General features: G+C 34.6%; 4 protein-coding genes and 1 pseudogene across 6 annotated transcripts; 1 reads left to right on the top strand and 4 right to left on the bottom strand.

Annotated features, from left to right (window-relative positions):
• Positions 1–12724: 12724 nt before the first annotated feature.
• LOC141679549 (uncharacterized) lies at positions 12725–13618 on the bottom strand. Its single transcript, XM_074486021.1, has one exon. The coding sequence runs from the start codon at positions 13616–13618 to the stop codon at positions 12725–12727; it is 894 nt and encodes a 297-aa protein (XP_074342122.1).
• Positions 13619–15832: 2214 nt separating this feature from the next.
• LOC141676983 (G-type lectin S-receptor-like serine/threonine-protein kinase At4g27290) lies at positions 15833–20398 on the top strand. Of its 2 annotated transcripts, XR_012557274.1 has the most exons (9): positions 15833–17163; positions 17253–17381; positions 17487–17644; positions 18035–18245; positions 18359–18596; positions 18691–18841; positions 18922–19229; positions 19871–19949; positions 20122–20398. XR_012557274.1 is itself a non-coding variant. In XM_074482714.1 (8 exons), the coding sequence occupies exons 1-8, from the start codon at positions 15876–15878 to the stop codon at positions 19878–19880; spliced, it is 2493 nt and encodes an 830-aa protein (XP_074338815.1). In that variant the 5' UTR covers positions 15833–15875; the 3' UTR covers positions 19881–19956. The 2 variants fall into 2 exon arrangements, 1 of the variants encoding a protein (XP_074338815.1); XM_074482714.1 differs by lacking the exon at positions 20122–20398 and having other exon boundaries at positions 19871–19956.
• Positions 20399–20758: 360 nt separating this feature from the next.
• On the bottom strand, positions 20759–26270 carry LOC141678670 (G-type lectin S-receptor-like serine/threonine-protein kinase At4g27290; annotated as a pseudogene).
• Positions 26271–27815: 1545 nt separating this feature from the next.
• On the bottom strand, positions 27816–40196 carry LOC141678669 (cation-chloride cotransporter 1-like). 2 transcript variants are annotated; one of them, XM_074485024.1, is made up of 13 exons: positions 39711–40196; positions 37777–37926; positions 37361–37442; positions 36673–36764; positions 34926–35040; positions 34035–34135; positions 33766–33827; positions 33195–33422; positions 32154–32268; positions 31424–31618; positions 29909–30309; positions 29282–29443; positions 27816–29127 (listed from the first exon to the last, which is right to left on the bottom strand). In XM_074485024.1, exons 1-13 carry the CDS (start codon positions 39857–39859, stop codon positions 28037–28039), a joined length of 2943 nt encoding a protein of 980 aa, XP_074341125.1. In that variant the 5' UTR covers positions 39860–40196; the 3' UTR covers positions 27816–28036. The 2 variants fall into 2 exon arrangements, with proteins under 2 accessions (XP_074341125.1, XP_074341126.1); XM_074485025.1 differs by lacking the exons at positions 34926–35040; positions 36673–36764; positions 37361–37442; positions 37777–37926; positions 39711–40196 and adding an exon at positions 34222–34285.
• A 16099-nt stretch (positions 40197–56295) lies between these two features.
• LOC141677418 (BTB/POZ domain-containing protein At1g30440-like) lies at positions 56296–60496 on the bottom strand. Its single transcript, XM_074483347.1, has 4 exons — positions 59580–60496; positions 58564–58633; positions 57256–58479; positions 56296–57051 (listed from the first exon to the last, which is right to left on the bottom strand). Exons 1-4 carry the CDS (start codon positions 59636–59638, stop codon positions 56503–56505), a joined length of 1902 nt encoding a protein of 633 aa, XP_074339448.1. The 5' UTR covers positions 59639–60496; the 3' UTR covers positions 56296–56502.
• Between the last annotated feature and the right edge of the window lie 11593 nt (positions 60497–72089).

Below are 72089 nucleotides of genomic sequence, written 5' to 3' on the forward strand. Positions count from 1 at the left end.
CCATTGTTAGGCGCTCTCCCTAAAAGTCGCAGCAAAGAGCCAACATCGAGCCAAGTATGGGACTTCATACACGTCGATTTCTATATTGAATCGGCCCAAGAATTCCACAGGATCTGAGCTTCCATGGAAATGGAGATCGCTAGTAGTGTTACGATATCTGGCCGGCAACTGAGCTTCTCTTACTACCACAGAGAATGGAGAAGGGATTTTGGTCGTGGCTGTCACTCTGCCTTCCAAGTGGTTAAGCAACCTCTTCAGATCATCCACATTGAAAGTTCCCATACCTGGGATAGTTTGCATGTGAGGTTGTGGACCTTGGGGCTGAGGTGGAGGTACTACTACCTGATCTCCACCTGGAGGAGCTTGTTGTTGGTTGGTGTTTTGGACGTCCTCAGGTATCACAGTCACTTTCGAGTTTCGTCCTTGATTTCCCTCCAGATTCTCTCTTTAACCTCGGTCGCGGCCCCGAGCCATCTCGCGATCATAGTTTTCCACATCTCTATGACCATCATACTCATTATAGTTATCGCTTTCTCTCGATTATACCGGCGGGTATCCCTGTGACCATGATAGTTATCACGGCGATATCCATCTAAGTATCTATCTCGATCTCTGCCTCATCCCTTCCATTGGGATCTTCTCCAATGATCATTCCCATATCCATGGCCATACCGGTCCACCGATCTGCGGGGAGGAGCTCTCTCATGATCGTGGTGCCGCTCCTGATTCTCATGGGAATTCAGGGACACACACTTTGTACAATGGGGCGTCATATCTCCGCGATCGGCTTCTTTTTTCCATTCCAACAACAACATCCTTAGATCATCATCACCCAAGTGATCCTTTAAGGCTGCAAGGCCTCGTTGCTCATTCTCCGGTATGGACTTTGCTTGCCGACGTTTCTCAAGACTACGCCCAGACCGGTGTGGGTGAGTAACTCCCCGGTTATCTACCCACAATATTTCTCGACGATCAGCATTTTCGTCCACAAGTTTAACGATCGGGGTTACATTGTTGGAATAGTTCAGACATCGCGGGGTTATTGGTATACGTCCACCTTCAGTTCGACCGCGACCGGCCAAGGCATCCCTATCAGTCATGGGAGCTTTCCTAGGTGTGTGGGCAGCACGATTATGGTGAAGGCCCCTTTTGGTCTTGCGTCGCTCCACGGTGCTCAGCCTTGAGTCAAAACCGTTCAGAGCATCTCCCATATAATATAGTTGTTCCAGCAAGTCAGCATTACTGATCAGCATAGGCGGTTGACCCCCAACATCTGGGGTGGGGCAATCAGTCATAGGTGGAACATAGGGTTCATGGCGATCATAGCCATGATCGGTTTCTTCTTCAGAGCTTCCATCGTAAAAACTTCCATCATGGTATTGAGACATCTTTCCTCCTAGATGTAGATCTTGATTAGCCCCTCCTTCTAGAGCCAATTTGTTGATGGAGGAATTTAGGAGCAACAAAGTTTGAGGTTCGTAGCCGGAAACAAGATCTGTGATGGTGGTTCTTCATCTGGAAAATGTGAACAGTAATTGCCGGATTTTATGAATAATGTTTGGTGGTGGTGATTATTGGTTGCTGAGATTTCTTAGGGTTAGTAGTGGCTCCTTTGCGCTCTCGCTTCTGACCCCTTGCAATTTGCCTACGTATCCCTATTTATAGGGAATCAAGCCAACGTAGTTCTTGGGGAACAAGAAACCTAACGGGCTTAGATCTCTTATCCCTAGGCCCAGTAGGAAACCTACTGGAAACAGTCTTCTACTAGCTTTAGGAATATCCGCCGATGAGGTCCAACCACAAAGGCCCAAGGCTCATCCGCGACTTCGAGACTTCACGGATAACGCATCTCCCTGGCCAAGGATAACCCTCCGTTACCAGCTGTTTCTCTAATCTATGGACGCAGGTATAGCCGTGGTTCACCCCAAATGTTGGACGCATCCTTGTCCCCCGGATAAGGAGCCCCTACCAGATTGCAGGACAAGTGATCCCAAGCTTTTGGGTGCAAAGTGCAGGATACTCCGAAGTCTCCCAACGAGGACACCCGTTGACTACAGAGACAGAGCTCCCAAAGCACACACCATAATTTACCCCACATCCCCAGTGAGGATACTCATTGACTACATGAGGAGGCCTTCCGTCCAGGCATACCCCTGGAGGTCTCTGACCACGGACATTGCCTTCCTGTAGATGCACTACATGAAGGAGTTCTTCAATAGAGTACCTGCATCAAATAAGTTAGTGATAATAATCTCCATCTTCCTTGAATCCTCCAAAGAACCCGTCCAAGCATTCATGTTGAAACTTCACCCCAGCCATCCTTGAATTTAGGGTGCGGCCTGAGTTCTTCCAAAGGTAAAAAAGGGTCAATCCTTTAATGAATTCCCCAACATTTAGGGCGCATCTTCAATGTCTACAGGTACACTTTTCCCATCTATCGTTCGTAATATAGGGCGCGTCCTTCTCTACACATAGGGCGCGCCTACTTTCCTTCTATAAAGGAAGCTCGTCTTATCTGTTCCTTAATTTTAGGCATTTATACCTCAATTTTAACTATTTAATCCAATCTCAATCTATTTAATCCAATCTCAATATGAATAATATTTATACCAATTTTTGGGCATAGGATCCAGTAAATCATGTTTCTGGTCCTGAGTACAATGTTTATTCTGGGGGCTTAGCTTTCGGATATGTGCAAGAAATTAAAGATCATCTTGTGGTAAAGATTATTAATTATCATGATGCAAACAGAATTCGATCATTCATGATATTTGTTTATAGCCTAAGCTCAGATTCTTGGAGATACATAACTATTCAAGATAATATTGTTAGAATATATATATATGTACATATAAATTTTATTATTATAGTATTATATTATTATATTATATATATTAGGGTATTTTTGGTATTTAGCTTATATTGTTTTTCTATATAAGTTCGGACATGTATTATAAATTCTGTGTTGATTGTAAAAATGTTTTACGTCCGTATTATATCTCTAAAGTTAACATGGTATCAAGAGCTTAGTTTCGAGTGATCGTGGAAGTTTAGTTGAATCATTAAATAGATCAAGTTACGTTACAACAACAAAAGTTTCTTGAAAATTCACAGAAAATTTTCTGCACAGATCAGCCAACTTGTTTTTACGATTCCCGTATTTTTAACCGTTAGATCATCCTAAAATTTGAACCACGTCTTCTTTGCACCGGTATCTAAATTTTGAACGGTGTAGATCGTATTTGGAGCTCCAGAAATTGATTTTTTGATGGTTACAATAGTTTCAGCAATATCTCGACATGTATGTCTCATCATCAACAGGTATTTTGTCAACTGGTACTTCAAGTTTATATTCTTCTCTATGGATTCTGGATTCAGGTGCATCCCATCACATGTCTCCTCATTGGTCGTCTTTCGTTTCGTTTTCTGATGATTCATCTTAATCCATCATGAATGTTGATAGCAATCCTATGTCGTTACGAGGTGTTGGTTCTGTAGTTACCCCAACGGTATCTCTTTTTTATGTTTATTATATTCCGGATCTCAAATTAAATCTTGTTTCGGTTAGTCAATTATGTAAAACTGGTTACTTGGTTTCTTTTTCTTCTACTACTTATTGTGTTATGCATCCGAGATCTCAAAAAGTAATTGGAAAAAGTCGTAAACAGGGAGGACTTTATGTTTTGGATGAACTCAATGTATTTGCTGTGGGAACTCCTAGTGTTGATTTATCATCCTTTCGTTTGAGTGATTTGTCTTCAGACTTTTACATATGGCATGCTCGTTTAGGTCATGTTTCTCAATCTCGTTTACAATTTTTAGTTTCAACTGGAGCCTTGGGACAACTAAAAGCTCATGATATTTCTGACTGTAGCGGTTGTAAATTAGCGAAATTCGCTGCTTTACCTTTTCATAAGAGTGTTATGTATTCTCTTGCTCTGTTTGATATTGTGCATTCTGATGTGTGGGGACCTGCTCCTATGCCCACAAAAGGAGGATCTAGATATTATGTTTCATTTATTGATGATTTCACTGGTTATACGTGGATTTATCTTATGAAGCGCAGGTCTGATTTTTTGGATATTTTTAAAGATTTTAAAGCTCATATAAAAACTCAAAATAAAGCTGTCATTAAATGTTTTTGTTGTGATTTGGGAGGTGGATACATCTCTAATGCTTTTTATCGCTTTCTTGCTTCTGATGGGACTATACGTCAAACCTCATGTACTGACACTCCTCAACAGAACGGTGTTGCTGAAAGAAAACATCGTCATCTTGTTGAAACAACTCGCTCATTTTTGTTGTCGGCTAATGTTCCAAGTATATTTTGGGGTGAAGCACTTCTTACTATTGTTTATGTGATTAACCGAATTCCAACTGCTCAAAATTCTGGTTTGTCACCTTTTGAGAAATTATATGATGAAGTGCCTGATTATGCTTCCTTGCGTGTCTTTGGTTGTACCTACTTTGTTCTTAAACCCCAGGTTGAGCGTAGTAAATTGTCTGCTAAATCTGCTTTATGTGTATTTTTGGGCTATGGTGTTACCTAGAAAGGATATCATTGTTCTGACCCGGTCAGTGGAAAGTTGTATGTTTCTCGGTATGTTTACTTTTTGGAGCATGTTCCGTTTTTCTCTGTTCCTGCTAGTTCGCATCATATGACATAAAAAGAGCATATTCGAATTGATCCTTTTGACACAAATATTGAGGATTCTTTAACCACAAATTCTAATACTTCAGTTCCGGAGGCATCTACATCTCAAACTCCCACATCTCCACCAACTTCTACATCTACATCTCAGACTCCAACATCTCCGATATCTTCACCTGCTTCTATAACCAATCAATCGTCACCAGATATTTTAGATTCTCCTCCCACTCAATCGTCTACCGAAAGTTCGACTCCTCCGCCAGTTCATCAGTCTACTCGCATACGTAAGTCCACCCAAGTACCTGATTTTTCTTATTCATCTTATTCCCCATATTTTGCTTCATTCGTTACTTCTGTTCACCATTTTTCTGAGCCTGCATCATATAGAGAGGCTGTTCATGATCCTCTATGGCAGAATGTTATGGCCGAGGAACTTACTGCTTTACATCAAACTCATACATGGGATTTAGTCCCATTTCCTCCAGGAAAACATAAAATTGGTTGTCGTTGGGTATATAAAATTAAGACAAAAGCTGATGGATCCGTTGAGCGTTATAAGGCTCGACTTGTTGCTAAAGGTTACTCTCAAGAGTATGGCTTGGACTATGAAAAAACATTTGCGCCTGTTTTAAAGATGACAACTATTCGTACTTTGATTGCGGTGTCTTCTGTTCGAAAGTGGAAAATATTTCAGATGGATGTTAAGAATGCATTCTTGTATGGTGATCTCCACGAGAAAGTTTACATACACCTCCTCCAGGACTTTCGCATCAACCAGGTTATGTCTACAAACTTCGTAAATCTATTTATGGTCTTCGTCAATCATCTCGTTGTTGGTTTGAGAAGTTTTCTACGGTGCTTTATTCACTTGGTTTTCGTCCTAGTAATCAAGATTATGCTCTTTTTGTACGATCTACGAGTGCTGGTCGTATCTTATTGTGTTTATATGTCGATGATATGATTATTACTGGTGATGATTGTGACGGTATTGAGTCATTGAAACGTGAGTTGGCTCATTGTTTTTCTATGAAAGATTTAGGTTTGCTCCTTTACTTTTTGGGAATTGAAGTTGCTAGCTCACCAAAGGGGTATCTTTTGTGTCAATCTAAGTACGTTGCTGATTTGCTTGACCGTGCACGTCTTACTGATAAAAGACCATGGAAACTCCTTTAGAGATGAATGCTAGATATTCTCCATCTGATGGTCTTCCCTTAGCAGATCCTACTTTATATCGTACGATTGTTGGTAGTCTTGTTTATCTCACTGTTACTCGTCCGGATATTGCACATGTTGTTCATATAGTTAGTCAATTAGTCACTTTTCCAACTACCGTACATTGGGCTGCAGTTCTTCACATTCTCAAAATCTTCGTAGGACTCAGTTTCAGATTCTTTTGTTTCCTTCTAACTCATCTTTAGAGTTGCGTGCTTATAGTGATGCTGATTGGGATGGTGATCCCCAGGATCGTAAATCCACAACTGGGTTTTGTATTTTTCTTGGTGATTCTCTTATTTCATGGAAGAGTAAGAAACAAGACGTTGTTTTGAGATCATCTTCAGAAGCTGAGTATCGTGCCATGGCTTCCACTACTTGTGAGATTGTTTGGTTACGTCACTTACTTGCAGATTTGGGTGTTACCCTTCCTAGTTCCACCCCACTATATTGTGATAATAAGAGTGTAATTCATATTGCACGTAATTCGGTATTTCATGAGCGCACTAAACATATTAAGATTGATTGTCATCTTACTCATCATCATCTGCTGCAAGGCACTATCTCATTGCCTTTTGTTCCTTCTTCGCTGCAGATTGCTGATATTTTTACAAAATCTCACTCTATTTCGCGATTTCATTTCTTGTCTGACAAACTCTCAATGCTCATTGTTGCAATATCGTGAGTTTGAGGGGGGATGTTAGAATATATATATATATTTATTTATTTATTTATATTTATTATTATTATTATTATATATATTAGGGTATTTTCGGTATTTAGCTTATATTGTTTTTCTATATAAGTTCGGACATGTATTATAAATTCTGTGTTGATTGTAATAATGTTTTACCTTCGTACGTGGTTGACATAAGCTGGACCTCCGCTACTGTTAATGGTGCTTCATTTTGGAGAGCGCATACCTTAAAGAAAGTAAACACTAAACATACTTCTATGTTTTGATACCAGGAAAGATATAATGTAAACCTTTTTATTGCCTAAAGAGGTTCGGTATTATAATTCTCTGCATCGATTTGGTCAATCAGTTGCTTTGGTTGCTCAAGATACTTCGTGGCATGGTTTTAAGATCTGGATATTGAAAGAAGGCCCGGTGATTCAGTTCTTTTGGGAGAAGATGTTTAGTGTTAGTCTAGAGAAAACTATTTTTGGAAGTGTTTAATGTTTCAGGAATAATGGTGAAGTACTACTTTCAAAATTAAATGAATGCAATTTTGTTTCTTGTAATATTGAGACGAACGAGGTATCTGATTTTGCTGAATCATGGAATGAATGGTTTGATTCATGGGATTGCTACTGGCCCTCGATTGGAAGTGCACTGGACGACTTAGAATTCTTCGATGCTCCAGTACCTTTTACTGTATACCCATTAGTGGGGAGCCTGGTTTTACTGGATGCTTTTTAGAATTAAAAAAACCCTAGATACAGAGGTCTGTATCTACAACAATGAACAAGAAGAAAGAAAACATTTTATTGAATGAAAAAATAACTTTGATACATTCTGTAAAAAGGTATATATATACAAATTGGTCAACTTTAGTTGACTGACAGCTCATCTAACTAACTCCTAGCACCACAAACTATTTGTCAATGTATTATTGACTTGAGACTTAACAGCTAAGTCTATTGTATTTTTGTACTGTGCTTTAATAGTAAAATCAGTAGAAGAAACTTGCACACATGCTGAGGCTGCAACATTGCTATCAAGACTTGTATTACTCCCCCCACAAGTTGTGATTACACAAGGATTGTGTAAGCCCAACTTGGAACAAATAAATCAGTGACTAGTGCCTCCAAGAGCCTTAGTTAAAATGTCTGCAAACTGCTGTTTAGTATGGATTTTTTAAGGACATATAACACCAGATTGCACCTTTTCACGCACAAAATGACAATCCAACTCAATGTGTTTCGTACGAGCATGTTGAACAGGATTTGATGCAATATCAATTGCTGCTTGATTATCAACAAAACCGGAGATGGATCATTATGAGGTATCTGCAGATCTGAGAACAAGTATTTTAACCACATAATTTCAGTGGCAAGAGCCCTATATTCCGCTTCAGCAGAGCTCATAGACGTCACAGTTTGTTTCTTAGCCTGCCAAGAGATTAAAGCAGACCCCAAAAAAATGCAGTCCCCTGTGACAGATCTACCAGTTAAAGTACAACCCCCCCAGTCACTATCACAATATCCAATGAGATGAAAATTATTATTGGAAGGAAAAAATAAACCAAGTCCAGCTGTGCATTTCAGGTATCGGAAAACACGCATAACAGTAGCCAAATGTTTATCTCTTAGTGACTACATAAATTGGCTAAGCAGATGAACAGTATAGCTAATACATGGCCTGGTAAAAGTGAGATATAGCATTTTACCCACCTGACTTCTATAAAGAGAAGGATTACAAATAGAAGACCCAGACCTATTATCAGCATATAATTTCAAATTTTGATCCAATGGAATGGATAAAGGCTTGGCATCTAAAAGATTGACAGACTGCAACATGTCAAGGATAAACTTCTTTTGACTTAAAGCAATACCCTGTTCAGTGAAGGGTTTTTAGCACATAAACGCAGCGAAAACGTAAATTTAATCTTAAAAAACCGAAACCCTCCCCAGGATCCATGCGAAAAATAATATTTAATTTATAGTTCAATATGTTTACCTTAAGAAGCTTTACATTAATGGAAAGATGGAGGACTTTTAAAAGCGATCCAAGAACGATGAACGGAGATCCTTAGTAGCTGCTCCTCAAGTGTGAAGCACTCCACCGGTATCCACCAAGAAAATGATGTAATGAAGGAGGAGGAGATGGAGAGAATTAGGGCTTTGTAAATCTTTTTGGTTGAGGCAAAAATAGGGTCTATAATAGTATATTTATAGGCAAAATTTTTAGCTGAAAATTTTCCCATAAAATATTATTATTATTAACCCTTTATTATTCTCACTAATAATTAAAACACCTTTTAATTATTAATCCTTTTTCTAAACTCTTTAGAAATAATTCTCTCACTTGATTTAATTTCTAAAAATTAAATTCTTAATTAATAATATTAAGAACATTTTCTTAATTAATTTATAATCAATTAAATCTCATTTAATCAATTATTAAATTTACCAATTAAATATTTATTTCATAAGTAAATAATTATCAGCCATTATTAATTAATTCCTCCACCATTAAATCATTCTCTTTCATGGTGTGACCCTATAGGTTCAATATTAAGCCGGTAGTATAAATAAATAATAATAAAACTATTTCATCATTATTTATATAAATTCTCTAATTCATTAAATATGATTAATTAATTAATCATATTTATTCTACATCGTGAGGGATACTTCTCAGCATATCGCGACTATCCGGATAATACGAATTCACTGCTTAGAATGTCAAGAACCTATTCAGTGAGTAGTTACCGTACAATCAATTCCTTCTATCCTGCAATGTCACGATTAAATACAAGGCATGGAACTTGTGTCAAGCCTATCTTATTTAATCACTTGTTTTCCCATTCACTATGCTTAGTTCTATTTAATGTAAATTAGAAACTCCTTTCTAATTTCATTCACTCTGGCCAGAGATTCCTGAACTAACATAAGTGGATCAGCATTGAACATTCTCTTCCTACACTGGAAGGGGTAGATCCTTTATTGATCATACACTATCTTCATGTACAAATTTCTATACCCAGTAGAGCCCTTATAATTATCTCTTGAGACTAAGAACTAAACCAAAGCATAGTTCAGTGTACACAAGATGACTATGATGACCTCAAGTCTAAGGATACTTGTACAACTATCACTATGTGAACAACTGCTGACACATGAGTGAACTCCATCAGTTGTTCAGCTGTGTGAGTCATGTTCAGTGAACTTATTCTATAATAAGCACCTACATACTAGCTATAGTGTCACCACACAAATGTCTATGAGAACAGACATCCTTCATAATGAAGCAAGCATAGTATGTACCGATCTTTGCGGATTATTAATTACCAGTTAGTAATCCTACGACCAGGAACTATTTAAGTTTAGAGTTATCATCTTTTAGGTCTCATTATTATGATCTCATCACAATCCATAAAAAGCTTTACTCTAAACTGTGGTATATCTTATTTAAACATTTAAATAGATAGAGCCCGCAATAAAAACAAAACAAGTCTTTTATTAATATCAATGAAATCAAAATAGATTACATAAAAGTTATTCCTAAATCCTCATACATGATTGGACTTAGGACATATCTCTTTCATTCAGTTCGAGATACCTCCAAGCCTAAATAGTATTTGGCCTCACCAAGATCTTTAATGCTGAATTTAGTGTGTAAAACAGCTTTAAGATCAGTAATAACAGCTAAATTGTCACCAGTTAATAAGACATCATCAACGTAAACTACAGCCACGGTAAACAGATTTCCTTGCTTATGGATGAACATAGAATAATCCGCCAAAGATCTAGTAAACCCATATTCTAGTAAAAAATCAGCAAGCTTGGAATGTCATTGACGAGAAGCCTGCCTCAAGCCATAAAGAGATTTCTGAAGCTTACAGACTAAAGGCACAACAGAAGAAGGAATTATATAACCTGGGGGAATATCCATGTAAACATCTTCATCTAAATCTCCATGCAAGAAGGCATTATTAACATCCAATTGAAAAAATTTCCATTGTTTAGCAGCTGCAAGAGCAAAAACAATTTTAACAGTGACGCCTTTTCCCACGGGTGCAAAAGTGTCATGAAAATAGACTCCTTGCTGATGAGTATAACCATTTGCCACTAATCGAGCCTTGTATCTGTCAACATCCCCATTAGGTAGATATTTGATCTTAAACACCCATTTACAACCTACAGTAGACTTTCCAGAAGGTAAAGGAACTAAACTCCATGTATTATTAGCCTCTAGAGCAGTCAGCTCTGTGTTCATTGCATCAACCCACTTTGGATCTAAAACAGCCTTAGCAAAAGAAGTAGGTTCTTTAACAGGGATAATTTTAGCCATAAAGGTTGTATAACTGGGTGAAAATGATTGACAAGACACAAAATTATCAATGGGATACTTAGGAGTGAAAATAGCAGAAATGGAAGTGTTAGCACTTGGTCTGATTTGAGGTCTTAAAGAAATATCATAGTCTTGCCACCAATGAGGTCTAACTCTAGTTCTATGAGACTGTCTAATAGATGGGCTAGAGGATGTGGAATCAGAAATATCAGGAACCAGATTAGTAAGAGTATCACCATCAGGTGGTAAAGTAGACCAGTCAAGATCAGTAGCAGTATGTGGAAGAGAAGGTTGAGGACTAAAGTCTGGAACATGACTATTCTGATTAGGTAAAAATTTTGAAGCAACATTGCTATCGGTAGAGATATCAGAATTATCAGTTGAACATTCAGGAGAGATAACAGAAGTAGGAACATAAGTGGTATCAGAATTATACCAATTCTGAAGCAAATAAGGATCATGGGATGGAGGTGAATGAGTATTATTGAGAAAGGGAAAAACAGTCTCATGAAAAATAACATGTCTGGATATAAAAGTCTGATGAGTATCTAGATTAAGGAGCTTATATCCCTTAATGCCATGTGGATAACCTAAAAACACAGCTCTAATTGCTCTTGGAGAAAATTTATTGTTGTCATGTATAGAAGCATAACAAAGACATCCAAAAACCTTTAAAATAGTATAATCTGGAATTTGATTATAAAGACATTCAAACGGTGTTTTATTTTTCAACACAAGAGTTGGAACTCGATTTATAAGATAGGGTTGCAACTAAAATGCAATCTCCCCGGAATTTAATGGGAAGACCAGACTGAAACCTCAGGGCTCTAGCTATAGACAAGAGTTGTCTATGCTTTCTTTCAACCCTGCCATTTTGAGCAGAAGTGGCAACACAAGAAGATTGTTGTGTAATGCCTTTTGATAACAACAAAGAAATAACAGAATGATTAAAAAAATTATGTTCCATGATCACACCGAAAAGTTTTAATAGATGTGTTAAAATGATTTTGGACATAAGCAAGAAAACAAGAAATGTGCTTAAACACATGTTGCTTAGTGGGAATCAGAAAAGTCCATATAGCCCTAGAAAAATCATCAACAATTGTAAGAAAGTATCGACTACCAGATGTAGTTTCATGAGAATAAGGCCCCCAAAGATCAACGTGTATAAGATCAAACATATGTAAAGTATGAGAATCACTGAGAGTAAAAGGTAATTTGCACTGTTTTGATAGAGGACAAACAGTAGATATAGATGGAATTTGAAGTAAAACATGAGTTGATACATGACCTAATCTCATATGCCACAAGGCACTAGTCTGATGTTTACTTAAAGCAACATTACTAGAAGAATACAAACGAGGGTATGGCAAGTCCAGATGATATAATCCAGTCTACAATTTACCAAGTGCCAGAGTTACCAGCTGGTTCTGGTCCTTAAATATTCAAGTACGAGGAGAAAATAGGACATGACCATTAGAGTCCATAGTCCACTTAGGAACAGATAACAAATTGTATTGAAAGGAAGGAACAAACAATACATTATGAAGAACAAAAGTAGAATTAAACCATACTGAACCAGACTGATAGACAACAACGCTTGTACCATTAGGCAAGGCAACATTGATAGGTGTTGATAATGTCATGACATTTGACAATAAGGACAAAGAACAACTCATGTGGTCAGTGGCGCCAGTATCAATAAGCCAAGTTGTATGATTAATACTGGTGACTAACATGTTTGAGTAAGCTAAAACCATACCTGCCATATGATCCTCAGGGCTTTTCATTATTTGGCCAGTACCAACAAAAGAACTAACAATTGAGCTGAGCTGATTGAGTTACTTCTGCAATTGATCAATCTGAGTATTTGAAGACATAGGTGTAGAAGAAGACACATTCTGATCAACAGACGCCAAATTAGCCTTTGGAAAATTTCGAAACTGAGTGACAGAGGAAGTCTTGTCCTTCTTCTTCCAGTTAGGAGGATAACCAACTAACTTGTAACACTGTTCCCTGATATGACCATTGAAATTGCAATAAGAACATTTAACAGATGCTTTTCCAGAAATGTGGACAGACTGAGAAGACTGAGATTTGATAAAAACAGGTTTCTTAAAACCACCAGTAGATGAAGAAAAATCTTGAGTGACATTAGCAGAATTAGCAAAAGGACTTATTTCAGCAACAGAGTAACCCTGCCTCGCTCTCTCATCTTGTTTGACATATGCAAACGCATGTGAAACTGTGGGTAAAGGATTCATCAATAGAATCTGACTCCTAACATTGGCATGACTATCATGTAATCCCATCAAAAATTGCAACAATTTCCTCTTCTGGTCTCTTTCAAGCAAAAACTTATGAGCACCACACACAGAGGTAACAGCAGGTTCAAGAACTGAATATTCATCCCACAAACTTTTAAGTTTGTGAAAATAAACCTCTACAGATTTATTTCCTTGATCTAAACTGTGAGTATCCTTTAAAATCTGAAAAATCCTGTGTCCATTGACACTAGAAAATCTCTCTGAAAGTTCATTCCAAACCTCACTAGCAGTTGTAACGTAATTGAGACCATCACTAATATCATCGGCTACACAATTCAAGATCCACGTAATGATCATATCATTAACCCTTTCCCATTGAGCATACAACGGAGATTCAGAACTAGCAGGTTTCGTATACGATCCATTAACAATCACAAACTTATTCCTAGCATTTAGTGCAATTTGCATAGAACGGCTCCAAGGACCATAGTTATCAGGACAGGTCCTGTTAATTTCTTAGCAATCAAGATTAAGCCAGGATGATCATGATTATCAAGAAATAGAGGATGTATGTTGTTGATAACAGAATCAGGAATAAATTGTTCATTATTATCTTGATCTAAGTTCTCTGTATGCTTTGAAGCATTATCATTTCCAGAAGTTGTAGATTGATTAGCAAGAGTGCCTTGCAAAACATTGACAAAACTAGGTCTACTCATGATTATCAGTAAGAGTTGTAAAATCAAGTAAAAGCGACGAATCGATCTCAATCGATATGAAACAATTCAATTCTAAATGAGACTGACTTCAATTCAGTTTCTAACAATCTTAATTGATACAGAACAACAGATCTGCAGAACAAACACGATTATACAACTTACTGTACGGAAATGATGAAGAAGGAAGATGATGAACAAATACTGGAAGATGATGAAGTTGATGAAGACGATGAAGTTGATGAAGACGATGCAGACACAAATCTAGTTTCGTTCTGCTCTGATACCATTTTAGAATTAAAAAAAACCCTAGATACAGAGGTCTGTATCTACAACAATGAACAAGAAGAAAGAAAACATTTTATTGAATGAAAAACTAACTTTGATACATTCTGTAAAAAGGTATATATATACAAATTGGTCAACTTTAGTTGACTGACAGCTCATCTAACTAACTCCTAGCACCACAAACTATTTGTCAATATATTATTGACGAGTCTTAAGAGCTAAGTCTATTGTATTTTTGTACTGTGCTTTAATAGTAAAATCAGTAGAAGAAACTTGCACACATGCTGAGGCTGCAACATTGCTATCAAGACTTGTATTAATGCTGATTAAAATCATCAGCAGAAGAACCCTTATACCTTATTATGTATTATTAGTTTTCAAATCCATGAGTGCGGACAATTGATAATATCTGATCATTCTTGATATGAAGCAGTGCGGTAACCGCATTTGACTACATCAACAGAGGTTGATTCTCACGTAGTCAGATGTATGCCCGTCAATGGAGGTTCTGGTTTTTTGGCCTGACTAATATCATCAACAATATTTCTAAATTTATGAGCTATCTTGGAGGTAAAGTCTAAGATTCTTGGAAGGTGTAAAAATTATTTGTTACTTATGGTTTTGATCAGAAGCACACCGGAAATTGTATATTTTTGTAGACAAAAACATATTTCTTACAACCTCGAATTATGGGAATTTTCATTAACTTTTCTAAAGTTATTATCATGAAATACATTCAGTTTGGTATTCTCAATATCATCTTATAAAATAATATATAATTTTCTTATAAATTTACATGTTTACAAAAGAAAAGAACTTCAAATATAGACATAATTATACTTTTTTTCAGCAGAATTGGTTTTCATCAAACGGAGAAGTTGCTTATAAGGTCTGAGAAAACAATGTCAAACGGGCTTTGTAATGTTACTGGTTTTTAAAGAATAGTGTTGAGATATTTGGGATTATATGAGCATTACACAGGATTCTGTGCTGGAGCAATATCAGGTTTTAAACAGACTTGCCGATTTTGTTTAGGACATGGGAAAAATCAAGTCATTGTAATATTATTAATTTTACTCGGATTATTATAGGAGCAAGAAAATTGAAAAGGAGGATAGAAGGCATGCAGAAGCAGAAAGCAATACGCGCACAATATTCAAATAGGTGTTGGAATACTACAATGTTCATGGGTCTGGGATTTGCGCGTTTGTGATGCTAATCACAGTAATAAGCATTTGAATAACAAACTCTGTTGAATGCGATCTCAGAAGTTATGAGTATCTCAAGGTTAGAGACGCTGTCAATTTTCTTATAATTTAATCAGTTTAATTATCAAACTTCCGGATACGAAAGGAGTAAGAGAAACTAAACAAGTGTCTAAAACTTTATGCCAAATCTCTAGAATCCTTTGTACCTCTTAAATGTAGTATAAATTATTGTACATTAATTATTCTAGGAAACTTCTTGAGATAGGAGTAGAGTTTTGCAAGAGAGTGTATGGGCTACAAAACAAGATAAATCATAAATACTGAATAACTGTATGCAATAAATGTGGCTGCTGCAGGAGACCTGAACCAGTCAACTACAAAGTTTCCAATGTCACTAAACTTACATAGTCAACTTGTTTGAAGGCTGCTATAGCCTGCATGTGAGATTTTCTGCTAATACTTTTGTATAAGATTAGGATACATCTACATCAAAAGATTATCACTGAAAGATCAATGAAAAGCATTTCTATCATTTCACTTTTCCTTACTTTGATCTTCTCGATCCTTGTGGTCACTGTCATCGCAGTTGACACAATAACTGTGAATCAGACCATCAGAGGACATAGAACTATTGAATCAGCTGGTGGTGTATTTACTCTGGGACTTTTTGGTTCTGGTAGTTCCCACAAGCGATACTTGGGTATTTGGTACACCAAAATAGTAAAAAGGACAGTAGTATGGGTTGCTAACAGAGAAACTGCACTACTTGATACTTCAGGGGTTCTAAGGCTAGATGCCAACGGAAGTTTGGTACTATCAGATGGTACAAATAAAGTAGCATGGGGAACAGGTCCATTTATCTGTACTATAAATCCGGTTGCACAATTATTGGATAATGGTAATCTTGTAGTCAGGTATGAGAATGATAGTAACCCTGAAAATTTCTTATGGCAAAGTTTTGATTACCCGACAGATAATATTTTACCAGGATCGAAGATTGGGCGAGACATGGAGAAAGGCCTGAACAGGTATTTGACATCCTGGAGAAGTTCCGATGATCCATCTCCGGGTAAATACAAGTTCAGAGTCAATACTGATGGATACCCCCAATTACTTGTATGGAAAAGTTCATCAGTTAAGGTGAGGTTCGGACCATGGGATGGTATACAGTTTAGCGGTGTAGTTTTAAATATACCAGAACTAAGTTTTGCAGCAAATTTTGTTTTCAATCCAAAGGAAATTTATGCTAGCTTCAAAGTTGACAATAATTCTACTCTTATGAGGATGATGTTAACACCAAATGGAGCTATACAAGTTCTAAGATGGATGGATCACACCCATAGTTGGAAACTTTATATGACTGAGCCACTGGATGCCTGTGGAAATTATGCATTATGTGGTGCATATGGTAGTTGTAACATTACTCAATCCCGGTTAGGATTAGGCGCATGTGGGTGCTTAAAGGGATTCAAGCCAAAGTTTACTGAAAGATGGAAACTAGGTGATTGGGCTGATGGATGTGTTCGTAAAACTCAGTTGAACTGTGGAAATGGAGATGGATTTGTAAAGTACACTGGTGTGAAGTTTCCTGATGCACGCCATTCATGGTTCAATCGAAGCATGACCCTCAAGGAATGTGAGAATGTATGCCTAAAAAATTGCAGTTGTACAGCTTATTCAAATATAGATATAAGACAAGGTGGAATCGGCTGTCTGTTATGGGTTGATGAGCTTGTCGACATCAGAGATTACGGTGCAAAAGGACTTGATCTTTACGTGAGAGTAGCTGCAGCAGATTTAGGTCAAATATCATCCATTTTAAATGAATTTAGAGTTATACTGTTGATGCAACTGCACATAACAACATAACTTTCTATCACGCTTGTGCAGAGGAAAGTAAAAGCCCCTGGCAGAAAGTAATAGCAATTCCCATAGTTGTTATTTTACCAGTTTTTGTAGGGGTGGTAATATGCCTATTTATAAGGCGTTCGCTAAAGAAGAGAAAGCTAAGACGAAAAGGTGATATTTTATCCTAATTGCTTTCGGCTCTCCCTTAACTATTAACAAATCAACGAAGCACAACACTTTTTCTTATGCACTGTGCCGTCCCTCTATTCATTGCAGCAATTTTGAGAATAATTCCTGAAAGTGATGCTAAATATGGAAAGGAAGAGGACGATATGGAATTACCAACACTTGATCTTATTAAGATTGTTGATGCAACCAATAGCTTCTCCCAGAATAATAAGATTGGAGAGGGAAGCTTTGGACTTGTTTACAAGGTAACATACATTTGTATGCATTTATCTTACTTGCATGAAATCATTTCATGCCACTGAAATAATACCACCATGTGTTGTGGAATAGTAAGCTACCAGAAGTTTTCAAATGATTGATAGAGGTATCATGTAGTAAGGGGAATGATCACTAATGCGGGATTAGCATGCCACATGAATTTTCTTTGATTTAAAAAGAAAAACACAATCATGCTAGAGGATTAAGGAGTACATTACAGCAATGTGTCTACGTTTTAGTACTTAAGTGGGAAACATCTTTTCTTTTTTTCTATCTTTGGTATAGTTTTGAGAAATGATTACTTTAATGTCAATATATTGAAAGTATTATTGTAAAGGATGATTATTTCCACAGTTTTTAATGGTTAATATTTTCAGGGCATCTTGGATGATGGGCAAGAGATAGCTGTAAAGAGGCTTTCAAAGGATTCAAGACAAGGACTAGGCGAGTTCAAGAATGAGGTTTCATATATAGCTAAACTTCAGCACCGAAACCTTGTGAGGCTTCTTGGATGCTGCATTGAGGAAGGGGAAATGCTGTTGATTTATGAATACATGCCTAACAACAGTTTAGGTTCTTTACTTTTTGGTACAAATTTCTACAAACATGAACACAGAATTCTATTACTTTGCTAACAATATCGTATATGATTGTTTTCCTTGGATCAGCAGCATATATTAACTTCCTTCTGCGTTTGACAGACAGAATGCTAAGTAAATCGTTGCAGTGGCCCCAACGCTACAATATTATAAATGGTATTGCTAGGGGGCTTCTCTATCTTCACCAGGATTCCAGAATAAGAGTCATACACAGAGATCTTAAAGCTGGAAACATATTACTTGATAATGAGATGAATCCAAAAATATCAGACTTTGGAATGGCTAGAAGCTTTGTAGGAAGTGAAAGGATCGCAAATACTACAAAAGTGGTCGGAACATTGTAAGAATTGTTTTAAAAATTCAGCCTTATACTGAAAATGTCTCTCGAAGCTGATCTCTTTCTTCTTTCTCAATTTTGGTTTTAAATTTTTTAGTGGCTACATGTCCCCTGAGTACGCTCTTGATGGAATGATCTCTGTCAAATCTGATGTCTATAGCTTTGGTGTACTACTGCTAGAAACAGTGAGTGGGAGAAAAATGAAAGGGTTTTATGATGCAGATCCCAACAATAACCTTCTTGGTCATGTAAGATCCTAATTTGTCCAAAATGTTATTACTTCATGGCTTGCTAGACACTAACATGTATAAAAACAATTATTGTACAGGCATGGAGACTCTACAAAGAAAATAAGTTTCTGGAATTAGTTCCCGAAGTGATCATAGAATCATGTAATCCGTCTGAAGTATTACGGGCAATACAAATTGGATTATTGTGTGTTCAACCACATCCAGATGACAGACCAAGCATATCACTTGTGGTTCTAATGCTGAGTAGTGAAATTTTACTTCCGGAGCCTAAACAACCTGGTTTTTTCACTGAAAGAACACCAATATCTGAATCAGATTTTTCATCTAACAATCTTTACGAATTAGCTTTGTCAAACAGATATAGTACTGCAGAGCTAGGCCCGCGGTAGGTGAACATAAGTGTCTGTAATTCTGGTACCCCTGAACTGACATTCAGTGCACACAATCACTGAATTCCACTCCAACAGGATTCAATGAAAATAATCCTATTGCTTTTAACATTACAATTTTTAGTCTGGCTATCCATTTGGCCTCTTTTTTCAAATCATATGGATAAAATTTTGGTTAGAACTGTCAAATTCTGCTTCCTGTTTCAGTATTTTTTTTTTGTTGCTGCTAAGTATTGTAAGATGGTTTTGTAAATGAATGGAGTGATTTGTGATTTAAATTACTGAAAATATTGAGAGGCTAATAAGTTATAAAATTTTAGTATAATTGTTTAGTGGTTGCTATTAAAGTGAATTTAAAAAAAAAAATAAGAGAAAAATTCAGATATGTGTTAAGTTTTTGTTTCTTTAATACTAATCAATCCTTCTACATGGGTATACTGTATTAACTTAAACGGGACTGGCCCTGAAACCACACAAAAATCACACACATGACTCATGAGACCATGCTACTGCTGTTGCAGCTGCTTCCATGAGCTATACACTTTCCCTGCAACTTATACAATTCAAAGTCTTCTTTATCACCGGAACATGTAAACTGTCGACATGACAATTGAGTCAATGTCATCTTCTTTTACAGATTTTGTTGATGGGGACATACCTGACGCAAGGATTGTCTGTTAAACTGTCTTGCGTTGCATGTGCGGTCAAAAATCATGGTATATATCCTCTTGTACAAACTCCACTGTTCATTATCATTCACTTCAATTTTTAGAAAAACACGATCCATAATCCTAGATATCTCTCTTTCCAGTTTCTTTTCAATAATCATGAGACTTTGTAACTGATAGATTGAAACCTTATTTTTATTATTTGCATAATTTTGTGTAGGGTGGTAAACCAGCCAAGCTAAGTGTTCGGGTGGTAGTTCGAGCAAGTCATAAAGTTTAAGTTCGAAGCTTAACTTGTGAAATGTTTGATAGGTTAGAGCTCTGCTGGGATGTGATAAGTTTGGGTGGTGCTGGAAATGTCCGCAACCTCTCATTATCCACATTAAAATACCAACAATCATAAGGATTAGCTTCCCACACCAATGCACTTAAGTAATAGACAGATCAGTTGTAATAGACAGCATTCATAAATTTTAAACAACGGAGTTCAGCAAAAGGTAGGCCAGAGACTCTCCAAGACTTGGTTTCAGATGAATAAATCTCAAATTGTCTACGTAACTCTTGATGAACACGTTGTTCAATAGGTATTCGAGTGCAAGCAATAATTTTATAGTGAGGAGCTTATTAAGTATGAAAAGCTAAGACCATACATGTTGAGGTAATTAAAGAAACTTTAATCACCAGGTCTAGGCAAAGTAACTAGACCACAGTCTCTCTCAAGATTTTAATTAGATCAAAATAAACAATATATTTATAGCTATCAGGTAAGGTTTAAATCAGAACAGAATTACTAAAAGTACAAAAAAAAATGGAATCAAACTTCGAGTAGAATAAGTAATCACAAAGCAAACCTCAGATGTGCCAACAATATGACCCACAAATTGATTTGGAATAAGCAAGAATTACGATCCAAATAGGATTTCGTAATTTTTTTGAAACTACAATTAGAACCAACAATCTGTATAGTAAGATAAGAGTATTTCTAACCGCGCTGACTTGCAGTTTACCAGTTACACAGCAAACAGAAAAGGTTACAAATTATATTTATGGAAAGAAATTGTTCCTTGATTTGCTACAGCTGGTGATTCTTAATGTGCTACCCAGATAGCTTGTTCCAAATAAAGATCCAACATTTTTCACAACAGCAAGCCTTCTTCAGCTATCACGTTACATGGAGATACCCTGTTCTAGTGTTTTGAGGGTAGCACTAACCATGCATTACAGAGTTGCAGTTGTCAAAATCCACAAGAATGTTCAGATATTAAAGAGGATGAAGAATCTGAATCAAGAAGTTTCCTATCTGCGGAAAAACCAGGCTGGATAGGCTCAGGTATCTCACATTTACTGCTTAACATTAGTGACACGACAGCCATGCTTGGTCTGTCTTCTGGATATGGTTGTACACATAATAATGCAATTTGAATAGCGCGGGATACGTCAGAGTGATTGCACGATGCTAGGATTACATCATCAATTATGTCCAAGACCTTTTCCTCTTTGTAGAGTCTCCATGCCTGAAAGAAAATTTGTACCATAAACATAACCTATATATGTTAAAGTTTTTTTTAGCTGTATTCACTTTGTTTAGAACTAATTATTTAAACTTTACAGCAGTATTTGATAGATGTTTAATTAGTAGTTTGACTATGACACGGTTATTAGCTTATTTATTATTTTCCGATAAATAACTTATAAAATTGTTATTATTTAACTTACCTGGCCAAGAAGATTAAGGTTGGTATCTTGTTGGTAAAAACCTTTCATTCTCTTCCCACTTATAATTTCTAGCATTAATACCCAAAGCTATAAACATCAGACTTGAAAGAGAAAATTCCATCTAGTGCATACTCCGGAGACATGTAGCCACTGCAGAAAATGCGTAAAACGAAGGAAACATCAGATTCAATTAATGGAAATAAAATTTTGAATTTTTATAAGAGTCTTACAATGTTCCAACAACTCTTGTTGTATTTGCTTCACTTTCACTTCCCCGGAAACTCTTGGCTGTGCCAAAGTCTGAGATTTTTGGATTCATTTCATGATCCAGTAATATATTCCCAGCTTTTAGATCTCTATGAATGATCCGAACCCTAGAGTCTTGGTGAAGATAGACAAGGCCCTTAGCTATCCCATATATAATGTTGTAGCGCATTGGCCAATCCAGAGACCTGCTTATCTCCTTGTCTGTCAATTTAGTAATCCAAGTTAGTTGTCTAGGATCTTATATTAGTCTAACATTAGTCATCTGCAACTATGCAAAATACTAGGATTTTTCTGATATATTTATAGCCAAGAATATAGTTTAGTTTATTATACTGGTATAAATAAAAAAAATTATGACAGCTGATTATCAATGTTCTGAAGATTGCCATACTGAATATATGGTAGTCAAGGCTTTTGTTAGGCATGTATTCGTAAATCAAAAGCATCTCTCTGTCCTCAATGCTGCATCCCAAAAGCCTCACAAGATTTCGGTGTTGAAGTTTGGCTATACATAAAACCTCATTCTTGAACTCATCCAGTCCTTGTTTAGAAGTCTTTGAGAGCCTTTTTACCGCTATCTCTTTTCCGTCCTCCAAGATTCCCTAAAAACAAGTTAAGTAAAATTTATAAGGACTTAAGGTGGATTTGATTTTTATATAAATCAACAAATGTTGTAGACTTGCTAATTTATTTACATATTTAAATTAGCAGACTTATTACACCGAAACATTTTAGTCCATGACTCCTAGTTGTAGAACTTGTAAAAACAAAAATCAATGGACTCACATTTTTTCTCTGCAACTTCAAATTCAGTGATATTGAACTTTCTAATATCCTATAATGTGTTTTTGACGATACTTTGTTTTTTATACACATGGTATAGTTCAAACTAGTGAATAAACAAAACTACATTGGTGTATTTTCCAACAACAAAACTTATAATTTTGTGTTCGTAATGTACTCTGATAAAACTTTATACAGAACAGAAGCGAATCCATGTAATTACCATATAAACAGGTCCAAAGCCACCCTCTCCGAGCTTATTGTTTTCCGAGAATTCATTGGTTGCTTCAGAAATTGTTATGAAGTCATACAATGGTAGTTCCAAATCTTCTTTCTCACTTCTATTCGTTAATTCACCTTTGACACTAAATGTAAGGTTTCCTGAAAAGTGGAGCACAACAGCGCATTGTATTGTAAACGTATTTGTAACAATATAAATAGAAGTATTGAAGTAACATACTACAAGGACTTCTGGACTCGGTTTATATATTCCTCCATGATGGAGTTATTTAATTGATTTAGCTTGAATATCAGCAGTGTTCTGAGAACCTGAGGAGTAAATATCAGTAAATTACGGGCATTACCTTTTCTCCTCTGCTTTCGTTTTCTATATACAGTTGATATAACCAGGCATAGGAATATTGTTATTGCTACTAATACAGCTATCATGATTATGCTTAGTGGCTTCTTTGCTCTTGATCTTCCAATTGTACCTGTCCCTGTGCATTTAAAATTTTTAAAATACGTTAATAATGTAAAAGGGTTAAATATCAAAGTGGTCACTCAAGTCACGGTCATATATCACTTTCTTGATTATAGTTATCGGCGTCTCTAATGCATCACTCTAGTAGCGAGTAATGACGTACCCGTTAATTTTTAACTGTTGACCAGACGGGAATTTTTTGACCGTGACGTGTATACTTTATTTGTTTAAATAGACAATAACAAAGGATTAGGTGGCAAGTGACTAGATAAATATTGATTTTCTATTTATATAAACACAAGTAGTAAACCCATATGTAACAACACATCTGACCACCATATATAACAGATACATACACAAACGTATATCAGCAACAAGGTTGTGTTCAATGTTGCATCAGTAGTGGAGAAGAGTATATCAAGGAAGGAATGGGTAGTGGTGCAGATGGGGGACATTTCCTGGTTGCCAGGGTTCTGGACTTAAGATTTCTACACTAAGCTTAAGAAATTTATAATTCTTTCCTCTTAAGAGTTTTGAACTAAGCTTAAAATTTTTTTTACTCTTCACCCGTTCACTCTTACCTCTATTTTCACTCATCTATATCTCCCTGGCCGAACGTGAAACAACAAAGACAGGCAGTTCACTGTAACTCACAATGCCCATCGTTTTCAACCTGAGTAGAGGTCACCAACTCAGAGGGCCCACCGTTGAGCAGCAACAGAAACGTGCAAGTACCAATATTATACCCACCAATATTACCTATATCATGTGGTAAGACTGAAATCGAGCCCTCAACCTTATGAGATATGGGCACAGAAAATGTTGTAGGAACAACGACAACTGCATCACTATATTTCTAAATAACATATATTTCTGCAATTTAAAGTTTTAACACCTTAAAATAGTAGGCTTTATCTCTAGGTTACACTTTTCTATCAGTCTCTGTAACTAATTTTTGGAGGGAAAGTCTGTTTGAGTGAGTTGACAGTGGGCTCGGATGACAACTAGCTCTCTTGTGTACACATGGATTTTCTGCTGGCACACCTGTGCACATGTCCACCTTTGTTGACACACTCAGAAGTCAGACCTCTCAGTATTCTCAACAATTATTATGATAAAATCTTAAGATTATATCCCTAGAAGTGCTGTGAATTCTCCTTGCTGCTTTGGTTATCTGTAAGTTAGCATGGTTGAATACTTAAACTGCTGACATGAAGACCCGAACATTCAGTGATGTGGCTTATATGAACATACAGACATACTGTATATATGATAGATACATACCATAGCTTAGCTGGATGTACATGTTGAATTAATATTATCTTTTTAATTCTATTCAGAAGAGTCAACTATGCCACCTAACTTTCCGTTAGGTCAACAGTTAACATTTAACAGCTTTGTCATTATTGGCTACTAAAGTGGTGCATTAGAGACCCCGATAACTATAATCAAGAAATTGATATATGGCCGTCACTTCGGTGACCACTTTGATATTTAACCATAATCTAAAAGATAAAATAAACTTCAAGTGACCTACTTGTACTCACCTAATTCTCCAGCTGCCTTCCTTACATAAAGATCTTGAACATTTCCCAGGTATTCTCTGATGTCAAGCAGGTCATTAAACCATAATAAGCACCCACTTCCACCTTCCTTTACATCAATATTCGCATATGCTGTGCATGAGCAGTTCTTCAAGCATTTAGCCGCACATTCCTCCAGGGTCATGCTCTGATCAATCCATGAATTTTGAGTATCTGGAAATTTGAGATTGGGATACCCCTTGAAACTATCTTCATTCCCACACGTCAACTTAGATTTGCGAATACAACCATCAGAACGATCTGCTGACCTCCATTTTTCTGGATATTTTGGCTCAAATCCTTCCAAACACCCACATATGTCAAGTCCAAAATTTTTCTTAGTAATGTTACAAATACCGTTTGCCCCACATAAAGCAAAGTCGTCACATTCATCTGTTGGTAAAGTCACCGTGTTATCCCAACCTTGAGTAGTGTCAGTCCAAGTGAAGATTTTTAAATCACCGTCTGAATCTAAGATCATCCTCATTGCAGCAGAACGATTGAGAAGTCTAAACATGTAATATAAATCCTCTTCATTGGACACGACGTCATATGTAAAAACCATATTCTGCAGCAAATGAGACTTGCCACCAAACTGAACACCATTCCACGGTCCAAATCTGAATTTCATAGCTGAACCGTTCCACACAACTCGTTGTGGATATCCTTTTAGATAGACTCCATATGTGTAATTGCCTGGGGATGGATCATTTGGGCTTTTCCAGGATATGAGGTACCTGTCCAAGTGTTTCACCATGTCCCAGCCAAACTTCATGTATGGTAGAATAGTATCGCCAAGGTGATCAAAACTCTGCCAGAGGTAATTTTCAGGATAATAGTCATCTGCATACCTGATAACAAGATTTCCTGTATCTAATAGTTGCACCACAGGACTTATCACAGTCTCCGATGAGTTAGAGGACCAAATTATGTCATTGGCACCATTAGCAAGTACTAAAGCTCCACTAGCATCAATATTGAGCACGCCTGAAGTATCAGAAAGTGGAGCATCTCTGTTAGCAACCCAAACAACTGTATGCTTTGCTATATTTTTGTACCAAATTGCCAAATACCGACTTTTGGAATTGCTGGGACTAAAGAATCCCATTTCAAACCTTTCTTTAGCTGACACAATTGTGCTGTTATCATCATCTTTAATGGTTTGATTAGCAGTTAAAGTATCAACTGCAGTTGAGATTTTTGTGAAGGTGCAAATCATCAAAATGGAGAAAAACAGAATGAAGGAATTGATTTCCATCGATCAGGTATGGTTGTTCTAATTACAGATGTGCTTTCAATGGCTTTTTATTGATACAATATACATTCTTGCATGCATACATCAATTAGTGTCAATGTGAGTTAAAGTATAAAGTATCAAGTAGGGATAAAAAAAGTCTTGAAGGCCACTGATATTCTAATATCTGATTGTCTGAACATGAAGAAATACAGTTAAATATGTTAAAATAATTCTAGGCTCGTGTATTGACCTGGAGTCAACTTTATTAAATAAACTAGGCAGAAAAACTATCTACTTGTAGTATTTAATTGCTGACATGTATTTTCATGTCACCATCCTTTAACAACTATTTGTTTGCTAGCATATATTAAGATATCCTAAACAGATTTTATCTATGGCTAGTTACTTGCTAATTATAGATATGGCATGAGTATGCAGTGTTTTTATTTATATTAGCATGACTGTTCTACCACTTTCGTTTACTCTTTCCATCCTAAAACCAACAGTTTGTTAAGCTGGGAAAGACACCACAGAATCTCTAAGTACTGTAAGGACCCTCTGCAGCAAGTGTCTCAGAAAAGCATGAGGAGAAAGAATTATCATAATTCATTTATATCATAGTCTCTATTATCATCACTAGATTGCAACTCGCTCATGATAATTTTCCTCAATGTGAAAGCTACATGTAATTTTTTTTCCAATGTTATGGTTTGCAAAGTTCTTCCCCTCCAATCTTCCCAGTCCCAATCCGCAAAGACTGGAAACTTCGTTCTTTATGTCGTGTGAAGTTAATGGTCATTCCCGTCCTCAAAGACTGGAAGCTCCATTAACTTTTTTTTCTACAGGCAGTTGTGGTCGTCTAAGGACCTCATTTCCAGTACAAACAAAGTATGTTATATTTAGCTAAACTGCGATAGCTAGTCATGATTGGATAATCATTATCTTAAGTCTATGGACTGACAAATATTCTTCTTATCATCAATATTCTATGAATGGAAAGTTCCATCTGTTTTACTTAGTCCATTTGTCTGGTCTTACAAAGGCTGCTAAAGACTTTTCATCCTTTCACTTTCTAGTTCATTAAATGTCTTTAGAATAGATTCTGATGTTAGATCTCTTTGGTTGTATTGTATATATAAGGTAAACATCACTGGCCTTTAAAGTAATCTTAGCTTCCAGATTAAGACATGTCAACTCTATCAAGTACCAGAACGATTAACAGGACTTGCATCCTAATTATAATATCAAGGATTGTGGAAAGATGCTGGTGATTTGTTCAAAACATCAACTTTAAACTAAATCTAACCTCAAGCACACCTGCATATACTCGAACATGAAAAACTGATGATCAGTTGGAACTTGTGTGGGAAGGGAAATATATTTATGCACCTCTCTGGTTTGAACACAGAGAGGTGCTGTGATTTGATAAACATGGGGAGTATTAGGATGAAATGCATTCATTTGTATAACGAATGCTAACGTATAACTAGAGTCGCGGGCTCTTGCATTTATAAGAAAAATATACAGTGACAAATATATGGATTTATTCAACTACTTTATAATAACCATGTCAAATATTTTAAGTTATTTACACATATTTGAATAGTTCTGAGAAGTTCTTAAGATAATAATGGTTCTCGTGAGAGCCAAAGCTTTAATAGATGTACAAAACTACTCTCCCTTTGATAAAATAATTTTGTCATTATCCTGTTTATATTACAATTTCAAGAGAAAATGTGAATTGGCTATATACAATTGCTATAGGCTATGACTATGTAGTGCAAATGTAGCACCTGTGAAAGGTTTATATGTGACTAAATCTAAGCTATGGGGGAATAAATGGCAACTATGTGAACAAAGTAACAACATCCCTACGATAACCTCGGACTATCAAGAGCCTAGGGACATTTTCAACCAATAAATCCATATATTCCATGTAAAAGTAAGCAGGATGGTTGATGGGGGGAGGTGGTAGACTCACAAGCACAACTGCAGCCATTCTTGAATGATGCAGAATGGTTGAGTTCAACTTGAGAGTGGTGTAAAGAAATTTCTCTACTTGTTGTTCGTAGACAATCACAGGCTTTCCATCAGCCATTAGCGGCATGCCATCCATCTCAGCTTTCTCTTTCATCTGTTTTAAGGAACTAGCTATCCTTCGCTGAGCAGCAGTGAATGCTTCAATAGATTCTTCCTGCTTTGTTTCACCTTCTGCTCGGGAATCCCATGACTTCATTGATATTACAATCACATCAGCTTGCATCCGAAGATCATAAAGGAATTTCTTCACATCAGCTTTGAGAATGCCTGCATCAGCATCCTCCTCCGCTATGCAGAATACCTGAATTTTACAGCTCTCAAAGCTATCTTTGGTAAGAAGAAGCTGTGAGAGGAGAAGCATTAAACCACCATCTCTCACAATCCAGTATAAATCAATTGAACCATACTGTCTTTGATACTCATTAGGCCATTCATCAAGACCTTTGACAATTACAACTGCCTTATTAGCTACAATGCAGTCATTGATTATTCCAACAAAAGTAGCTGGTATTTCAGTCAAATTTTCACGCCTCCAAATCTCAGGATATCTTATCACCACGATATTGGGCTTGAGATTTCCGAGACCCATTGTCTGAACAATGGCTCTGAATCCGGCAGACATACTGGGAGCTACAATCATCTCTGCAACAGCTTCACAGCGCTTGTATTCAATATAGGTACTAAGTTGCTTGCAGGCAATCTTGGCATCTTCAACACAATCATGATAATCACCATCAAGAATAGAGGCAAAAATGGACATTCCCCTGCCTTTTTTCTTCATGCAGTTGGCAAAGTCAGCAAGCTTTGGATGGCAAGGTACGTTCTCTGGTAGCTTACCCCATGGCCGGCAAAAAATCAAGGGGATTGGATACCAGTTCTTTGGGTGAACTTGGTTAGCTACAAATAATGATTAGATCGTTATTCAAAAATGGAACGGGCATTAGATATATACAAGTTTGAAATATATTCTTTCCGAATGGAAACTCAAGAAAAAAGTGCTAAATACTTTAAAAGTAACACAAAAAAGGAGATACTTCTGAATATAGCATACCTCCTAATGATCGGAGACTTCGTAAAGCTAGTTGAAAATATGCACTTTTGAAACCATCACCCCAGTCACCAGCTTTGCCTTTGAGGTTCACATAATAATATATGAGACTTGCTAGGGCAAGAGACAATACAGTGAATGACCATGAGATCAAGAACATGATCACTGTTACAAAAGAAGCAACATTTCAATATAGCACTCAAATGCAGCAAATGGCAGAAACAAGTATACATAGCAGAATTTTACACAAAATATTCTTGAGGCTTATACAATTATAATAAGGCTTAACGGGATGTGATAATTACTGCAAAATAATAGATTCAAACTCAAGATACAGCGGAATTTCAAGTTTATACAACGACAATCAAGATTCTGAGGAAAACTCAGGCAAAAAAAATAACCATACGAGCCAAGTGATGTAAACTCAGAATTAGCCTCCCCCAACCCTGAGGGTACTCTGGATGATCTTAGCCTTAAGGGTGCCAATCTCTGAAGTTAGATGCTAAGGGGTATCACACAACAACGCATGGCATCCTAGGAACCTATATGGACCCAGCCCCTGGACAAATGTAACAATCACACAAAAACTACGCACAAAATTGAACTTGAATAGCGAAAAATGAGCCATACATATACAAAGAGATGCTCCCAGAAGAGAGAGGCTCCAATGGTGAAATTTCCACCGAGGACGCCAGCTAGGAGCATCTAGAAGATCCAGAAGAAAGCCGGATAAATTCACCCCCGCATAACACAGCAGGTAAAACATAGTTGTGGTTGGTGAGATGAGATCCAAATTTCCAATGATAACGCATCCCATACATATGAAGGCAGTAAAGATGGTAGCACTGTGAGGCTCACTGCCATCAGCAACCTTGAAGTACTTAAGAACTGGTAATATATCATCATTGGCAATTGCCGCAAGCAGACGTGGGGCACCAGTCAGGCTCTGAAGTGCTGCCCCTAAAGTGGAAAGGATAATTCCAACATATATAAGAGCAGGTAAGGGCCAAGCAACCGTCGCTGTGAGCAACCTGCATAAGCAGTCTGATTATGACTATGTTCCGGCATTTATTTGATCACTGCAGCAGAGCCAATTTACTAAAATCCATGTCATCTGTTCTTGGATTTATAACAGAAGGAAACCATTTTACTTAAAAACTATCAATAGAGTTTTCTTCATAAGGATCAGAATAGGGTTATGATGATACACAGAACACAAAAAATTAGAAGTGAGATTGACGCACCGGTCAAGATCACATACAAAACTAAATACACTGAAATATAATTACGGACCTGTTCCTCAGTTGCAGAACAGAAAGAACATATGAAATTACAAATTTTTTTACTTGTATATGGTAAAGATATCTGAAAAGTAGAAAGTAGACTGAAAATCAGCTGGAACTTGTTGCAGCAGCTCAGTAGTCAATACTTTAAACTAGTGCTAATGGTTTGCAGAGTCTTTGGCAGATTTCATTTGTAATTTATATCAGAATCCATCAACCACAGGGATTCCGAATCATTCAGGGAATATACACTTGTAGAAATGTACCACAAAAGAACTACCAATTTATTCTAATCTGACATGGTACAGCTGAACAACTTCAAATTATCTGGAGGAAGACTTTGAAAAGATCCTTGGTGCCGAATGAAATCGTGGCTAGAACAGTCACAATATAAAAATCAAATTCCAGAGAGTCCTGGCTGTCTGTACTAGCAATACTGTTCTGCAACCCATTTAAAATGCATCGACTCTGACTAGATTTAATCAAGTCAAATCTAGTCTTTGGCTATGAATACAGATAACCTATACATGATAATAATTACTTAACAGTATTCACATTGTACTAGAATTCAAGTTGTAAATTTCCCAGTTTACATTTCAACTCAAGTTCAATTAGCTAACAACAAAGTTCAAGAACGGGTTACAATTACAACTGAGTAATTAGACTTAACAGGTGATATAACCAATCAAGTTTATCTTAAAATTGATGACAGCAAATGCACCTTATTAGATTCCACAATTTGTTACATATGTATACAACATATATATATCAATGACATGTGAATAGATAAAGTAACTTCAAAGAAAGAAATTACAGGAGGTCATTAATGTCACTGCAATCGACTAAAGGAAACACACAATACCTGTCTGAAAAGAGCTTATCTCTAGTCGCGAGAGACCCAAATACGATTACAGATATCAAGTATATAGAACTTGTAGCAAGAGTTGCAGCCAATGTTCCAATAGGTATAGATCGTTGGGTATCCTTTAAAGAGCCAGAGCGATTGGAACCTGCCATAATCCCCGTTACAGCAGGGAAAAAGAGACCTACCAATTCGCTAAAAATAAATCATGAAGAGTCAGAAAGACATATAACAATGCTTAGCGATCTTTAACAACAATTTTCAACAAAAAGTACAGGAAAATACACCTAAAATAGTCAAAAATACACATCTTCTCTAAGAATACCATTAATCAAAATACATTCTGAAGAGCAGAATTAAATATTTACTTTGCCAGCCAGTAAAGTGAACTCGGCAACCCAAATCAATTTAAGATATAACAAATTGAATAAATAGAGCTGGACGTGTGGCACGTGTACTTGTAGGTAACAGTGATAGGAAAGGTGAGTATGACACATCCATAAAAGGTCAAAGTAAAAAAGAATAGTGATTTAGGGACATGAAATATTTATAGAGTAAGATCCTACTAAATTTTTGAATTTTGACAATCATTTCATTTCACTCTACAGTTCCATATTGAGAATAAATAGAGTCGGGATTATAAATTTTTAGACATTCTTTATCATGTCAAAAAACCAAAGTATGGGGCACAAACAATTTTGAGGAATGAGAAACAAAAAAATTCACCTACTTGAAACTCCATTCTCTTTCGCCATTAGGATCTGGTATTCCAGCCTCGCTGGTACGTTGGTAAGCTGAGCTCCAGTTCTTTCCTAATGTTCTGAAACTCAAGCCCGTGATGCCCTCTATGCAAAGTATTGAGAGAAAGAATACTTATTCAGTAAGGAACTACTGGCTTAACAATTTAAATAGAAGAAAACTTAAGAAGTAATAGTGATGCAGTGACGGAGGCAGGAACTTTGGCAAGGGATTCAAAATTTTCAATCAAACTGATGTAAAGAGTTTCCCAATATTTTTAAAAAAATTATTGATTGTATGAATAAATTAATAATAAAAAATTAAGATTTATTTACAATTTACAATCGATTGATCAGTTTTTGGGACTTGGGTTAGTCATTTATTCAGGTGCTGCCTCTCACTTTGACTTCCTTAAAAATATATCATAAACATCACTTATTACTTGTATTAAACTGAGAAAAAAATCACACCAACTGACCTATGATTCATAGTATTAAACTAAAGCACAATACATTACATGCAATCAAACATAAATTTCAGGAGGAGCCAGGAACCCCCTACCTTAACATCTAAACAAAATAGTAAGATCGTTTGATCTTGCAATGTGATTTAGAAAAGGCAGTAAAGGCAATTGATACTTGGTCAAACTATTAGAATATTATTAATCGTCTGTCCGGAACATTCAGATTCACTGGAAAAGACACAGATTAATTAGTGATGCAAACAGAAGATTTGATCAAAAAAAAAGTAATCACAGTATTACGAGGGTGAAAGAGAAGATTGTACGATTGAATATAAGGCAAAGAGTCTGGCATATAAAATAGTCCCAAGTAATGTTGAAACTGTTTGCTTATCTATAAAGGAAATTGTACATCATAACTACCATGATAAGCATAAACTGATTTACTACATTCAAAACAGAGAGGATTGTGAAATGATACCCTTATGGTACAACACAACTAATAGGTGCAGAGAGTATGCGACTTTGATAGATAAGTACTGTGCAAAATGATCCTAAATTGAATACACTTACTTGCTGGACTATCTTTCCCTGCCAAAAGGATTCCAAGATATATAGAACATAATGAGTATATGACAGGTACAAGAAATGCTGGTGCGACCCGGTTTATCATTTTCACACCACCAAATACAATGAACGATAAGCTGATAGTAACAATAATCCCATAAAGTTGCAGATCATGTAAACTTGGACTAGATACAGGATCTGCAGCTGCAGTGTCATTTACTTTTGTGATGGTTTCTGCAGTTATAAGATGGCAGATAGTATCAAATGGACGGTCAAAAACAAGAACACGCATTATACATATTTAGGATAATTCATCATGTATTCTCTCAGTGACATGCTAAATAATTAATGCAGCTGTGAGCTATCAACTTCTTACTACAGTGATAAACAATCTTAAGATAAACATAATGAAATTCTGAGATAAATACAGGTTGTAGGAAAACTTTCATCATCCAAATTTTGTAAAGTAACATCTTTTAAAATTTTCAAAGAAACGAGAGATGTAATTAAGAAGTGACATTAATTTAGCAACAGAAAAAGAGAAACTGACATTAGCACAGACAACCTATACGATTACCTTTAAATAATCTGGCGCTTGGCACAGCATTTAAGAAGGTCTCTACTGCTCCCAGCACGTAGCTAAACAGGCAAGCAAAAGAATTTTTAATATCAGACGTTAAGATGGTACAGTGACATTGAATTAATCATTTGGTTCTTACATTTTACAGCATAGACATAAAGGTAATATATAGAAAAAAATCTTTAATTTCACCCAGAGAGTGATGCATAATATATAGAACTAGAATGTGTGATTGAATGTACATGTTATAAACATTACACACTCACAGGGATCCAGAAACAGCATTTCCGAGAAAAAAACAGAGTCCTATGCTAACTCCCACCTCTGGACCCAAGGCACGGCCAATGAGATAGTATGGGCCGCCTCCCTGATAAAAAATAGGAATGTTTAACCTTAAAAATTGTAATTATCAAAGCATCCATATCATGGTCGACATAAAGATAACGTTCATACCGTTAACATAGGAAGACCTCACTTAAGAAGAGATGAGAGAGAGAGAAAAATATGGATGTGTGTGTGTTATAAAGAGAGGGCAATTCCCCCTAGCTGACGCATTCAACAAGCTACTAAAAAAGTTTTTTACCTTTTCAGTAAAACTCTTCCAGCACCCACCTTATCTTGGTAAATCATGATGTATATATTTTTATCCTCTTCCAAGAAATATTACTGGCCATACTAATTATTTTGTGGGTAAGGTCAACATTTTAACTTCCAGACTCTCTCTCTCTCTGTGTATTTCATCCCCGTTTCTTCTTTTTACTTTAACAGAACTCCTCTAAGAACACTCGAATTTCTAAAATTTGATTACACATAGTTTTTGGTCGTAAACAAGATGACAAATAATCAAGGTATGATAAATAGAGTGCATATGATATTTTTTTATGTTTAAATCTCTTCTGGTTGCAGAAGGCTGGTTGGATCAACTGCGGAGTATAACAGATATGCTGTAACCAAATGTATGAAATTGCAAAACACTAGGTTTATTAGGGCCTGCTTGGCGACATACCAGCCAACTCTAATGGTTTTCCTAGTGCCAGTAGCAGTACGAATCAGTACTGATTTCGAAATTGACAGTGCTTCATCAGTAAAATACAATATAGGCACGGTCAAACAAGGCAGCTAATTACAAAAACAAAATAAATACAGAGATCCATCACCTTCATTGCACCATTAGTTGCAATTGCACTTAATGATACTGAAGTGAGGAAAGTGCATGAACCACAGAGGGCAACAATCACAAGTGCCTCACCAATGCCAGCCATGCCAACAATCCTGCAATTTCATAGGACAGTAAGGCAATTTTTTAAAATTTGGAGACACTATACTTATTAACTAGAAAAACAAATTTTTCCAAAACTTTCTAAGTATAAAAACATAATCTTAATATATCGCATTAAAGTTCAAAGAAGGCTTCAGTTGCTAATAACTGTTACCTTAATTATCTTGCAATATATATCTGCAAAATACACTTATCGCTCTATATAAAATCCTAATCAATCTTGTAATTAGAATTAGTTAGGTGAAATCGTGCAAAGTTTTCTTCTTCTTTTTTGTATTTTGAAAGTTCAATGGTTAACAAAAGTTTAGAAAGATGAAAATTTGAGAAAATAAAGATTCAGAGGATGCACAACAAGATAATGAGCTGCATCAGACCCGGCATCGAACGCTACCAGCTTACCATCCCTGACAGAAGATATCAGGACCAGTCCTATTGTAACCTGTATTCTTCCATCTCTATACCCTTGTAATGTAGGTATTTTGGTATTTATAGGTTGTACTCTCTTTTATATTATGTGTTCTCCATCCTGGGGTTATGTCAATAGTTGTTTTTTTTAAAGATAAATAGGTACTGGTTTTTCTACCTCGGTTAACCTACCATTGTAGTTATAAGTATTCGAACAAGTAAAAGCTTGATCACACTTCTGTTATATTTTCGATGGTTTCGTAATGGACATGTAACGAATCATACAACTAGTTCATGTATACACAGAAATTGAAGAAAAAATTAAGAGATTAGTAGGATGTTTACTATACTAATAATCCTTAAGGCTCTAGTTTGTAGTTCTCCTCTATTGATCATGGGTGTGATAATAGTGAACATCTGTTGGCTACTATGTAGTAGCCTGTAAGAGAACTTCATAATTATTTAAAATAATGTTTTTAACAAATGCCAAGTTATTGAAATCATGAAATGTCAATTGATGAACCCTAATTACTGCCATGTTAACTTAGACAACTAAACTTATACACTTTTTATGTTCAGTTCTTAAATATATTGATTTGCACTTTGCAGTATTAATTATCTAGATTAGGGAAAAAATTTGTTAGGCAGTTGGAAATACTCCCCATACTTTAAGATGATACTCATTCGTTACTATAATAGAAATCCACCCGTGTTGTTTTTATCGTCTAACAGTTGCAAACACTTCTGTAAGAGTTCTGAGGACCAATAGATTCTCTTCAACTAATTCGGAGATTTAGCTATCCCTCTTGGCTTATGTCTAACAGTTGCAAACACTTATGTAAGAGTCCTTTACATATACTATCTCTAAATTCTACAACTGTGTTACTGGAGTAACTAGACAGTGTTTGTGTGCGCGCGCGCGTGTGCGCGCGCGCGTGTGCGAGATTGGGTGCAGCACACCTATGCATTCTTGTAAACTTTATTTCAAATCCTCAGACATCAAGAAAAAGACAAGGTTGTCTGCAGCACACTACTACTATTAGTTATACCAGTGAATGTCTATTACCGAGGAAATTAGTAATAGGAATTATATATGGAATACTTCAGAAATGCAATATGCAAATATACGATTTATCTTCTTTATATATTCATTAAAACAACAAATGGACTATAGATATATGTCAGAAAATAACTGTGCATATAATGAAACAAAAATTTACCAAGAGAAACGAATGAAGTAGATGGTTCCCATAATATTTTGAAAACATGGCAGAAACACCCCCATCATTGTTCCTAGTTTCATGCTACGAGTCTGAAAAAATGATGTTATACTTTTAGTATGCAATATGATAATAACATAATTTTGAATGGAGTGCATAGCAATGATGCACAATTTTTAATATTGCACATCATAGAACATGGCACCACAGTTTCTAACAAACAAATAGAAGCCGAACCAAGGTGAGGTGAGTGTAACTCTAAATTTGTTCTCTCTGCATCAGAATCAAGGTTAATTCCGCAAGGGTGTACCACCAAATCCCTAAACATAATAAGTTTCTCAATACATTCCACATTAGAATAAACAAGTAGTTTGATATATCTCGCATTTGATCTTTTATTGTTTTGGATCAATAGTAAATTTAAGTAGCACTAAAAGATCAACTTTGTGAGAAGCTGTCGCAGTTATTTACTTTAAGAGATTAGAGCTGATAGTTTACAGATTGGACAAAAAACTAAGTCCCACAAATACTAAAATAACTTCTAGAAACGGGCCAATATTTCACATTACCAACTTCTGCAAATGTACATTTAATATTAAACATATTACCTAAATAAAAAATAAGAATGAACTGAACTGTTTAGTTCAGCTTGTAGACAACAAAAAACAGAAAGTATTTCCATTCATACCTTTGGCTGCTGCTCCAAGGTAACTGAGCCATCCTCGCTATCCCTGGGACTAGGTGGCGCTGTACTTTGTTCCCCTGTCATGCTAAAAGAGAAAGCTGAGTAAAATATACTGTATAATTGTTAAGATTACTGAATAACAATAAGAAATATTTTTTTTTTTTGGGAAAAGTAAAGAGGAGTGTTTTGCATTAGCTGAATTCAGATTCGAACTGAAAGAAAGAAAATGTATTTCTCAGACATCGAAGGCTCTTAGATTTGCAGTATATAATGAAGGAAAGTGAATCAAACACTTTGATGAGAATGACGTTTCAGACTTTCAGTATGGCAAGCAAACATATTTCCTATCTCAATGATTTCAATTGAACACATAGGTTCGGCCAAATGTATAGGTACCAGAGAAATCTGGACACTCCTACCTCTTTAGACCTAGAATATTAACAAGAGAATCAAAACCAAACAATTCCAGTTTAGATTCTGACTGGGAGCTATTAGCAACTCCATGAGTAGGCAATGATTCTTTCGTATATGTCATTTGCAGGTTTGGCTGACCTCCCATTTCCAATTTCCTGCCACAATGCATAAAAAGCAGAAGAATGTTACAAAAGGAATTGAAACAGAAATTAAGGTAGTTTTGGTTGAAGAATCTAATACAAGTTAGAATTTCTATAATATTTATAACGGATAACCATGAAACCTAAAACTAGCACTTAAAAAATCATCACGTACTAACAGAACTTACGCATCACAACACAACACTGAATCAAATAATAATAACAAATGTCATCCACATAGAGAGGGCGGGATGGGGAGGTCCTATGCAAAATTCGATCTAATTCTCCTCTATTTCCTTCCAACCGGTCAAAAAAATTCAATAACAGAAAAGATTGCAACTTCTAAAACATTTCATCAAACCTCATGTAGAACTTAAAGGCCAACCAGATAGAATAAGAACTTAAAGGATATTCAAATCCATGCCACAACAAAAGAACCTCAATCTACTAGACCAAATAGACAAAGTTTTGCTATATGATACTCCTTGCTAGTAATATCCAAAGTAAAAACGCATTGCATCCCTCTTAACCACCTCTTAGCGATTGTGTAATAACAATTTTTTTTTCCTTAATACTTTATCACAATTATGTATATAGAAGGTTTCCGGAACTTCCTTTTCTGTAATGAACATTACAATCAGCCCTGTCAATTTCTAATATAAGATCAAATGGTAACTAATCCAGCCTTGGGGGCACATAATTACATATGTTTCAGTGCACAAAATATGTCCCACTTATCTTCTGAAGTACCACAGTTTATTTCCATAAATTTGACCAGATATTAACAGGCTCATCCTTGACAATAATTTTTGCACTTTGCACACTGTAAACGCCTAAACTGCTGCAGCTGACTGAGGGTCTCCAGTCTTTAACAAGACTCAAAATTCATATTGCCTGTCAAGATTAAAGTAAAGATATGCAGACCAAAGTAGAGTTTGTTGTCGAGCCAAATAAAAGTATGTACCTAGAATTTAGAGGAATGCTTGATGCTCTGTTAGTAATCAAATTCATAGAGCATGGCTACATTTTGTTATTCACATAATTAGTAATATGCCTTATGGGCTGAACTTCACATCATTGAACCCCCATCTCCCCCCACATGTAAAATTACGGAAGTAAAAATAACATATAGCACAAGTTAATCACATTCACGGTAGATTACAAGATACTCAAAATCAATTTACGAAATTATCTAGCTTCACTTAGTGACACTATTGATTAGTGTGATATTTTCTAGTCCTCCATTAAGCTTCACCTTCTAAGTTACCTATTAAAAACAACACAGTATTTCTGTTTTTCTAACCTTTCTTCAAACAAACATAGAATGAACTATTTATCGAACTCTAAAAAACTTCGAGAAACAAAGAAGCTGAGAAATCAGCTTCAGAGAAGTAATCTACCAAGCCACTGAAATCAATTTAAACTCTAGTCCAATTCTTTACACATTCTTCTTCTAGATGAAAATAAATCATAATACTTTTAATTCTGTTTCAGCTTAATAATACTACTATTTAATTATATTTCAGCCTGATGTACTTTGTTCTAAGGAATAAAATTAAAACCTGCAGCAACACCTTAAATTAATAAATTCTAACATATATACATAAGTACTTCTATAATGTCAGATTCTACTAAAAATATGCAACCCTGCAAGACTCACTATAACACACAAGATTCGCTAGATTCTACTAAAAATATGCAACCTGCAAAATTCACTATAACATACAAGATTCGCTAGATTCACAACTTACATACAGTTTCCAATATATCAAAATAGACCAAAGTTGCAGAAACTTTACGTAAGGCTAGAGTCAGTAGAAGAAGCAGAATTGGAACGATCCAACGAAGACATCTCAAGCACGGACCGGTCATTTTCCTGTGATACCACCGGGCGGTATTTCTTTCCCCTCCCCACCCGGAATTCACTAACGTCTCCTCCTTTTTCCATCCTTTTGTGTGTTGGTCTTCTTCCAATCTAAATATACATTTATAAACGCAGATCCATACCTAAATGTGTGTGAAAATATTTAAATACAGAAACCGATAGGTCATATTAGGTAATTGATAATCGAAATGATTGCGAGAACTCATCACACACATTCAAATTGAGAGAGCTTTTTTCGTGTGTATAATATCTGGTATGTATTTATGTGCATGGCAGCAAAGAAAAAGAGGGATTGGTGTTGTTTGACAGGCATTGAAGAATGCAGAATTTGATTTTGAAAATATTTGTGTGTGTATATTTGTTTTTTCGAAGAAAAAAAGAGCAGATGATGATCATTCATGATCATACATATCAAAATACATGAAGTAGAGAAAATGGCGGTTTGTTAACGTGACCTTTTTTAACAGAAATATTGTATAATTACTCTTTTCTACCCTTCTTTTTTAGCTCCCATTTGTATATGTCCCTCTACTTTCTGTGTTGCACAAAATGTGTCAAAATTGGCTCATTTGGCACTATGGTAACTACTTTCGTGCAACGTTGATTCGTGAAATTGTGATATTTTAGCTCGCACTTCTACAAATTACGATACTGTCAAGGAACCGGTTATTCTAAAACCTCACAATGGCCATTTTCAGGATCTTATATTATTCTAACACTCCCCTCACTCGAAAACTCATTTATGGGTCGAAAAGTGGATCACGGACGCTCATTTTCAGGGTATAAATTTGTCTTTCGGATCCCTCATAAATTGTGAGAATTGTTGGGGTGACAGGGATCGAACCTGAGTCTTCTGCCGACCTGAGTTCTGATACTATGTCAAGAAAGCAGTTACTCTAAAACCTTAAGGTGTTAGAGAATGATCCTTTTCAGGATCTTATATTATTCTAACGGATATTAAAATCATTTTATACAATGTGTAATATTTTAAGAACTTTCCGGTGATACATATATTCTTGAATTGATCGATAATGAATCCAATTACAATAAATCCTGCTAAAGTCATAGTTCTATCAATGATTTTCATAGGCATTGTTTCTCTCTTTTCTTTTTGTCAAGAATGAAAAAAATTCTTTGATAATTTCGAAATACAAAAGAGTTTATATTCCGATCACTAAATTCATCATCTAACCGAAAGGCACGCAAGTTTAGATAATAAAAACTTAATGTATGATATAGATTACCCTACCTCACAAGAGTAAAATTCTACGGAAAAAAACCCAGGGAGGAAAAAGAATGCCCTCTATAACTCACATTTATACAAAATCAATAATAACTATTGTCTTCTGATAACTGCAAGAAACTCTCGTATCATCATTCTGAAACTAAACTATGTGCTTCAAGATCCCTTGTTAGATTATTATGACGTAAAGTCTAAAAAAGAACCAAAGTACAATCTTCCAATTATCCAGAAAATAAGAACAAATGAAACAAGAAAATTATATTAAAAATAAAAACGAATCTACATATAATATGATATTAAAATAAAATAAAATCTAACCAAATGATATATTTGATTAGACACAAATTCCCATAATAGGAAATAATCAGTCATTAAAGACTCATAAAACCAATAAATGGTCAAAAAATCATCATATATGGCACTCTCGTATTGCCACTGAAAAGTTATCTTACAGGACACGTCATTCTATAAATTGAGTTTTGTAACCCATTTATGTCAAAATTAATGCCCCTTAAACTTTTTAAAATAATAATAAAGGTATAATTTCAAAAATGTTTCTTAAAACATTATCAATTAAAAAACCGTTACTGAAAAAATTAGTTTCATCCAAGTCAAAAACCAATATAATTAAAAGACGTTAATTAATAAAATATAAAGTTTCATTCAAAAAATTTAACTCCTTTAATAAGAGCATTAAAGAGATAATAACTACTATCATATTAAAAACTAAAAAACCAATTGACATAAATTTTCCTAAAAATGAACCTAGCCAAGAAACCTTTATAAATTAAAATCAATTAAGGAAATTTTTTAATCCTAATTAATAACACATTAAAAGCATATAAACAAATCAGTTACCAAAATAAAGAGAAATTATTATAAAAATATGAAACTTCCACTAATAAAAGCTACATTAAGGTACAAATACACATATATAGGATAAATATATATATATACATATACATACACTAGAGTATTAAAAGTAATTAAACCACATAAAACTCACTCAATAATTAGAAAGCAAAATTCAAATTATGTAAACCTTAATTTAAATTAAAACATAATAAATGAATCATTTAACATAATATCAATCATAACTGAAAAATTAAATGCATTTAAATTTCATAACCTAAACCATAATTGCTCTCAAAGTATAATACAGAAACCTAAGAATATGAGTTACAATTGTTAAAAAAACACGATAGAAAAACACAGAAAATAAAGTATTTGCAATCAAACGGATAATGACATATAAAACAAATAAAACTAAACAAATAAACAAAACTGATATTCAAGGGATCAAGGATGCACATTATTTTTAACAAATATTACTTTTAACAAATATGTAACAAATATAATCTACTAGCAGTTAAGAATGACAAAAAGAAATAAGAAATGGAGATGTTTACTATTTACGAAAAAATTAAGATAAATTCGCACCAAAATAATTTGGAGGGCAGTAAAACCTCACTGAAAACAGAATCTAAACTAGAGAAAAGAGAAAAAGGAAATCTATGATATTCCGTAATATTACGTAACAAGATGGAGAACGTAATATGTTAGGTCACACACACACTGTAGAGGGGGTGAATACAGTGTATAGTACACTCAAATCGAACTTAAAGAACTTGAGTAACAGAAAACAAACTTTATTGAAACAATAAACTCTGTAACAATATGGAACTGTTACCTCTCAGTGATGAACAAATATCACGAGAGCTGCTAGGGTTATATATAATAATAACTTCGATAATGATAACACTTACAGTGTAAACCCTATGCATGTGTTTATATACTACACAGTTATAAGATAATCGCTAATTGATATGGAATATAATTCTGCTTCCTAAAATATATCAATCAGATATCTTCTATTCCAAGTATTCCATTCTTCACGGAATTCCTTCTTCATACATATCTCTTCTTATGTTTTATCTCTATCTTCTTTCCTTTAATCAGCTACTGTCCTTATATGATCGTCCTTCAGCACTTAAGTTCTGATATCTATTTTCTGATGATTATCTCCTGATAATATAAGTACTGATATCCTTAAGTCCTGACTTCCAGTATAAGTACTGATCAACAGTTAAGTACTGATCTATCCTGTTCACACAAGATCTGAAAGCTAAATATAAGACATATTAGCCATGACATTATCAAATATATCTAACAATCTCCCCCAACTTGTAAATTAACAAAATATACAAGTTAAACAGATATTTGATGATGTCAAAAACATTAAGTACAAATGCATGAGAAATAGACTAGATAACTACAACTTACAGTCCTTAAAATTTTACCAATTTCAACTTCTGATAACAACTTCAATCTGCATAAATATCAGAATTTAAGCAGTTGTAGATCTTCGACTTGGCTTCATCAACTTCTGATCTCTCTGATGTCAGGAGTTGTTCTGAGATAGTTCTTCAACAAACATTTCTCAGCATATCTTAGTTCATCAATCATTCTCCTTTTAACACCTTTAAGCTCTGCAGTATCTTCACCAGTTTGAAAGATTGCAGCTCTGAGATCATTAATCTTTGCTTTCCTTAACTCCTGGTCTAGTCTTATGACATAAGCTTTGTCAGATTCAAGATTGAATTCAAGTCCCTTAATACCAAGATACGTTCTGATCTGTGCAGTATTAGGCTTCATATCAACAATATCCCCATTGTGATCTCTGTACTTTGGAACATATCTGCTGTCAGACTTAACAGAATAAAGCCTTTTCTGTCTCTGAATCTGTTCTTTTAAGTAGTTTGCAGCAGTCTCTGTTATTCTGTCATCCACTTGAAGTAAGAAAAGTACATGCTCCAATTCTTCAAAATACTTCAAAGGAATGGCATTTTGTCTTATATGATAAACCCTACCATCTGTCATGAAATACAACATGATGTATTCTTTCAAGTAGGTATGGTAAACCATCTGTACAGATTCTAGTTGATTCAATCTCTCAGGAGTTGCTCCAATACCTGGTTCACTCAAGGAAGTTGGATCATCGGTAGTGTTGTGTACTCTTCTTTCATCAGCACTTCCCAATCCAGTTTTATCTCTAGCTTCCTTTCCAGTAACTACTCTTGCTTCAAAACCACTTGGAGTAGTCTTCAAAGATTGAGTCTGTTTTGCTTTAGTGAATCCTGGTAGGAGTGTTTTAGATCTATTTTCTGATATCAAGTTAACTTGAGCACTGTCAGAGGTTACTTGCTTCTTCTGAATATCAGAACTTACAATTTCTTGACTCTGAACAACTTGAGCCATGTCAGAGGTTGTTTTAAGAACTTTTCTTAAAGTCAGAGCAAGATCATCTTTTCCATCAGTAATTTCTTCTTCCTCAGGAGGTACATAAGGCTTGATAGGTTCACCAACCTTTTCTTTACCCTTGGATCTTGGATCTATCTGTGGTTGTGATCTAGCCAAAGTTTCTTCAGTATGTATCCTTTCTTTGATCACAATGCCTTTAGGTTTTGGAAGTAACTTTTTACCAGAAGCTTCATATTTAGATGTGACTTTCTCTGATTTAAGTCTGGCTTCTTCTTCCTTTAAACTTTCCAAGTCCATCCCTGGATTTTCTTGAAGAAATAACTGTCTTGACATTTCCTCATCAAGATCTAGAAGTTCATCAGAACTTATCCTTTTACCAGCAGCAGAACTTATTCTTTTCCCAGTATCAGAACTTGTTCTGTGACTATCTTGTCTTGATGTAAACCTTCTACCTTGACTATGACCACTACCTTGACTATGACCACTACCCATTCCAGAGTTTCCTTGGTCATCTTTTCCATCATCCTTTCCTTGCAGTGTCTTGTTGGTTTTGCATTTGGACTTAATTACCTTCTCCCCCTTTTTGGCATCAGCAGGTAATAAAAGAGAGATAAGTAGTTCCACTGAGGTCTGGATTTCAGTAAGTTGCGATTGCTGAGAAGCTTGATTTGTCAGAATTTGATCAATCTGAGCTTGTTGCTTCTCTTGAGTTTTCTCAATATAAGCAACCCTGTCAATGGTAGGTTGGAAGAACTTTTTCTTATCAATTTTCCAAACTTGTTCCTGTTTGATAAAGTTCTCCTGAATCTTGTGTAGCTCTGCATGAGTGTTAGAATGAAGACCTTGTAGATGTTTAGTACTCAATGCAGTGACTCTAAGCTGGGTTTTAAAATCATCAGAATGTAACATTTCATCAGCTTTAGTCAAGTGCTCAGCAAGATGTAAAGCATTTGGAACACATGAAACTGAGTTCCATTCCTTAGTCCACTCCTGACCTGCAGGAGTTTCACTCCAAGGTACTGGTGCATCCCTGATAACAAACTCCTTTACCAGTTCAGACTTAGGAAGAGTCAGTGGAGGAGTATGTCCTGAAGGACCTGCTTCATCAGCATCTACAGTTGTAGCAGCCTCACCAGTATCTCCAACATTTGCAGCATCAGAACTTAGAGAATCAGTATCTTCTGATAAGACAACAGTGTGAGTAGCAATGGAGGCTTCAGCATCCTCTAATTGCTGATCTGATATTAAGTTCTGATCAACAGCCATATCCTGATGCTCACCTAAAATCTGATCATCAGCATCTTGATGCAGAGAAGGTGTTAGTGATAACTCAGGAGTTTGAACATCATCAGTAACAGGTGTTGTGGAAGGATTATTTGCTATTGGAGCTTCTAAGAAAAGTATTTCAGGCACAACCAGGTTCTGAATATCAATTTCAGAACTTGTGCCTGGATCAACAAGAGACATAGAAGGTGAATTAGCCTTGTCAGATACAGGTTCCTGAGATGGAGTTGATGGAGAAGAAGTGACTGGAGCAAATTCCTTGTCTTGTGAGATCAGAGATTCCTGATCCCCTTCCTTAGCTGCTTCCTCCTCATCATCTGAAACTGGCCTTTGTGCCCTCTGTTTCTTGTACTTCCTTGTTGATTTGGATTCCTTGGGAGTTTCAGGAACCGTCATACGTCTAAGCCTCTTGAGAAGCCTAGAACCCCCAATTGCAGAATCCTTCTGAGAAGTTGCCTTCTCAGCTTCATTGACCACAGGTTCTGAAGAAGGAATCTGATCCTCAGAATCTGATTCATCTCTCAAAGTAATTCTCCTCCTCTTTTGAGGTGTGTGAGGAACAGTCTTTGTTCTCTTTGGCTTAGAGGATGTAGGCTTCACAGTAGGTGCTGAAGAAGAAGGTTGAGCAGTCTGTGAAGTGGAGAGATAGGATTGGAGATAAGTTCTGAGGGTAGGTTGAGTAGAATGAGAGGTAGGTTCTGAGGTTGATGGATTTTGGGTGGTTGGAGGTGGTTGAACATCAGAGTAAACAGATCTATAGGTATCAGGATCAGCATTTACCAGGATCTGTTTTACAGACTTAGGAATCTGTAATGATCTAACCATTTTCTTCTTAGTATCAGCATTTACTAGATCATTAAAGTACCTTTTTGCAACCTTAAAAGGTGGGGTTTGGGTGCTGACTAACTGAGGTTCATCAGTACAATAAGTGTAAATAAGTTGACAGAATCTAGCAAAATAAACAACATCTCGATCCTCTGTCATCCTATCCCCAATAAAACCAATTAAAGCAGTTGCAAAATCAAAATGAGTTTGATTGATAATTGCATACTCGATGTGCTGACTCATAATGGGAATAGCATCAAAATTTGAACACTTGTTGCCAAAAGCCTTGGTGATGCAATCGAAGAAGAAACTTCATTCTCTTCTGATATTAGCCCGTTTCAACTGTCCAAGTTTCGTCAGACTCTTTTCATATCCCAAATCAGTCATTAACCCCCGAAGTTCTGATTCCTCTGGTATAGAGAAGGTACAATCTTCTGGAAGATGTAATGCTCTTCGTACTGTACCAGGAGTGACTACATAGGATGAATCACCCACTTGGAAGATAATACTGGGAGTGCCTCGTTTACCACCATCATCAAAAACTCCAGTCCTCCAGAACCGCAGAACTTGTTGACTTGAAAATAATTCAGGCTGAGTTAAGGCGTACCCAACCTCACTATGCAATTCAGATGGAGCTTCAGCATGATCAAGAATTGCAGAATAGTTGTTTGGAACAAACTTTGCTCCATCAATGATTAAATCCTTTGGTGCCATGTGAAAAAAATGTTGAGATTCAAGTATGCCTGTTAGGTGTTTGAGATAATGTCTGTATGAAAAACCAACGTGAGAAAGAATGAGAAGGAGAGTAAAAGTAAGAAGAGAGATAAAGTATAAAGAAAATAAAAGATTAAAGAAATCTTCTCTCTGTTGTTCTTATACTCTGAAAAAAAATGTTACCATTGGACACCTGTCAGACATGCAGTAATAATGGATAGTTACTGGGCTCGAGAAAACAGGAATGATTACTTACCCAGTTGCCTTGTTTCAAGGAAAAACCGTTCCATTTATCAAGAGACACAGTTTTAATTCAAAATTTAAACCGTTAGCACTGATTGAATTATTTTTCACTGCAACATTAATATTCTTAAAATGAATCATGTTAAAAATGACCGATATAATTTCGATGAATAAGTGCTGACAAAGAATCAGAACTTAAATAAAGACAAAATTTAAATGGTCATCAGAATATCAAGCAGGATTTAACAACACAAGATAAAATAACTCAGAGACAAAATCTTGAAGTAAAAACAGTTTTCATTAATATATCAAGTCAATACATATATGAAATAGAAAGTACATCAATACAAGATTTTCCCTAAGCTTCTAATCCTAACGTCAACAGCTTTAGTCCTAGCTAAGAAGCCTGACAAAGCTGAGGATGAAGAAGAACAGGAAGAAGACGAGATTAAGTCATCTTCCTCTTCCTATCTTCGACGAACAAGATGGCGAGTCGTATGATTCGTTCTTGCTGACGGATAGCTTCCCGCCTTTCCTCCTCCAGGCGCTCCAGATGGCGATGATAATCCATCTCGAAGAATAGAAGGTGAGCCAGCACCTCCTGTGGGACAGAGTCCCAGATCTCCTCAGGAATGGCTGTTACATGCCACTCCTGCTGCCAGTCAGCACAACTGAGCTCCATTGTGAAGGTTTGTGTGTTCAAAAACATGTTGTATCGAACCATTGTGTTTTTGACAGAAGAAGGAGGATAAGTGTGTGAGAAGAATGTGATGGAAAGACTGATATGAAGTGGTTGTTTATATAGGCAAAAGAATGCCAAGAGACGCAAAGATATTTAATGCTGACAGGTAGAATTAATTCTACCTCGTCTCCCTAGACTTTGAAAAAGAATAACAGTCATTGGAAAGAGGAATCATGGTCTAGACCGCACAAGACACAAGAAACAGTGGACTGTTCAAGTACAAAACCATTAATCCTAATCATAGTGACTATTAATCTTCCACTTCAACATATGCGAGTACAAACTGAGACTGTTATTAAATTTCATTCAAAGATAAGCCAAGTAAAGGATTAGACTGAGAAATCAGAACTTAGACCTATACCAGAACTTAACAGTCATCAGAACATGATTTCTTAACTCGAAAAAGGAATGCTCATCTTAGTAAATCCTCATACAAGTTCTTAGTTATGAACGTCAGAATCTTAACCATCAGAACGTGTAACTAGAACTTGTCCTCAGAATTTGTGCAAAAATGACACAATGACTGTTTATCTAAAATAACATAGACCACCACAGAAATTTTCATCATTCAGATGGAGTGATTAGTGTGTGCATTAAGCTAAAAACAGACAAAGAGTAAAGTCTGATTCACTTCAGTATATCTTAGAAATAAGGCAAAACTAAAATTTTGCTAAAGATCTGTCATTGTCCTGAAACCTACTGATGAATGAGTTCATGCTTGAGTTCACCTCAACTGTTTTGTGCTCATTTTATGCATCTTTTGAAATTCTATTTTACAGTGGCTTCTCAGTGTAAGTGAGTCACGACTGTTTATTAGAATTTATGCTATTATCAGAGTATTTCTCCAGTAATCATAGAGTGTGAAAAGTCACCAAGAAAATATTTTGCTTTTCTAATGCATATTTACTTAATACCAGCAATGCACTTGGGTCGTCCCTTTCACATTTTTACTATAGATCTCAAAGGAGTACCTGATTTTATTCTTTAATCTTTTTGCTTTTTCTTTTGATAAGGGAGGTTTATCAGCACTTAGTACATTCAGCAGTTTAACTAGTATCAGAACTTAACAGATGAGTAGCATTATTCTAATTTATGACTTAGTAATAAGATATACAAAGGGAACTTAACTAAGCTCAGTTATCAGAATTTGCTAGTGTCATAAGATTTCCATTGAAATAATTACTTCTTCCATGGAGTCATTTGTTTATTGAAGATTACTAGGTCAGTATCTAGCACAGTTATCCTCATAGGATTGAATATGTACTAGAACAAACATATCACTTATCAGAGTTTAGAAACATATATCAGACAACAGTCAGTACTTAAAGACATTTATCAATTAAGCACAGAATACACAATGATATTAATTCTGTAAATACTGAGCATAAAGTCTGATAACACAGAACAAGTCTAAGCAGATTTAAAGAAAGAACCTGAAACCATTCCAAGTTCATTTACCAATCTTGTAAAAGTAGCTTCACATAATGGTTTTGTGAAGATATCTGCCAACTGTTGATCTGTGGGAATAAAGTGCAATTCCACTGTACCTTCATCCACATGTTCCCTGATGAAGTGATACTTGATGCTGATGTGCTTTGTCATTGAGTGTTGAACTGGATTACCTGTCATAGCAATAGCACTTTGATTATCACAGTAAATAGGGATTTTGAAATATGTTAACCCATAATCCAGTAATTGATTCTTCATCCAAAGAATCTGTGCACAACAGCTTCCTGCAGCAATATACTCTGCTTCTGCAGTTGATGTGGAAATTGACTTTTGTTTCTTGCTGTACCAAGAAACCAATCTGCCTCCAAGAAATTGGCAGCTTCCACTTGTGCTTTTCCTGTCAATTTTGCAACCTGCAAAATCTGCATCTGAGTAACCTATTAGTTTAAAATCTGATTCTCTAGGATACCATAATCCCAGAGCAGCTGTTCCTTTAAGATACTTAAAGATTCTTTTTACAGCTGTTAAGTGAGGTTCTCTTGGATCTGCTTGAAATCTTGCACAAAGACAGGTAGCATACATGATATCAGGTCTACTAGCAGTTAGATAGAGTAGAGAGCCAATCATACCTCTGTAGTCAGTAATATCTACTGATTTACCGGTATCCTTATCCAGTTTTGTTGCAGTGGCCATTGGAGTGGATGCACTTGAACAATCTTGCATTCCAAATTTCTTTAGCAAGTTTCTGGTGTACTTGGTTTGACAAATAAAAGTGCCTTCCTCATTCTGCTTGACTTGAAGGCCCAGAAAATAGCTAAGTTCCCCCATCATACTCATCTGATATCTTGACTGCATTAGTTTGGCAAACTTCTTGCAAAGTTTGTCATTTGTAGATCCAAAAATGATATCATCAACATAAATCTGGACCAGAAGTAAGTCCTTTCCATGGTTGAGGTAGAACAGTGTTTTGTCTATTGTCCCTCTGTTGAATCCACTTTCCAGAAGAAACTGAGCTAAAGTCTCATACCATGCTCTAGGAGCTTACTTAAGTCCATAAAGTGCTTTATCAAGCCTGTAGACATAATCTGAATGTTTGGTATCTACAAAACCTGGAGGTTGTTCAACATATACCTCTTCCTCCAATTCTCCATTGAGAAAAGCACTTTTCACATCCATTTGAAAGACAATAAACTTTTTGTGAGTAGCATAAGCCAAAAATATCCTTATGGCTTCTAACCTAGCAACTGGTGCAAATGTTTCATCATAATCAATTCCCTCCTGTTGAGAATATCCTTTTGCAACCAGCCTTGCCTTATTTCTTGTAATTATGCCATCACTATCAGTTTTGTTTCTGAATACCCACTTTGTACCAACAACAGATCTATTCTTTGGTCTTGGCACTAGGGTCCAGACTTTGTTTCTTTCAAATTCATTCAACTCTTCCTGCATTGCTTGCACCCAATCAGCATCTTGAAGAGCTTCTTCTACTTTCTTTGGCTCAGTCTGAGAGAGAAAAGAATTGTATAGACACTCATTTGAAGTACCTGTTCTAGTTCTGACACCTGCATCAGGATTTCCAATTATCAAATCAGGTGTATGTGATTTTGTCCACTTCCTTGCAGATGGAATGTTTTCTCTAGAACTGGATGGTCCCCCATGATCCATGCTATCTTCATTTTCATTTTCTGATGCTCCCCCTGAAACTATGCTCTCTGTGTTGGATTCTTCAGTATTTAGATTTTCAGCACTATCAGAACTTGGCTTATCAGAACTTGACGAATCAGAACTTGAAGAGCCAGATGCATGTTCTGATGTTTCTTGAGATGTGGTAGAATCTTGAGTATGCTCCCCCTGCATAGGTGCATCTTCCTTTAACGTAGTCACCACAGTTTCAATAACATCAGAGTTTAATCCGTCAGAGTTTGTAGTATCAGGACTTAGACTGTCAGGTTTTTTAGTATCAGAATATGAGTCTTCATTTTCAAATCTCAGCTGATCATGATCAACGAAATCTTTAAGACCAGTGATCTTCTTGTCATCAAAAGAGACATTGATAGATTCCATGACCACTTTTGTTCTCAAATTATAGACTCTGAAGGCTTTTGTGGAAAGTGGATATCCAACAAAGATTCCTTCATCAGCTTTTAGATCAAACTTTGATAGCTGTTCAGGATGAGTCTTGAGAACAAAACACTTGCATCCAAATACATGAAAATATTTTAGATTTGGCTTCTTTTTCTTCACCATCTCATATGGTGTTTTTCCATGCTTGTTAATGAGTGTTGCATTTTGAGTAAAACAAGCAGTCTGCACAGCTTCAGCCCAGAAATAGGTTGGAAGCTTTGCTTCTTCAAGCATTGTACGTGCAGCTTCAATGAGAGTTCTATTCTTCCTTTCAACAACTCCATTTTGCTGTGGAGTTCCAGGAGCAGAAAATTCCTGCTTTATTCCATGGCTTTTGCAGAACTCTTCCATTATCAGATTCTTGAACTCAGTGCAATTATCACTCCTTAGAATTTTCACAGAATCTTTGACCATTTTATCCAGTTGTTTGACATGATCAATCAAGATAGATGCAGTTTCACTTTTTGTGTGCAAGAAATACACCTATGTGTATCTGGTGAACTCATCCACTATGACCAACGCATACTTCTTCTTTGCAATAGACATGACATTTACTGGACCAAATAGATCAACATGTATAAGATGATAAGGCTCAAGAATTGATGATTCAGTCTTGCTCTTGAATGAAGATTTTCTTTGTTTGGCTTTCTGACATGAATCACAAAGACCATCAGGAGCAAATACTGTGTTTGGTAATCCTCTCACAAGATCTTTCTTGACCAGTTCATTTATATTGTTAAAATTTAAATGAGAGAGTTTCTTATGCCAATTCCAGCTTTCTTCAATTGATGCTCTACTTAACAGACAGATTGCAGAGCCATCAGCACTTGTTGAAAGCTTAGCTTCATAAATGTTACCACGTCTATATCCTTTCAGAACAACTTTGCCTTTAGATTTACTCACAATTTCACAGTGTTCTTCAAAGAAATCAACATGATATCCTCTGTCACAGATTTGACTTATACTCAGAAGGTTGTGTTTAAGTCCTGAAACCAGAGCTACTTGTTTAATGATGACATTCCCAAGATTGATATTGCCATATCCCAATGTTTTTCCAATGTTGCCATCTCCATAAGAAACACTTGGGTCAGCTTTCTCCACAAAGTCTGATAGCAGGGCCTTATTTCCAGTCATATGACCTGAACATCCACTGTCCAGAACTAGAATATTCTTCCTGTTGCCCTGCAATTATAAGGACCACTAATTATTAGTTTTAAGGACCCAGACTTGCTTGGATCCTTTGGTCTTATTAAGTTTGTTAACATTTGCAGCGGATTTAGCATCAGAGTTTATGTTAACATTTTTCTTATCAGAATTTACATTATCAGACTTTGAATCAGAATTTATACTAGAAGAAACAATGGAAACTTTCTTCAAAGAAGGTTTTATTTGATAATAATCATAGTACAGACTATGATATTCCTTACAAGTATAAATGGAATGCCATAAACTACCACAATGAAAACAAGGATTTTGTGGTTTGTATCTAACTGACTGACTCTTAACTCCTGATTTTGAAGGTAAGGAGTTAATATTCTTATTTTTCCTGCAAAAAGAAGCCAGATGGTTAGAACTTCCACAGTTATGACATATTTTCCTAGGTGCATCAGGAACAGGTTTATAATCATTGCTTTTATTCACACCTTCCTTTCCATTCCTATTTTTCCTAGGTGATTTTACCTTGTTTGCATTCTTGACATCTTTCAGCTTATGCTTAAGCTGCTTCTTTGTCATTAAGCCTATGTTTACTTCAGCTGTCTTTTCCTGTTTTAGTTTGTCAGAAGTTAATTCCTCTTTAACTTCTGATTTCTCATTATCAGACTTTACAGTTACAAACTTAACAGGTTTTAACTTTGGCTTTTACTTAACAACAGGCTTAATTTCTTCAGTTCCTTTATCATTCTTATTTTCTCCATAACCTAAGCCCTCTTTCCAATTTTCACTACTTAGCAAATTTTGAGTTGTTCTGCCAGAGTTAGTCCAAGTCCTGATTATTTCTCTTTCCTTTTCTAACTCAGTTTTTAGAGATTCATTCATTTTTAGCACTTCATCCCTAACATAAAAAGCATCATCTCTATCCTTCTGAGTTTGATGGAATATGACTAACTCTTTTTCTAAGAAATCATTTCTTTTCTTATATGCAAGATTTTCAGAAGTTAATCTTTCACATGTTAAAGTTTGATCTCTATAGCTAACAAACATGGTTTTAAGATATCTTCTCAACTCATTAATATCATCAGTATGAAAAGCATAAGTAGTCTGAGGTACCTTTGTTTCAGCAGCTTCAGAACTGCTCTCAGCACTTTCTTTATCAGCATTTGCCATTAATGCATAGTTCTCCTCACTTTCAGAGTCTGAGGTGTCTGTCCAGCTTTTCTGCTTTGTGACAAGAGCCTTGCCTTTGTTACCCTTTACCTTCTTGCAGTCAGGAGATATGTGGCCTTTCTCACCACAGTTATAGCATTTAACATTGGTGTAATCTCCTCTGTCAGATTTTCCTCCTCTCCCTTCAGATCTTCTGAAATTCTTCTTATCAGAACTTATGCTTTTCCTGGGAAACTTCTTTCCCTTCCTGAACTTCCTGTATGCAATCTTTGTGATTTCTTTCACCATAAGAGCACACAGTTTCATCATCTCCTCATCAGCATCAGTCTCAGGCAAGCTTTCAGAATCTGAGTCATCATCACTCTCAGAACTTGATGACTCAGTATCAGACTTTATGAAAAGAGCTTTACCCCTGTCTTTCTTTGAGGAAGCTGCTTTGGGAAATTCTTCTTCAGCCTTAAGAGCAACTGTCCTTGACTTTCCTCCTTTCCTCTTGCTTCTTTGTTCCATCTCCAGCTCGTGTGTCTTGAGCATTCCATAGATTTCGTCAAGAGTTGTTTCATCAAGATTGTAGTTGTCTCTTATTGTCGTTGCCTTTAAATCCCAGCATTCAGGAAGAGCTAACAGGAACTTAAGGTTTGAGTCTTCAAGATCATACTCTTTATCAACCAATGACAAATCATTCAAAAGTTTGACAAATCTATCATATAAATCATTCAATGACTCATTAGTCTTTGAGTCAAAGTGTTCATACTCTTGAGTGAGTATTGTCTTCCTGTTTTTCTTAATTGTGTCAGTTCCCTGACATCTTGTTTCCAGAGCATCCCATATCTCCTTAGCAGTCTTGCAGTTGATTACCCTGTTTGACATTACATTGTCAATGACACTATGCAGTAAGTGTCGTACCTTAGCATCCTTAGCAATTGATGCTATGTCCTCAGCAGTATAATCACTCTTCTCCTTTGGTACGGTCGTTGCTGCTTCACCTGCAACTGCAACAGCGAGTTTGGTTGGTTTGTGAGGAACTTCCTTGATTCTATCCAGGTATTCTGGATCTGTTGCTTCCAGAAACATGGTCATCCTTACCTTCCATATGGGATATTCAGATGGTCTCAGTATGGGGACTCTGATGGTCTCATACCGACTCTGAATTTGTGTCTTTGGTGGTTCCTCAGTTGTGGTAGGCTTAGTTGGAGTTTCTGTGTCCGACATGATTGTGTTTGGATCTTTAACTGTATGTAAGTTAACAGATAGGCTCTGATACCAATTGTTAGGTCACACACACACTGTAGAGGGGGTGAATACAGTATATAGTACACTCAAATCGAACTTAAAGAACTTGAATAACAGAAAACAAACTTTATTGAAACAATAAACTCTGTTACAATATGGAACTGTTACCTCTCAGTGATGAACAAATATCACGAGAGCTGCTAGGGTTATATATAATAATAACTTCGATAATGATAACACTTATAGTGTAAGCCCTATGCCTGTGTTTATATACTACACAGTTACAAGATAATCGCTAATTGATATGAAATATAATTCTGCTTCCTAAAATATATCAATCAGATATCTTCTATTCCAAGTATTCCATTCTTCACGGAATTCCTTCTTCATACATATCTCTTCTTATGTTTTATCTCTATCTTCTTTCCTTTAATCAGCTACTGTCCTTATCTGATCGTCCTTCAGCACTTAAGTTCTGATATCTATCTTCTGATGATTATCTCCTGATAATATAAGTACTGATATCCTTAAGTCCTGACTTCCAGTATAAGTACTGATCAACAGTTAAGTACTGATCTATCCTGTTCACACAAGATCTGAAAGCTAAATATAAGACATATTAACCATTACATTATCAAATATATCTAACATAATATATTTATAATCAATTATAAAATATGATTTTAATTTCATTCTGTGCATTACATACAAAATACTACCTGTAATTTGAGATCACCAATTTGAGATCACCATGAAAGAATGTTGATCTTAACAGCACAACGTTCTTCCATAAGTCCACCAAATGCATTAAACCCTAGTACATACATAAGGTTATGTAATGCATCTTCTTCACTGAGTCCGAACTCGGTTATTCCTATTTTCAACACTTGTGAACCTTCTTTTTGTATAAACTCAGCTACTTTGTTATAGCCACCGTTTACTAGAAACGAAGGGTAAGTAAATGAGTGGAGAAAGATTTCTTCGAAAGGCTGACAAAGGCCTTTCTTTGCCTCGAAACACAATCATGTCAAAAAAAAACTTAAACTTACAAGTCTGTACTCGCCAAGAGTAGATTCTTTCTAAATATAAGAATACGAATGTGCACTTTTAAAACGGTTCTCGGACGTTTGACAGTTACAAGATAGAAACACTTTAAAAACACTGGACAAGTATGGCAGATATATGGAATTACAATAAAACCTAAATAACCAACATACAAAATGAAGATATAAATAAATTAGAATTAGTGGAAAATAAAATGTGTTACTTAAGTGCAAGTTGCTTTTTCTTGTACCTCCCGTTCTTTTCTTTTGTCTTTTCACTTTTACCAGATTCCAATTTCTGATTGCTAACGGAGCCCTCTTGGGCACTGCACATCTGAGATTTCAACCTAAACCCAAACTTCTTTGACATGTTTCCCCAAGTACTGAATCCCTTAAAACGTCCTAGTTTTTGAATTTCCTGCCTCATATTTGTACACTCTTTCTCGAGCTCAGAAACCCGCATCCGCATGCTGTCCATTCCCACTTTCAAAACTTGATTCTCTCTCACAGCTGTGTTCCAACCTCCATCATTTGACGCCATTAAACCACTTCTCAATTGCCTTGACCCATCAAGATTGTCGGATACAAGAAAGCAGCTGGCTATGGAAGTCCTAAGCTGAAGTTGCTCGAAGAACAGGACTTGGACAATGGTTCTAAGTGGCAGCCTCTCGTTCTGGGCAGCATGGGTGCAAGCTTCCATGGAGAGCTTTTGACAGTCCATCAGCCTGCATAATTGTTCTCTGTCGGCATCCGCCAACCAAGGGTGCGACTTCAGAACAAAAACAACATACAGGTTAATAAGCCTCACAAATTGAAGAAAGTAGCCAAATGACCATACCAGCAATAGATTATGCATTTTCTGCAGTTTCTAAATCAGCAAGCCGGGTAATTTTAGTTTTTAAATACAAGTTAAGATAAAAAGAGAGTAATTCTTCTTTGCCCATTTAATTGATCACAGGGTTGAGAAATGCACCTTAAGATATATGTCGATTGCACGATAAAGACCATCATCTAAGGGCCTGGCATAATCAGGAACCGCTGCAGCAAGAGACTGGAACTTAGGGAGCTTTAAATTAATATCAGGGGCAACCTCTGCCAAGTACCCATCAATCAGCTTGGCCACCATTGTGATTGGTGTCAATGACTGAGAACCCATTGACTGGCCATCCTCGACTGAACAAGGAGAGGCCCCACCTGTCACCTGATCCATGGCCAAGAAGTGCTCAAGAATCCTCTCAATGCATTCAACATTATAAAGAGTCTCCATGGTATATGAGAAGTTGGGCATCAAGAGATCCTCAAGTGATGCCTGATCAAGCTGCATTCCTATTCTTCTTTCTAAGTTTGATATGCATGAGGGGCTTGCCCGAAGTATCAATGCTGTCCGAAGAAGGCCAAACAGTATTTTGGTTGAGATTAATCCCTTATGCATGGGAAGTAATTTATCAAGCTCTTCAAGTAGAATCTTTTGATCTTCTTCAGATGATAGGCCTCCTGATCCAACTGGTCCAAGACGGTTGCTAGACTCACTGGTGCTCTGATGTCTATTGAGCCCTGGCAAGTACTTTTTTGCGTATGAAGTGAGGGATCCAGCCAATACCTCTTGCTTGATCCCACGAGATTCCATAGCTGATATCAACCTCTTATAGTGTGGCAAACTTAAACATGATATATCTTCATACCACCAGTCTGAACTTGCATTTTTAAGCCTAGCCCCGGTGCTTATCCCATTCCATAAGACACTTCCACCAGGACTCTGCATAGGCCCTCCGTATTCAACCATAGGCCACCCAAATAGATTTGGGTCACTACCTGCTTTCACAGCCAACGACTCAACGCAGCGGTTAGTAATATTAAGATCTTCAGCAAACGGGACAACATCATCACAGCTTTGAAGTGCTTTCAAAGAGTCTTTCCAGTTTCGCAGGACCACTTGATTAAGAAAATTTTCAGTCTGTAAGATTAGATTGCCTTCCCCATACTGTTCGGTCATTTTGAGATGCTCAGCAGCAGACCGAAGGTATACGACATTTGCAGCAGTAAGTTCAAGTTTAACGCCATAACAGAACTTTGCAACAAGTTCAAATGTTTTATCTCCTCCAGGGATATCAGGCAAATTAACTATACAGCCATCTTCTGCTCCAGAAGCTTCTGCAATTAACTTTTCCATAACTCCACTCCTAGAGAGCAATGGAAACTGCATATCACGAGAAAAAGAATCTATAAGAGAATATAAACCTTAAGATTTTCTCTACCAAATAAATTTGAGAGAGGATATTACCTTGTGGAGATGGAATGACATGTCCTCAACCTCAACAACAATATCACTTGGAAGCCCAGTTGTGCAGAACCTTCAATGTCATTCAAATTAGAAATTACAACTTGGGGTTATTAGTCTTATATATAGTGGTGACATCACATTGTGTTTCACTAAAGTACACCCTTTCAGGTTGAAATAAAGAAAAACTAACATGGTACAACCATAAGGGCAGGAAAATTCATGCAAATTGCTACAAGACAATTTTAGGCCAGAAAATAACATCTAATCATACAGATTAGGGAAAGGCATTACATATCTAATAACCAAACTGCAACCAGAACAATAGAAATTTGTTTGAATTTCCAGAATATGAAGGAAATTAAGCTAAACAGTTTCGTGTTTACCCGGTGCGAACCCCGGTGCGCACCCGAAGGGTAGCGGCTGCGGGTTACCTACGATAAAAAAAAAAAAAAAAAACAGTTTTATGTTTCACTATTTACTTGTACTATTGTACTCAAATCAACTATTTGTTTGAAACATAATTCATAACCTTCCAATTCATATTTGATCACAGAATCTGGGACCAAGCTAATAACCATATATAGTTTAATAAAGCTAAATAGCATGTACTTTCATTCTGACAATGTAGAAACCAAATATCTAATTACGTGAAGGTAACTTATTACGCTAAACCTTCATCACCATGGTTTTCCAATATAACATAGAAGACACGTATTTATTAGAGATGTTAATCCACAATGTGTCTCTTAACTATGTAAAATGACTTGCTTCAAGATCTCAGAATGTAAAAGTCAATGACAAACAAACAATCCAAACAGAAACAACACATAGAAGATCACAACTGCAAAAATCAGTGCACAGGAAGGAAAATATGAAATAAGACATACATGATCACTAGTGCAGAATACAGTAGACTAAATGTAAAGATAAAATTTCAAGATTAAGATAATGTGAATGCTACAAAATGCGAGAACAAGACCAAATAAACCAAAAAGGCCAAGTTAAAGATTCCATACCATGCCTGCCCTTTCCTTTGAAATGCATCTTGTTTAGATCCCAACTTCATACAAGCCATATCCACACAATTCAGAATTGCAGTCTAACTGAAAGATTTCCAAACAGCCTCTTGAGGTAAAACCCGAAAACTAGGAAATCAAACACCAAACTCCAAACACTATTAGAGCAGTGCCCTGTAACTTCCACTACCCCACACCCCAGATCAAGGTAGCTACAAAGTAACAAAAGTACACTGAAAAAACTCGAAGCCTTGAAGACTTAATATACCAAGCCAAATTCTTGTAAACTCCTCCAAATTGCAACTACCACTCTAAAAACAACCCAAATGGCAGAAACCAACTTCCTAAACCTTTTGAATTATAGGGCACAACTACCCCTCAAATCCACCAAGATGTTGGACAAAACTGAAATTTCTATTCTTTTTCAAATCCCAATTCTTAACCCACTCCAGGATACTTACCCACTTCAAAAGATACCCAAATTTTTATATTAAACTCCAAAAATTAAAATACTCAAAAACTCAAAGCAGACAAAAAGTTTAGGTCAACCCCTCTTCACAGAATTAAAAAACCCCACTATCAAAAACTACAAAATTCCAAGATTCAACCATACTTCACATTAACAACTAAAACCAATCATACCCTTTTCACAAAACTAAAAACCCACAATAAAAATCCAATTTTTTTACTCTTTCACCATAAAAAACTGCCTAAAATCAAGAAAATAAAATTACCCATCTCAAGAAAACCTTGGAAAACTCAATAGAGCATGTGTGTAACTTTAATGCAGCTCTGAAAACAATCTCTTTGAGGCACTCAAGCAAGCATGTGGTGAGCGCCTTTGGCTTGAGACATACTCATTGGTTTCCTAGAATTGTGAATTTTTTGTCAAAATCTTAAATAAGGTGATTCTTGAAATTTATGATACTTGCCGTTTTTTATTAGTGGGGGTAATATTGGAAAGTTACATATACCTGTTTGTCCAGCTAAGCCATGTGGCAGCACTTTCTTGAATATCAGTTTTATATCAATGAATATAATATATTATTTCTTTTTTTATATTTATATTGTACATCTCAGATTTTCATTAAAAGGTACTCCCTCCGTCCTTGTTTCCTATTTTGACTTTCGGTACTGTTCACGGTAAGCGATTGACTACTAATTTACGTCTAATCTATAATATCAAACATAGTCATGAGTGATCTCGTTGAATTCGTATTTATCAGTACTTTAATACAGTGAAATTTTTATATTTAATACTAATACGAATTTAAATAAATTAACGATCAAAAGTGTGCATTGGTAAACGTGTTCAACACAAAGAGGAAACGTTTTTAGAGACGGAGGGAGTATTCTTTTTATTTTTAATGATTTTTTTTAATTGCAGTGAAAGAACATGTCTTGTATATTTATTAGAGTCTCGTGGAAGTACAAATTGGGAGACCCAATTAATGTACTTCGTTTTGTACTATCCGAAAATGAGATTTTTTTTCAAAAATTTTAAGAAAAATTATCAAAAATATATATTTTTTTAATTTTTTACGATTTTACTATCTTTAAAAAATATTTGTAAAAATACAGTACAACCAAACTCAACCAGTTGCATCGAGTTTTTTATTACATTCAAACTTGTTTTTGGTTGCATGGAGTTCAGAAACCTATCTAGTTGCATCGAGTGACATAATAATCATATTTTCTTAAAAATTTAAAAAATATATATTTATAGATAAAAATTAAAAAACTTAATTTTGCAAATATTTTTGGAAAAAAATGATAGCATTTTTGTAAAATCTCTCTGAAATTACAAATTTTTCAAAAGAGCTCAACGTTTTAAGTAAGAATATTTAATTCAAGTTGAGATAAATCCGGTCATAATTTTATTATATCATTATCTATTTATCTATATTATTAAATTAAATACAAAATATTAAAAGTGTTTGTCGGTAGTCGTCGTCATTGCGTACATACTGTATTTACTTAATTAGCTTTACTTATTTATTAATATTTTTTTATTTAATTACTCTTACTAATGACCTATTTATTTTAGACTTACAATTTTACGGATTCCAAAAAAAATTCCAAAATTTTCTAAAAAAAGTGAGATGTTGGTTTGTGATTCATTGATTCATTATCAATATAATGGACCTTAAGTGTGTTAATACGAGTCCCTTCAATTAAACCCTTCAATTAAAATATGACAGGTGTATTTTGGGAATTAATTTTGGACAACACTACTCTTTATTTTATACCTATATTATATCTAATTGGTATTTAAAATAATTATCTTTTTAAACTAAATTATGTTATCTTTTTCTATTTTTCCTAGTTAAAACACCTCCTTTTCCAAATATATCACAGTCAGCTCTATTTAATAAAATAATATAATTATCAATAACTCATGCTTTAATCCTACCAAATATATCAAGGTCAGCTCTATTTAATAAAATAATATAATTATCAATAACTCATGCTTTAATCCTAACTAGCTTACGGCCACGTGCGATGCACGGGTTTTGATTAATATTTATATATTTTTATTTTTATTTTATATAATTCTATTAAACTTTTATATAAATAATTAAATATTAAATAATGATTATATAATTATAACTTCGTATAATTTCAAGTTAAGTTTAAATAATACAAATAATATATGATGATGATATTTTATTTATAAATAATAATGTAAATATTTGTTGTTACTGAGATTTGAACCCGAAAATTTATATGTATTTTTATAAATTATAATGTAAATGGTTGTTATTTTCAGGATTCGAACCTAAGCACTTATACGTATAATTATAAATAATAATATAAATATTTGTTGTTGATGAGATTTCGAACCTAAAAACTTGTGTAGTGTATTTCTTTAATATTTAGATCTAACGCCTCTGATTATTTGATGAATAAGATCTGACGGTCGTGATAGAAATGCATAACCAAAATGAGGGTTTAACCAAATTACAAATTATACTTCATTTCGGTTATTATAGTATACTAGCCTAAAATCTGTGCGATACATGATTGTTTTAAATAATTGTTATTTTTTTAGTTTAATATTTTATTAATTATTTGTTAAAGAGTAAGTATGTCACGATAAGTACTAAGAAACTTTTATTATATTAAATAGTTTAGAACCCGTGCGATGCACAAATTATTTTTAATATTATATAGTTTTTTAAAAAAATGAGTTAAAAATTTATTGATATGAAATTTGTTTATATCACATTATTTTATATTAGCCCTAATAACGTATATATTATTTAGTTTTAGTTATTCTAATTATTTTTTTATTTTAATTTTGCTCTATGTTAGATTAATTGTTTAATTTTTATAGTCCGAATAAATGATTTATATTGTTTATTTAGTTTTTTTTATTACGACATTATTATACAAACTGACAAATTATCTTTGATTTTATTTTAATAAATTAGCATGAATATTATAAATATAAAAAAACTCGTAATTATATGAAGATAAATTGACAAAGATATCTATTTTTAGGTATATCTAACTACTAAAAATATTTAAGGGCTAAACATCACCCAAAATACTGTTAAATACGTATCTGAAAAATACGTATCCATTTCACTTCGAATTTTGTAAAGAACACGCATGCTCATGCATATTCATTCTAAATAATAAAACACACATGAGTGACATGCGTGTTTTTTACAAAAATTTAGAAAACAATGATTATGTATATATATTTCAAATACATATAAAACGGGTCTTTAGGCTAAATTTCACGTCTGTAGGTATTTTGGATATTTGAAATTTTAAAATTGAGTATTTTGGTATAACATCTTCATATCAACCCAATTTAAGTAACTAAAATTATTTTGTTTTTAATTTATTTTAGCCCAATTTAAAGATTATTTTGTTTAAGTCCACTCGAGTTGCATATATTATTTTGTTTTATAGCATGTTGTCATTACATCAATCAATAAATTATCTTTCATTTTTAATTTTGTTCTGATCGATTTAATTGTATATTTTTTTAATTGCGTCAGTAATATTTATTATTTTATTTTATCCCGATACATGAAATCCAACTAACTATATCTTTTTTATATTTTTTATTTTATCACTAATCAATAATATAGTTTCGTTGAGGCCAAAATTAATACTGTATATTATTTTTTTATTCTGGGACCATTAGACCAAGTAACGAATTATCTTTTAATTTTATTTGTTTTAGGCCGCTTTAATATTTATTTTTTGACTTTAGTGAATATTATGCATTATTTTTTTTGGCCTAATGATATATACATATTTAGTTTTATTTATATATTTTTAATTTTATTATGAATATTAATCTATTAATTAGATTTATATCTATTTTTACTCAAATAATAAAAACTAAGTAATGAACACCTCTACTTTACGAACCAAATATTCTAATTAGAATATGTTCGTGAAATAATTTGGACGATATATATTTTAAATATAATATATTTATAAAGTGTGAGCTCCAAAAATTATAAGACAATTAGGCCTTTTACAAATTAAACTAAATATAATTAGTTGAATTTGGTTGTATAATAGGTCTTAAAATAAAACAACATTAAATTAAATTAGGAGTGATTTGTATGCTATTGATTCAGACTAAAATTTATCTTTTAAATTTTAAAATAATTATTGTTCATAAATACGCATAAAATTATCGATAATACTATCTTTCAATTAGTAATATTATTATTTTCAAACTTAAAAATCTCTAATAAAAATATAAAAAACATATACGTGTATGTGTATAATTATTATTAAATTCTATCAATTTAAAAAGTTTGAATGAATAAATTTCTCATCCTAATTTTTTTAATTCATTTTATATTAAAAAATTGATATAATATTACATAAATCCGTGTATTGCACAATTTTTAAGCTAGTACTCATAATATATAGTATGGTCTTTACTCCGTGTAGAACCATCTTATATGGAGAAAGTAGAGAACCATGGATAAACATTAATTTTATTATTGGAAACTTACATTTCATTTTAAATGAGAGATTTCAAATGACATGATTTGAGTTGTCATTTCAAATTCTCATATTTATACTAATATTTGAATGTCATGGGTTTCAAATGAAATCCAAATTTCCAAATAGCTTATTTGATCAAATCCAGGATTTCAAATGAAATCCAGTTTCCCAAACGGGCCACAAGATTATTGACAGCAGGAAGCGTGTGGCGTGTGCTCTCCCTTCTATGGATACGGTATTTGCGGATAGGGTATTTATGTAAAATTACATTGTTATTTACTATTTACGAAAGATTATATTGTTATTTAATATCAATTAAATAAGGGTGATTAAATAATTTTAGTAAGTACAAACTGATTAACTATCAAATTTTTAATGTTTCGTCTATTATAATATAATATAAATTAGTATATATAAACCGATTACCTTTTTTCAACTAAAACTCGATATTAATTTTTACTTTTCTAACTACAACACCTCATATTTCAAAAATATAAGAAAATTCAATTGAATAAAATATTATAATTACTAATAAATAATTAATTAATTTTTATCTAAAACTCATTATCTTTATTATTTTAAATAACAAATTTACTACTTTTTTTCAAATAGGACGGGCAATTCCTATTAAATTTCACTTTAAATTAAATTAAGAAAATTATGAAATGTTAAAAAAATCGCTGCATCGCACAATTTATAAACTAGTATGTAATAAGTATAAGGGACATTTTATCCAAAATTTTGGTAATGTACCACAAAAATAATTTTAACTATTCATATTATATTTTTAAAAATAGACGATAAAAATTATATTTTAGTAGAATAAAAAGTTATTATTTGAAAAGGGGACCAATTGAAAAAATGAGACGAATTTAAAAAAATGAGACCATCAAAGAAAAATTCTACCTTAATAAAGAAACTAATTTAAACAAAAGATAAATTTATAAATTATATCATATTAAATTCTTTTTTATTTATAATAGTAGTAGATGGATAAATTTAGTGTTCATATTATATTCTTTTCTATTTACACTAAAAATAAAATGAATAAATTTAAATTTTACGGTAAAAAAAAATTTGTTATCACTAGGATATATTAAAATAATATCAACTATTACTACCACACTATAGTATCAAAATTATATAAATTATTACTTATTTATATATTATGTGGATTTTAATTACATATAATTCGTCTACCAGGTTTCCTAATACATGATAATTTTATTTAAATAAAAAAAAGGTCCTCTAAAATCAATTAAAAAAATTTATAATACATCCATTAATGAAAATGATTACATTGTTCTTTTATTATTCAAACACAAGAATTTCATAATATAATGATAGATTGAATATGATTAGAGTTTCAAAAAATCATAAATATAAAAGATTATATTGTTCGATTTTTATTAAAACACCAAAACATCCGAGATAAAATTTGATTAGATAATCTACTATATATTGTTATCATATATATATATATTATTTGTTGTAATAATAAACTATTAAATATAAAAACAATATTACAATAATATCAGAAGTAATAATATAGATATTATATATATATTAAAATGTAACAAAAATAGAATTTTAATTTTTCAAAAAATAAAACAAATACATTTTAAAAAATCATGCATCACATAGGTTATAAGTTAGTATATAATATGAATAATAGATATAATATTAATGTACAGAAAGTCACCATCAAAATATTTAAATTTAATATTTACAATTTGATATTAATAATATTAAAAGTTTGATTTATCAATATCTAAATTCATAACTTGTATATTACAATTGTAAACTTCAATACTGAAATCTTATTGACATAAATGTATTTAATATTTATATTATTGAATTAAATATAATAAAATAAGGTCTAATATCAAAATCATTAGTTTTGAATATATTAACAAACAATTTGATTAATAGTCAGAGAATTTTAATGATGTCGTAGATAAAAGTTGGTGGAAAACACGGGTAGTGAAGGAGAAGTAACACTTAAACTACACATTAGCAAAGACTTATGACACGATTAGTTAGGATTTTCTTCGTCAACAAATGAGAGCCACTATGGGTGTTTGTACGAAGTGGATTAGCTTAATGATACTTTATGTGAAAACTTTAGTTTACAACTTTTGTTAAATGGGTCTTACATTGAGCCTATTGTTCCTAAGCATGGGTTGAGACGAGGTGGAGTCCATTCCCGGACAGACTTCGTCTTTTCAGGATCTATCTTGAATGTGTTGGATCAGGAATCTACGAATGAGAGTATAATGTTGATATATATGATATATTTTTTGAACAAAATAACCGAGAACATTGCAACAATTTATCCAAGTTTATTATAGATTGATCAGATAATTTTAAAAGCATAGAGTTCTTAGGTTTATTAGGAGTGTAGTATTCAAGTTTGACCGGGTTTCTTCTCATATTATTTCTCAAATAAACTCTATCAGATAAACCTAGTTTGAACTAATCATAACTTATCTATTATTAAAGTTTATCTTCTCAACAAACTAACGGGACTGTTTTTAAAACTTGCATGTTTATTTTCAAACAAATCAAGTTTAACAGCTTTATCTTGTCTATTGTTTGAAAATCAAAACCCGTTAGAACTTTGTTTATATTTCCATGTACTATCGTTATATATACTCTGAAAATCATTCTTGTTTTATCATCTTGAATATCCAGTCAAACAAGAAGCTAGTTTGAGTTGTAAACTTTCATTATTATTCATTTCGTGTATTAATATCAACTTGTGTCGGGTTGTGGCAAGAATTTAATTTTAAAATATTAGGCAAAGATAGCCAGTGGGCTAGGTGATAGTAGTAGTGCTAGGTGACAAAACTGTCAAAGGAAAGAATTCTTTCAAAAACTATCTGTTTTAATCAAGAAAGATGGTAAATTCTTTATTGAAGTTGATATAATACATTCTCTACACTAGTTGGCATGAGAACTTGGATTAGACCATAAACTAGGAGTCAGGACCGAACCAAGTGAAAACTCTTGGAGTTCTGTATTATTTTTATTTCTGATTATTACTGTATTATATTTCAGTAATTTATATTCTGTAAAATTAATTGAGTCTATCTCATAACCTGTCTCATTCTCTAAAGGGTCTGTTCCATTTATAAAAGAGACTGTCACATTCATTAAAATAGTCATATTGTCAAATATATAGATTGTGCCCTTCAACTTCATTTGGTATCAGAGCATGTGCATTTAATTTTCTGTTTAGTATTTATTTTGCTAGTGATCCATGGCTGAATCAGATAGATATTCAATAATTTTTCACAACTACTTCTCGATGTTTAAAACTATAATGACTGAAAATTTTGCATGAAAATCTTCCGTCAGAGTGATACTTTTGAGTGGGATGCTGTTGAGAACGACATCAAAGTCCTGATGAAAGATGGCAAGCCTAAATCTCTCAAGGAACTCTTTCCTGTAAAAGTTAATTTCTGAATCACAATGCTAAAGCTATGAATTCTAGAATGGTGGCTATTGAGTTACGCAAAGTATCAGCTTGTACCACGGCTAAACAAATATGGGATACCATCAAAGTTAGCCATGCAGATGATGAAGATGCTCAACTATGTTTTATTGGACTGGAAGAAATCTCCAGTGACAACAGTGAGGTACATAATGTTCAATACAGTAAACATTCCAATATATCTCAAATTGTACTAACCGGAGTTTTAAGAAAAATCAAATGAATAAGCACTCTATTTAAAACATAACAGGAACTGTGTACCGCTTCAACCCAAAATTTATGAGGCAACATACTCTTATTAAGTAGAGTTCTAGCAGTTTCATGTAGAGTTCTGTTCTTGCGTTCAACTATTCCATTTTATTGAGGAGTGCAAGGAGCTGGAAATTCATGAGTAATTCCTCGAGATTTGTAATAAATGATGAAATATTTCTCGAATTCTCCTCAATGATCACTACGAATTATCTTGAGCTTAAACGATATACTTAGTTTCAGTTGGTCAAAAAACTGTCAAAAGACACAGTGCACCTAACCCTTTGGTTCTTGAACTGAAGCAGAAAGTCGCTCAACTATAAAAGGATCTATCCCGATGTTTTCATGGTGAAGGAACTTTGAATGCTCTTCTTGTTGAACATAAATCTTCTCTCGATAAAGAAGGCATTGGATGTGAATCAGTCAAGAAACGTGCATTCCATAGTGGTTATAAGATGACTCAAATGAAATACAAGATTCCGTATAAAAAGTGTCGAGATTGTGGCAAACCTGGTCACACTACTTCGGAATCACGATTATGTGATATATAAAGCCACTTCTCTAACTCATCTTCTAGACATAAATCTGTGCATGCTTCTGTTAATGTTGTTCAGATGTGGATTATAAAATCAGATAGACATTTATATAAGATTCATGATACTAACAAATAAGGACCCAAAGTTAAGTGGATACCTAAGAGATAAGAATCTTTTGCAGGTGTGCTTGAAAGTCCATGTTCCTTAGAACAAATAGATCATTTTTATATAATGCGTAGAGAACTCGGTATGTGTTCCTTGTGATACTTAAGTGTTGTTTGATTCTATGTATTAATTCTTTAATTTGTTGTCCGCATTATTATCCATATTATTCCTATTTTTTTATGTTATTTTTTTTCTTTCATGTGTCGTTCCGACTTGCATGCATATAAAATGTGTGTATCGGTGTTATGAATTATCACTTCTCCTCACTTTTCGATACTCGTACATATCTAATGCTCAATAGATATATCCCCTCTATTGTCTAACTAGTCTTTTCATTCTTTTCCAATACTAACTCTTCACTTTCTTTCTTTATAAATTCTTCTTCTTTATCTTTATCTTGTTTCATTTTCCAAACATCCGTTCTAATTCATTACCCCTTATTCTCTTGTTTCAATGGAAACTCGCAATACCCACAACAGCCGTTCATAATTCAATATGAATTGACCATCTTCCGTGGGTCCCTCCTCGGGATGGAAGCGACGTTATGCTAATCCAGTCGATTTAGAGGCGTCAAGTTATGCTCCTCAAGAGTCGTCTCAGGCGCATGCAAAATTGGGTGGTTCTAAGATGTTCTCCATATCGATTTTAAAGGAACGTTTGTGTAATTTGGAACTACTCAATCGGGTCGGCGTCGTTCAGTTATTTGAAGTTATTGGTTGTGCGTCTGTCTCCATCATAGGTGATTTATCCAGATCTAGTAAAAGATTTATGCGAACTTTGACTTCTTTAAAATTATATTATGTTTTCGGAGGTTCAAGGCAGCCCCATTATTTTCAAGGCGGATCTTTTATCTTGACTCATAGCGATTTCAGACAAGGGTCCCTGTCCTTTCACAACCCATCAGGAATTCGAAGACATTCATCGCTTATAATACGGGGAGCAGTTGAAGACCATTTTCGGTGATAATATATATTTCTGCTTCCATAAAACCTATGGTATCTGAAGTAACTCCCATATTCAGTGTTTGATATGACTTGAGAAGAATACAAGTCCAAGATCTTCGAGTGGCTGCAGGAGAAAGATGGGAAGGCTCCAGACAAGGATTCTTTTGATCAGCTCTTCTCAGAAAATGGAAAAACACCAGTTTATCCCTCTGAGGAGATGAAGGGCAAGGGCAAATGCAAAGGCAATGAACGGGTTAATCTCTCCAATTCAGATTGAGTTTGAAGACCCCTTTTATGTGATGAAGGGAAAGAAATTATTATGATGTTTTATGATGTTTTTTATTGAACTATGTTATGTTTTTGATGAGGTTGGTTGTTTGAACTTAGTTTAACTTGGTTTTAGTTTCTAAATGGTTTTTGAACTCAATTTTATTGGTTTCTGAACATGGTTGGAAAACCCTGGTTTAATGGGTTGTTTTAATGTTTAAGGTTTCAGAACTGGTTTAATGTGCGATTTTTTATCTATACCATGTATCTTTTACGTATACCTATTTTTTAGTGTTTTTTTATGCTACGTATCTCATTTATATCAGTGTCTCATGTATATATTGTGGCATAAAAGTTATCATATGTATAAACATATTATTATTGCTGCTAACCTCTTAAACAAGACTTGAAGTATTTTTGATAGGGTGAGCATATGCTCTCTTTGTCATCATCATAAAAGGGGGAGAATGTTGATATACAGGTTTTTGATGATTTATTTTTTGGAAGAAACAACCGAGAACATTGTAGCAAATTATCCGAGTTTATTACAGATTGATCAGACAATTTTGGAAGCATAGAGTTGTTAGGTTTATTAGAAGATTATGTATTCAAGTTTGACTGGGTTTCTTCTCATATTCTTTCTCAAACAAACTTTATCGGATAAACCTAATTTGAACTAATCATGACTTATATTTTCTTAAGGTTTATCTTCTCAACAAACTAACGGGACTGTTTTTAAAACTCATCTATTTATTTTCAAACAAATCAAGTTTAACAGCTTTATCTTATCTCTTGTTTGAAAATTAAAACCCGTTAGAACTTTTCTTATAAATACAACTTCAGTTTTCAGATTTAAAACTAATGCTTTCATGTACAATCTTTATATATACTCTAAAAACCATTCTTGTTTTATCATCTTGAATATCCATTCAAACAAGAAGTTAGTTTGAGTTGTAAACTTTCATCGTTATTCATTGCATGTATTCATATCAACTAGTGCCGGGTTGTGGTAAGGATTTGATTTTAATGGATTAGCCAAATGTAGCCAGTGGGCTAGGTGGTAGCAGTAGTGCTAGGTGATAGTAGTGTCAAAGGAAAGGGTTGTTTGAAAGGATATCCATTTATAATCAAGAAAGACTGTAAGTTCTTTATTGAAGAAGATATAATACATTATCTATACTAGTTGGCATGGGGACTTGGATGTAGGCCATATACTAGAAGTAGGGGCATAACCAAGTGAAAACTCTTGGTGTTCTGCATTGTTTTTATTTCTAATTATTACTGTTTTATTTCAGTAATTTACATTAGACGGAATTAATTGAGTCTGTCTCATAGTCTATCTCATTCGCTAAAGGGTCTGTCCCATTTACAAAAGAGACAGTCCTATTCATTTTAACAGTCATATTATCGAATATATATATATTGTGCCCTTCAATTTCTTATCAATGGTTTTAGGATCAACCCTACATCCCTTATCATCTCTCACCTTTTATATGTCGATGTTGTTAGGGCCAGAACACGCGCTAATAATTCACGCAAGTATACGCATTCGCAAGTAATATATAATTAATTCTAGTTCGTTCCCACATAGACTCTTTTGGTTAAATTAATGGATTATGTGTTTATGCAACAATGATATGGCTATTATTCAATGCTAAGATGAATAATAAGTTGGTTTTGTTTATAACTAAGGTAATAACTAACATGCAAAGAAATAAGAGAATAAAGGGTTGAATTATTATACGAGACAAACATGAGATTCTAACTTCATTAAATATTTCATTCAAAGCCTTCTTGTTCTTAACCTTAGCATGCAATGGTGATGACACTAACCAGATAACACGAAACTGCTAAACACCAACTTTTG

Source organism: Apium graveolens, chromosome 8 (assembly GCF_009905375.1).
Source record: "Apium graveolens cultivar Ventura chromosome 8, ASM990537v1, whole genome shotgun sequence".
Classification (NCBI taxonomy): Eukaryota; Viridiplantae; Streptophyta; class Magnoliopsida; order Apiales; family Apiaceae; genus Apium; species Apium graveolens.

Bases quoted from the DNA above. Each gene is read 5' to 3' on its own strand.
- LOC141679549 (XM_074486021.1), bottom strand. From the start codon at position 13,618: ATGCAAATTGCACTAAATGCTAGGAATAAGTTTGTGATTGTTAATGGA.
- LOC141676983 (XM_074482714.1), top strand. From the start codon at position 15,876: ATGAAAAGCATTTCTATCATTTCACTTTTCCTTACTTTGATCTTCTCG. The intron at 17,164-17,252 runs GTCAAATATCAT...ACGCTTGTGCAG, and splicing joins AGTAGCTGCAGCAGATTTAG to AGGAAAGTAAAAGCCCCTGG. The intron at 18,842-18,921 runs GTAAGATCCTAA...ATTATTGTACAG, and splicing joins ACAATAACCTTCTTGGTCAT to GCATGGAGACTCTACAAAGA.
- LOC141678669 (XM_074485024.1), bottom strand. From the start codon at position 39,859: ATGGAAAAAGGAGGAGACGTTAGTGAATTCCGGGTGGGGAGGGGAAAG. The intron at 31,619-32,153 runs GTAGGTGAATTT...ATTTATTTTTAG, and splicing joins GAAAGAGAATGGAGTTTCAA to CGAATTGGTAGGTCTCTTTT. The intron at 30,310-31,423 runs GTATTGTGTGTT...CTGCTTATGCAG, and splicing joins GATAAGCTCTTTTCAGACAG to GTTGCTCACAGCGACGGTTG.
- LOC141677418 (XM_074483347.1), bottom strand. From the start codon at position 59,638: ATGGCTTGTATGAAGTTGGGATCTAAACAAGATGCATTTCAAAGGAAA. The intron at 58,634-59,579 runs GTATGGAATCTT...ATGACATTGAAG, and splicing joins CAAAGGAAAGGGCAGGCATG to GTTCTGCACAACTGGGCTTC. The intron at 57,052-57,255 runs GTGCATTTCTCA...TTTGTTCTGAAG, and splicing joins CAATCGACATATATCTTAAG to TCGCACCCTTGGTTGGCGGA.